At 38.3% G+C, this 72,089-nt stretch overlaps 1 protein-coding gene across 7 annotated transcripts; it reads left to right on the top strand.

Annotated features, from left to right (window-relative positions):
* The first annotated feature begins 58,562 nt into the window (after positions 1–58,562).
* On the top strand, positions 58,563–63,829 carry ZBED5 (zinc finger BED-type containing 5). 7 transcript variants are annotated; one of them, XM_066250963.1, is made up of 4 exons: positions 58,563–58,747; positions 60,232–60,310; positions 60,416–60,479; positions 61,551–63,829. In XM_066250963.1, the coding sequence occupies exon 4, from the start codon at positions 61,684–61,686 to the stop codon at positions 63,760–63,762; it is 2,079 nt and encodes a 692-aa protein (XP_066107060.1). In that variant the 5' UTR covers positions 58,563–58,747; positions 60,232–60,310; positions 60,416–60,479; positions 61,551–61,683; the 3' UTR covers positions 63,763–63,829. The 7 variants fall into 7 exon arrangements, with proteins under 7 accessions (XP_066107060.1, XP_066107058.1, XP_066107057.1 ...); XM_066250961.1 differs by having other exon boundaries at positions 61,546–63,829; XM_066250962.1 differs by lacking the exon at positions 58,563–58,747 and adding an exon at positions 58,758–59,097 and having other exon boundaries at positions 61,546–63,829.
* Positions 63,830–72,089: the final 8,260 nt, after the last annotated feature.

Raw genomic sequence — 72,089 nt, 5'->3', positions numbered from 1 at the left:
AGAAGTTCATGCTGAAACAGCAATAAGAATGCCTTTCATCCACGTACACACAAACCAATGCCTCCAAAAGACCTAGCCGCTCATTTTCTGAGCTGGGTGTTGACAACTCTCTCCTGAAACAAATTGAAATTTCTATCATTGATTCACTTAGAAATATCATAAAGTAGCTTAGGCCTTGGCTGGCGGAGGAATAAACAGTCCCCTCTGGCAGCTTAAATGAGCTGCCCCTGACAGGCAGGACAGAGAACAAGACATTAAATATTGCCAAGAATGGACGATTTGGAAGCCGCCTAGTGGCAGAAGTGACAAGGCCAAAATCATAATGCTTTGAAGATAATGGTATTGGCTGAAGAATAAACATAAAGTGGGAATATAGCAACTTCATCACAGAGCTGTAAATGCTGAAAACGGCTAGCCTGATACCGCATGAAACCCTTATATCTTAGCAGGGAATCTTTTTTATATATGGTTAATCCCTTGATAATGACTGGCTCTGCCACAGATGAGCCATCTGGCAGATAAAACCATGGGCCACTACCCCACTACCCATCTCACCCCTTCCCCATTACCCAGAAAACTAGTACAGATGTTAGTTACCTCGTTCCCCAACCCCATGTTTTGATGGAGTCTCCAATGTGCCTTTTTTTTTTTTTTTTTTTTTGTATCTTTCCGAAGCTAGAAACGGGGAGAGACAGACAGACTCCCGCATGCACCCTACCGGGATCCACCCGGCACGCCCACCAGGGGGGACGCTCTGCCCACCAGGGGGCGATGCTCTGCCCCTCTGCTGCGACCAGAGCCACTCCAGCGCCTGGGGCAGAGGCCAAGGAGCCATCCCCAGCACCCGGGCCATCTTTGCTCCAATGGAGCCTTGGCTGTGGGAGGGGAAGAGAGAGACAGAGAGGAAGGAGAGGGGGAAGGGTGGAGAAGCAGATGGGTGCTTCTCCTGTGTGCCCTGTGTGCTTCTGCACGCCAGGCCAATGCTCTACCACTGAGCCAACCGGCCAGGGCCTCCAATGTGCCTTTTTAATGAACATGTTGGCATTCAACAATATGCTGAGGCTGTCTGGCTTTCCTTGTCAGTTTTCTCAATACAGCCTCAGATGCTTCTTTAATTGAAATTCAGAAATATGTATTTGCCTGGAGGACAGCCTCTTTAGCCACTTGTGTGTCTCTCCTAGTTTCACTAATAACTTTTTTGTGATGCAATTCCACCACAGTTCTCTTGATCCATAAAGACACTTGGATATCAGCTCTTTGAAGGAAAGAGGGATCTAAAGAATCCCTTTCCTTCAGTGTTTCTGGAGTTTAGAAGATGAAGAGTTTGGGGTTAAGAGAGAGCCGATCTCTAGTTAAGGAAAACCACACTTGGACCCAATGGGTATAATGGAAAGACTGTGGACATTCGAGACAAACAAACCAGGCTCAAGTCCTAGTGTGTAACCTTGGACAAGTCATACTTTTATGAGTCTTGAGTTTTCTTCTCATCTAGTACTATTGTTTCCAAGACACTCATGATTTAATAAGCATTAAAAATATCTTTAAAATAAGTTCTCTGAGCCCAGGCAACTTTGATTAGTATTACCAAGGATATTTCTGCTTTGAAAGACCCATCTAAGCAAAAATTATCAATAAATTTAGAAGACAAACTAGGGTAGTGGATGCATGCCTCAAAAGTTTCATCTTGCCATCCATCACTGTTTGATTTAAGATATCTCTCTGGAATATCATACTGAAAAAGATTCTGAAGTCACATCTGGGTTCACATCTAAGCTCAGTGGGAGAGAATGCCCTGGTCAATGGGTACAAGAAGATGATCTGGTACCATGCATGACATCCCAATTGTAGTGATTGAGAGTATTAAGCTTGAAAGTCAATTATTGGAGGAAGTAATGTGTATTAGCTCTTGCTTCAATAACAAACAACAAAACTCAAAATTCCAGTGGCTTATAAACATAAATACTTATTTCTGACCTCACAGAGGGTCAGGTTATGTGTTGGATTGGGTCTGCTCCACATTTCTTTTCATTCCAGGACCCCGACAGAAGGAACAGCTCTCATTTGGGAGATGCTGTGCTTGTGGCAAAGGGTAGAAATTCCAATGACCAAGCCAAATCAGACAATTATGTTTAAAACTTCTGCTCAGATATAGTATAAATCATATCATTCACATTTCTTTGGCCAAATCAGGTCCAAAATCAGGCCATATGGCCAAGCCCAAGCCAATAGGGAGGGGATATATAACCTTCCTGGGAAGAAGAGAGTGAAAAACTGTAATCAAAACAATCTACCAGATTGGGGGGAGAGGGAGAACAATTAGGAAATTTTTTTCACTAAGTGCACGCACAGTAGAAGCCAAAATGGTGACCATACAAGAGGAAGAGCACAAGTACAGGTTCAGAAAAAACAAACAAACAGGAAAGAGATTGGATAGTTTGAAAGAAAGCCTGCTCATTCTTGAGCCCAAGAAAATATAAGAAAGTCTAGCAAAGACCTCAGAGTAGCTGCTACCTTCTAGCTTGCTCCCTTTCTGGCTCTCCGAGTATATACTATAACTTTCACTCTAATAAATCTTGCCACTATCTTTTAAAGCTCTTCCTACATATGTGCCTCTGAAATTCCTTTGCCATGCACCACAGAAGAATCTAGCTTCTCCAGTAACACTCCCAGCCCTTTGACTTTCCCCCGAAGACCCTCAATAAAATGATTTGATCCTCCCTCAAAAAGAGATAGTTTCTGCATTCACAAAGCTACATTCAACAATCAAATCTCAAATGAATACTCAATTTTCTTTCAATCTGATAACACTTCCCTAGCATGTTCACTTTCTACCATCCAAAAGAATTATATCCCCTCTTCTTCTCCCACTTCAAATATATTACTCCAATACCTCTGTCCCTAAACACACCACTGCCCCTCCCCTCATACCTCATTTAAAAAAAAAAAAAAGCAACTAACAGGTCACCCTCGACCAACATATTGTTTCCACCAGCAAAATACCAACCTACCCACTCAGTATGCATTGTTTTTGCTTCCTTTCTGTCACAGTGGTCAATCCCTGCCCCGTTATAGATCCAATTCCCTTTTTCATCTTCTTCACTCCTGCAATTAAGCCTTTTCTCTCCGACATTCTCATACCCTACCACATCATTTGCATTGTTACACAAACATTGGGAAGAGGAGAAAGTCGAATTTTCCTTTCTAAGCAGAAATTGGAAATGAATGCATTTAGTGGTGCCCAGGGATGCTAATTGTGTTTTATCTTATTTAAAAAGAAAATTCCCTTAAACCTCACAACTTCCACAGACTATTACCAACTACTCCTCAAACCCTCCACAGGAAAACTTCTACATTGTCTCCACCACTTCATCTCACAATCTCTCATTCTTTCACTTTATTATGTTTCTGCTCCCATCACTTCTCAGAGACTGTTCTTTTCAGAATTATAATATCAATGATACCAGCATTGCTCATCCACTGGTCACATCTCAGTACTCATTTTAGTTGATGTCACAGACCATTTGACCCATCTGACCACTCCTTCCTTTTTGAAAGGCTGTGTAAAATAAGCATGTCAAACTAACAAGACCAAAAAAAGATACTCTTAATTTATTCTCCACCCCAGGGAACTAACCAACCAGTAAAACAAACAAAAAAAAAAATCTGCTACTTCTCTTCCCTTGTCTCAGGAAAGACTATCCAGGTATTCAAGCAAAAAAATAAATAATCTAAGAATTATACTTGAGTCCTCCATCACATTCTCTATATAAGTCCATCAACAAGTCCTATCCACTCTATATCCAATATATCTCCAAAGTCTGTATTCCTCTTCATTTCCACTATTAGCCCTCTTATTTGAGCCATCAACATCTCTTGCTTGGACTATAGAAAAAGCCTCAATGTTAGGTGGGCTTCCCCCTCGCTCCTCTAAGGGAGGGTTCAGTCTCTTCCAGCCCTGCTCCAGCCAGCTATGACCTAACCTTGCCCAGAAAGCTGGGGTTTACCACTGAAGGCTGAAGGTGCCCAGGGCCGTCGGCCCCATCTACGACACTGTGGACGAGCCTAGGGTATTTCTTCCAAGAAGCAGGTAAACTAATCTCATTCGCACAAGGGCCACTTAACTATGTTTTGCCTGAATAGTCAGGTTTTTTATTCTTCCCTCAAAGACCTGTTGTGGGTGTTGATAGTCCTGTTTTCTGCTGCTTTGCTTAATATATAGTGTTTCCTTTATCCCTCCTACCTCAATGCCCCACTCATATTTCAGGCTGGGACCTACTCTTAATTTAGAGCTCTCTTTCCCCCTTTTGCCAACTTGTATTATGAATTAACCTTTGCCACCCAGCTCAGTGTATCCCAAGGGTCTCTTTACCAGGCCACAGTCACAGAGCTCCAGGGAAAAGCAACCTGGTCTCAACTCTCCAGGCAGAGGAGAACAGAAACTCCATATCCACGCATGCTGCAAATGGCTTTTTCCAGTCTACCTGAATCATTACCAGCTAGAAGCAGCGGTCATTGGGACTTGGACATGAGCTGCAAAGTATAGAATGGTGACAACAATTCCAGTGCCATGCGGACTTTTCCTGTGGGGAACTTTCCTGGACTCCTGCTCCCTGTGACAGCTCCTAACAGACTGAACTGTGGTTGGGTTGCATTTTTCAGGGATTTGGCATGGTGATGGGGCCAACTTGGACTTGGGGAACATGTTAAGGACACTACTCATTTATGGATTCTTGCTGTATTGGCCAAGAGTTTGCTTAAAGGCTCTTAATCACTGTAAAAAAAATAGAGGACTGGATGAAGAAGATGGGGCACATATACACCATGGTATATTATTCAGCTAGGAGAAATGGTGACATCGGATCACTTATAGCGGAATGGTGGAGTCTTGGTAGCATTGTGCGGGGTGAAATAAGCGAATCAGAAAAAAACAGGAACTGCAGGATTCCATACATTGGTGGGACATAAAAGCGAGACTAAGAGGCATGAACAGGAGTGTGGTGGCTATGGGGGGTGGGGGGAGGGAAGGAGGGAGAGGGGGAGGGGGAGGGGTACAGAGAGAACTGGATGGAGGGTGGCAGAGGACGATCTCTCTTCGGGTGATGGGTATGCAACATAACTAAATGACAAGATAACCTGGAAATGTTTTCTTTGAATGTATGTACCCTGATTTATTGATGTCATCCCATTAATATAAAAATTTATTTATTAAAAAAAAAAGAAAAAGAAAAAGCCTCAATGTTTTCCCTGTCCTATACTTGGTCCTGTCTATGTCTCATTCTTCATATAGTTACCAGAGTGAACTTTTTAAAATTGAACTCCCATGCTTGAAACCCTCCATTCAACTTTCATTTCACTGAGAGGAAGATCTACACTCCTTAACTTATTTTACAAAACTCTACATGATCTGACCCTTGTTTACCTTTCTGACTCCACTTGGTACCAATATGCTCAATTATACGGGCCTTATTTCCATCATTGAAATATCAGCCTCATTCATACCTTTTTGTGCAGCAAATGCTGAAAGATTTATTACATAAAAGATGTACATAAAGCAGAGGTTAGTGCACAGTGAGGTAGGTTGAATATCCAGTTTACCAGTCTAGATCAGAAAGAGCCTCTGATCTGAAAGATAAAGAAAGATATTCTGTATCGATAAAGGGGTCAATCCATCAAAAAGATATAACAGTTATAAAAACATACATAACTAACCACAGAATCCCAAAATATATGAAGCAAATCTGACAGAATTGAAGGGGAAAATAGACAGTTCTACAATAGTAGTTAAAGATTCAATACCCTATTTTCAATAATGAATAGAACAATTAGAAGATCAATGGGAAATAGGGGACTTGAACAACACCATAAACCAACTAAACCTAACAGACATACCTAGAACACTCCACCCATCAACAGCAGAATACACATTTTCTCAAAAATACATGAAACCATCTCCAGGATAGACCATATACTAGGCCAAAAAATGAGTTTCAACAAATTTAAAAGGCCTGAAATCATAAAGTATCTTCTCCAACCACAGTGGAATGAAAGTAGAAGGAATTCTGAAAAATTCACAAATATCTGAAAATTAAACACATTTTAACAATCAATGAATCAAAAAAAGAGTTCCAGAAAAAATATTTTGAAAATTCTGCTCACCTAGCAATCCAGTAATCAAAGTGCCTACTACCTTAATATCTTTGAGAGAGCCACTGTATAATATATGAAATATTATGAATTTTTATACAAATCAGCTTTTGCTGAATAACAAACCACCATAAAACCATCATGTAACAATAAACATTTATTCTCAAACTTACAAGTTTTCAGATAGGCTGGGATAGGCTGTTTGCAGGTTCATGGGAAAACTGGGATATTCAGGCTGAAGGAGCAACAGCTACCTGGAGTCATTTTCTTCTTGTGGCAGAAGCCAAAATCTTGACCTAGAGCAATGAAGGGATGCACACAATTCCTCGTATGGCATCGATTTACATGTTTTATATTATCACTTCTGCCCACATACCATTGGCCAAAGCAAATCACACAACCAAGTACAACAACAATGGAAAAGGAAAGAAAACTTACTGCTATCATTACAATTGGAGGGAAGGAAGTGAATATTTGCTGAACAATAATCTACTCTTCCACAGCTCCCTTGGAGAAGAACTTTGAAAAATGGTGCTGTTGTTACTACTGTGGATTCTGAACAATAATATCTTATCAACTACGTTGGTTGGAGTATAAATAAATGTTTAAGATTCATCTTCTCTCTATACTTGTAACTACTAAAAGCCACATAGAAATGTTAAATTCTTTGAAGCCACTTTACCCAGCTTCAGCCAAAAGTATTGACTTACTAAGTCTTAGAAGAGTAACATTATCATCTCGAGAACTTTTGCTTCAACACAACTTTTTTCTAATATCAAATAGGAACTTTTTAAAATGTCTGTATAATATAGCAAAGCCCAAAGAGTACATTTGACACTATCAATAAGAACTAAATTAATATACTCTTTTAGAAAATCTTCCTAAAAAAAACCCCTTCAACATCTAAATTTTTGACTAATTGTAGAAAACTTCAACTCTCAGAAGGAATCTTAGTGAACTTTATCTCTGTTGAAGTAAAAAATATTCAATATTGCCTGACCTGTTGTGGTGCAGTGGATAAAGTATCAGCTTGGAGCACTGAGGTCGCCAGTTTGAAACCCTGGGCTTGCCTGGTCAAGGCACATATAGGAGTTCATGCTTCCTGCTCCTCCCCCCACCCTGTCTTTCTCTCTTCTTTGTCTAAAAATGAATTTAAAAAATTTTTTTATAAACACAGTAAGTCTAATCTTCCCTAGCCTATAAAACCTTGATATGTTGCTAATATTTTTATATGCAAAATTAGCTGATTGTGAATGATGCCATCATCCTGAATCCTGCATTACTCAGTCAATTGATGATACATAGACTCCTCTCATGCTATAACATCTTATGCTAGTATAAAGATTTCTATACTATTTGTTTGATTTAGAACTTCTTGGGGATAAAAAAGGAAACTACAAAAAAAAAGAACTTGGTGAAAAAAAAATTATCTTACCTTAATTTTATGCCAGGAAATATGAAGTCATGAAAAAATACTGAAAAGGGTAGACATTTTTTAAACAGGACCTTAAGAGCCAGGCCCAATGACTGTTGCCAAATTCAATGAAGAATTGTTTGAAGTAAGAACAGAACATTGTTCTGGGGTTGAGCCAACTAAAAAGACTGATACACTATAACATCTCTGGCTTGTGTAACCTCCCTGCCCTTGAAATGAACTCTAGAGAGGGGCAGTACAGCCAAAGTTGACAATGAGATAAGAAGTGCATGTTCAATTCATAAAGATCCCAAAACCTCACTATTTAAGCCAACCTCGTTGGAGAAAAGATCCATTTAAATTGGTGTAAAGTCTAAATTCCAATTATTTCTAAGTATAAGAAATACCTCTGGGTTTAAGAGATTGACAACTTGAACCTTAGATTTTCCACTTCTCCTTCCAAAAATGCCATTGAAATAACAAAGAATTTTTTTTAATAGCAGTACTAGGGAAATTGAGAGGAATGCTACCACCACCAAAGAAATGCTGATGAATTAATGGAACATATGAAGCAGATAAGATAACTATAAATCAATGTTTATTCTAAAAATTATGTCTAAATATTACTGATCAAGCTGATAAAAAAAAGGCAGATGGTACCAGAGTTGAACACCCACCAAAAGCAAAAGAGGATAGGGGAGTAAGTGGATATGTTTTTCCAAAACAATCATAGGAAAAAAAATCAAGTTCAGAAGAGCAGGAATATAAAAAAGAATAAGCTGGGAAAAGTTCAAGATAATTATATAATAAGACTTAAGGTTTAGAATTGTGTCACTGTCTCATATACTAATCCTATAGATCAGCTGTTTTGAGTCCTGTGAGATAAAAATTATTTTTAAATAATACCAAAATGTTATTTATTGACATTTACACTGATGGAAAAACAATAATCGTGGGTATCTTAGGCACTTACCTGGTACAAGTAGTCATTGTATTCCTTATCACCAGACACAGGGGTAGAAAAAACTAGTTTCACATAAGAATGCCCTTAACGAAGCCATAAAAATTATTAATGTCATTAAAATATTAATTTTAATATTGTGTGTGACAAAATTGGAAGTATATATAAAGCATTTTTTTAGAGCAAGAGAGACAGAAAGAGAGAGACAGGAAGGGAAAGAGACAGGAAGGGAGAAACATAAGAAGCATCAATTCATAGTTGCATCAGTTTAGTTGTTTATTGATTGCTTCTAATATGTGCCTTGACCATGGGGTCACAGGCAGAGCCAGTGACCCCTTCCTCAAGCCAGAGATGTTGGGCTCAAGTCAGCAACCTTGGGCTTCAAGCCAATGACCTTTAGGCTCAAGCCAATGACCACAGGATTATGTTGATGACCCCACACTCAAGCCAGATGAGCCCGCACTCAAGCTGGCAACCTCAAGTTTTGAACCTGGGATTTTAGCGTCCCAGGTTGATGCTCTATCTACTGTGCCACCACTAGTCAGGTTATAAAGCATTTTTGTTGAACACTAAATAATGATGGTTAAACTAAGAAAAAGTGCAAATATAATCAATGTGAGTTGGAAACTGTATGAATTGCTTTTATCATGGAAGATCATTTATACTTGAAAGAACAACAGACCAACCATGGTAATTCAGACTTGGGTATCTGGCAGACATTTTCTCAAAAATGAAGTGAGCCTATCTCTGCAAGGAAAATAGCTGATAGTATTTGTAGCCAATGAAAACATTCTAGCTTTCAAGAGAAAATGAGATTTTTGGATAAACCTGACTTTTTCCTAATACTTAAGACTTTTTTTGATGATATCTGTAGTATTACTAATAAATGTGATGTATTAATATTGTATAATTAAACATAGCAATGTTTGAAAGATATGCATAATTGATTAAGCCAATATTTTCCCAATAACAAATGTATAATATTACAAAATCACGCACGGGTAATTGAAAATTTTAAGGTGCAAAATAGATCACTCAATTTAAACATAATAGAATACAAAGTATTCACAGCTAAGGTTTCAGATTCCACATTTGAACCACCTTTTTATAAATTTGCATTTATCAAGTTTTGGTGTAGTATCAAAAAAGATTATTCACATTTATCTGAACAAGTTATTAAAATAGTCCCTTCTTTTCCAACTATATATCTGTATGGTGCTGGATTTTTTTTATATACCTCAACCAATGCAATATATAAAAGATTGTAGGAGCAAATGTGGGAATCCAACTGTCTTCAACCAAGTAGTTATTAAAGAAATTTGTTTTAAAAAAATGTAAAACAAGCCCAGGCCGGTTGGCTCAGCGGTAGAGCGTCGGCCTAGCGTGCGGAGGACCGGGGTTCGATTCCCGGCCAGGGCACATAGGAGAAGCGCCCATTTGCTTCTCCACCCCTCCGCCGCACTTTCCTCTCTGTCTCTCTCTTCCCCTCCCGCAGCCGAGGCTCCATTGGAGCAAAGATGGCCCGGGCGCTGGGGATGGCTCCTTGGCCTCTGCCCCAGGCTCTGGAGTGGCTCTGGTCGCGGCAGAGCGACGCCCCAGAGGGGCAGAGCATCGCCCCCTGGTGGGCAGAGCGTTGCCCCTGGTGGGCGTGCCGGGTGAATCCCGGTCAGGCGCATGCGGGAGTCTGTCTGACTGTCTCTCCCTGTTTCCAGCTTCAGAAAAATGAAAAAAAAAAGAAAAAAAAAATGTAAAACAATGTTTTGTTATGAAAAATAGTAATTTTTATGAAACATGTTATTTATATTAACATGGAAGGAGCTTGTTAAAATAAAGAAATATATTTTAATTTCTAACACAGGAGCTATAGGAGCGCTCACAAACAAAAGTTCTTTGGAATCCTCATTTTTAAAAGTGTGAATTGGTCCTGACACCAAAATTTTGGAGCATCAGTGCTATATTCACTTTCATGTTTGCTATAGTTGGTTTCTACCTTCTGGGATAAAAAGAAGATGGGGGGATGGAAAAGGGAACACTGATAATGTCCCAAATGCAACCAAAGAAGGAGGGAGGATGACACATCACAGAGTGTCATAAGGGTAAACCTCCTCGTACTTTCATGATGCTGAAGTCCTGAGGGAATATGGATACCCCTAAGAGCCATTGGTAAATGCTAGAAGTGACAGTTTTAGAGCAGGTTTGGGGAAGCAAATGAATGAGGTTCCATATAAGCCATTCAAATATGGAACTGCTGGTCTGGCTCCATACATATTTCGGAAAAGTGGAAAGATCAGATAAATGACCTATAATGAGACAGGAAAAAAAATCTGATTTCACTTTGACTCGCCCCCACTTAGTCAAACATACTATGAGCTTGTACACTGCGGCAGGCACTTTCTTCTCCTGGAAATCCTAAGATCAGACCAGGGCCCTGGCCTGGCTGCAAAGATGAGGAATTAGTGATATGCAGGGTTTCAAGGCACAGGCAAAGCTTCAGAACAAACATTCAGATTCTCACAGATTATTGTGGTTAAGCATTTAGGCATTTATTTAATCAGCAAGAGTTAAGTGTATTCACCAAGGATTAGTGCATTTACCACCAAGAAAATGTTGGTACTGGATTAAAAAAAATAAAGTTTAGATATAAATGAACCTGCTACAAAGATACACTCTCTTTCAGACTATCACAAATTTTATTTTCCTTTTAGGAGTGATTTCTTGGCCCTGGCAGGGTAGCTCAGTTGGTTACAGCATTGTCCTGATATGCGAAGGTTGCAGTTCTGATCCCCTTTCAAGGCACATACAAGTCTCTCTCTTGATCTCTCAATCTCTCTCTCTCTCTCTCCATTCTCTCTCTAAAATCAATAAATAAAGCCCTGGCCAGGTAGGTGGGTTGGTTAGAGCAGATTGATGTTTCTGTCTCTCTTTCCCTTCCTCTCTAAAATCAATAAATAAACTTTAAAAAAATAAAATAAATCAATAAATAAAAAATTTAAATGACAGTCTAGTGAACAAATTTTTACTAAATCCCTGATGAGCTATTTTAGTAAATTGATAATATTTCAATAGTTCTAAGAACATAAAAATGATTCTACTAAAATTATCAGTGAAATGCCTTCACTTCCCAAAATATCCAATGTAGTTTCTTGAAGAGTTATATAATTAACTGCTTTTTCTCTCTCTCTATTCTGGTGACTTAATTTGACATTTTAAAAAGCACCTCATTGATGGAGTTATAAATTCTGAAAGAACTAGACTCATCATTCACTCAAACATCTGAAGGTGGGGCTGAAAATTCCAAACCTCTAATCCCACTGTAGGTTCCCCTGGCAACCAGCACCATCCATAGGTGCTTTCAGAAAATCACCTGTTAACATAAGCTCAGGTGTGATTGAAAGGGTTTGTTATATTAAGACATCTTTATCATTCTTACGACTTAGGAAATTCTAAGAGTTCTAGGAGCTTTGTGCCAGAAATAAGGGTGAAAATCTCATACATATTTTATATTATAAGTCACAATATCACAGAAGGTCACACGTGAAAATCTATTCCAACATTCCCACCTACTTCACCTTTGGAATCCTTCCATATATTATGCTATGGAAGTTCTGGCACCAAATTTCAATGAATGTAGGCCATTACTGAGTCCAAAATTTAGTCATCCAAGCTATTAATTTCTAGCTTTAACTAAAGCATCAAATCCAGAATATCTGGAAAGTGTAACTATATCAATATACAGTGTGTCCATAAAGTTATGGTGCACTTTTGACCGGTCACAGGAAAGCAACAAAAGATGATAGAAATGTGAAATCTGCACCAAATAAAAAGAAAACTCTCCCAGTTTCATACCTATTCAGTGCAGTTCGATGTGGGCTCACGCACAGAATTTTTAGGGCTCCTTAGGTAGCTATCCTGTATAGCCTCTACAGACTCATCACTGACTGATGGCCTACCAGAATGGGGTTTCTCCATCAAACTGCCGGTTTCCTTCAACTGCTTATCCCACCAAGTAATGTTATTCCTATGTGGTGGCACTTCATTATAAACGCGCCATTCACGTTGCACTTTGGTCACGGATTCAAATTTAGTGAGCCACAGAACACACTGAACTTTCCTCTGTACCGTCCACATCTGGACTGGCATGGCCGTGGGCTGCTCCGCTGTATACACAGTGTTACATCATCATCTGTGCATGCACACATGCTGCCACATCATCCTACAGACACTGGGAGGGTTTTCCTTTTATTTGGTGCAGATTTCACATTTCTATCGTCTTTTGTTGCTTTCCTGTGACTGGTCAAAAGTGCACCATGACTTTACGGACACACTGTATTAATCATGACACAAAACTACATTCTGTTCTTTTTGTATTATCACTTAAAATTTATTCTTACATGTATTTCCTGGGTTTCTACTTATATGAATAATCAAACTTCTGCAGTCATTCTTCTATTTTTGAGAAATAGAAGGATTAAGTATAACATCTTCATAATTAAGTAGTACAGCATTAGCACTGCAGCTGACCTTCATTATATAAAAGCTCAGTCAGAAAAAGAAACCACACTAGGTGTAGAGGGAATTTATTACAGGGGAATTGGTTACACCAGTGTTAAAGGGCTGAAAAAACAAAAAAGTAAATGCTGAGGTCACCTAGAGACAATAACTTCAGGGAGCTAGAGGAACAAAAACAGGAGAATGAGCTAATCAAAACCCAGAAGCCCAGAATAAGGACCGCATCCAGAGGTCCCCAAACTTTTTACACAGGGGGCCAAGTTCACTGTCCCTCAGACCGTTGGAGGGCAGCCACATACAGTGCTCCTCTCACTGACCACCAATGAAAGAGGTGCTCCTTCCAGGAGTGCGGCGGGGGGCCGGATAAATGGCCTCAGGGGGCCACATGCAGCCTGCGGGCAGGCCGTAGTTTGGGGATAGACCTAGGGCTCAAACCTCTGAGAAGGATGGAACCATGTGACTGCTACTGCTAATCTCTGAGAGATATGTGGCCAGTTCCAGTAGTGCTGGATGAAGGTAGTGACTGGAAGCAACGTCTAGGCTGAGGTGAAGTGCCACTGCAGGTAAACTGCCCAGCAAGCAACAATAACAAGAGCAGCAAGGAGAGGAAGTGGGTTCTCCCCTCCTCCGACCTCCCGGTCTTCTTCGAGTGCCTCCTATTGGCAGAAACAAGCTGACAAAGGAGTCTGGGAAACTGTGTGGAGAAGTAGCCACAGAATCCCAGAGCACACAGAACATGAATTTGGAGCTAAGAGACAATAGGTAAATAATAGGCATAGATGGTGTTTATGTCCAGTGATTTTTATTTTCAGGAAAACATTTTTTTTTAATTTTTAAATTTTATTTAGAAAATTAACTTTAACAGAGTGATATTGATCAATAAGAGTACATAGGTTTCAGGTAAGCATTTCTATAGCATCTGAACTGTTCATTATGTTGTATACCAATCACCCAAAGTCAAATCATTTTCCATCACTTTATATTTGTTTCTCTTTACATCTTTCCAGTGATTCCTTATGACTAATTTGGGTTTATCCCAGGAACACAAGATTAGTTTGACATTTGAAAATCAAGTAGAACAGCAATCTTCAACCTTTTTATTTCATGGCACACAGAAACTAATTACTAAAATTCTGTGGCACACCAAAAAAATTTTTTTTGCCAATCTGACAAAAAGATAGGTATAATTTTGATTCACAGCAGATGGCTATTGTTGTGCTGCCTGTTGTCAGTTTTTTATTTGGCAATCTAAGAGAAAGTGCCCCTGACTAAACAGTCAGGTATTGCATGGTTTTTTGTTTGGGGTTTTTGTTTCATTTTGTTTTGCTTTGTTTTTCTTTGGATTTTGAGAGAGGAGAGGAGAGTGAGAAGAATCAACTCGTAGTTGCTTCACTTTAGTTGTTCGTTGATTGTTTCTCATACATGCTTTGATGGGGGTTGAGGTTCAAGCTGAGCCAGTGATCCCTTGCTTAAGCCAACAACCTCAGGCTTCAAGCCAGTGACCTTTGGGGTCAAGCTAGGAACCTTGAGATGATGTCGATCCCACGCTCAAGCCAGAGACCCCTCACTCAAGTGGGTGACCTTGGAGTTTCAAACCCGGGACCTCAGCATTCCAAGTCAATGCTCTACCCACTGTGCCACCACTGGTCAGGCGAGTATTGCATATTTTAAAACTTCTTGTGGCACAGCCGTTGAAAATCACTGAAGTAGAACATAGTTTTTCATAGATTATTAAGCTAAAAGTTCTTTGAATTTCAAGTGTAATATCTTAATAGTTTGGCTAATTGTGATAATAAAAATATGACATTTTAACCTCTGTACTTTCTCCTTGGGAAGATTATTATATATTTCAGTGACTGGAAATAAAATAATGTAGCCCTAGTCATTTATTACTGCTTTGTCATAGATTACATTGCTTTTTCTAGTAGTCCTGGATACTAGAAGTTTTCTATCCATAAAGCCCAGTGAACTCTCTCATTAGGATCTATATATGTGTTTATGTTATTTGTTTTGCCTTTAAATAAAAAGTCTTTCTTGTTTTAAAAAGAAAATAGATTACTGTATTTCATGGTATATAAATTTCATCTTTTTTATACTAGCAATGAATACATGGACACCAAAATTTAAAATACAGTACAATTTACAATTGTTCAAAGAAAATATAAACGAAAATTTTAATTTGAAATCTCACAAAATATTGAAAATCTGTACATGCTGCAATCTACAAAATGCTAATGAAATAAGTCAAAGAGGATCTAAATAGATGGAGAGCCATGCATGACATATTCATCAGCTGAAAGACTCACCACAGTAAAAATGTCAATTCTCTCCAAATTTATACACAGTTTTAATGCCATTACTATTAAAACTCCAGCAAGATTTCTTGAAAATATAGAAAAGATTATTCTAAAATTTATATGTAAGGGCAAACAACTAAAGCCATTTTGAAAAAGGATAGAGGAGTGACGTCACAGAAATGGTGCCGTGAGCAGCACGTCCGACAGCTCTCCCCTAAATCACAACAAATTTATCAACTAGAAACAGAAAAATTTATCCTCGGAGCATTTCGGAGTTCCACACAAACTGATAGCGAAAGGACTGTTATCACTTGAATCTGAGAGACGAGGGTGTGGAGGAAGCTACCGCAGGGGCATTCATTCAAGCCGCGAGGTTGTGCGCCTGTGGTGAGTCAGCCCATACTTGGGAGCCGCCGCGAACCGCCGCTGCGAGCCACCACGAGCGGCGGCGGGCGCGCGCCCAGTCCAGTTGCAGAGCGAGCACCGCTAACGTTCCCAGCGGCCCGCGCACTGCGAGTGAGAGTCGCCAGCCACCGGTGCCCGGAGCACCCCATTCGCGCGTGTGCCCTGGGCATTCCACGCGCCCAGAGCACCCTACTGGCCCGCACACCCAGGGTGCCCCATTATCCTGCGCCTGGTGCGATCCAGCCGCCAGCGGCAGGGCGAGCGGGAGAGGCATCAGGGTGGTCTTCCCCTACTTGGGAGATTCTCTCCGTGGGCGGGGCACCTCACCCAGCCATTCAAGCTAACAATCAAGCGTTGGGGGAGGGGCGCGCGCAGGCAGCCTAAAATACCTTCGGGAGCTCAGCTGCGACCCAATCACTGAAATTAGCTTAACCCATGAAATCTGTGCACCCTCGGTACTAATTGATAAGATCTCTCTCAGTTCAGCGACCCAAGACAAGAGGCGTGATATTTTTTAGTGCCTCTCGCTAAAGGGGCGGGGGCAACTTCTGATTGATAGAGCCTCCATATTCAGGGATAAACGCTAACAAGAAGGACTTGGCAGATAATAAGATCTATACTACACTAGTCGCAAGCAGAGACTAGTACCTCTTCTTCCCAGCAAAAACAGGCTACAAAGTGTGGAAAGCCTGGGTTGAGAGGTCCAACTAAATGATAGGCGCTGAACAGTCACCTTGACAACAATTGACTCCCACCCCCGCCTGATTACACTGGAGGCCCTGACTACCAGAGCCTTTCCCAAAGCCTTGCACTGAGTGGGGATAGAGTGGGGATTTCCCAGCTCTTTGAGCCTCTTACTCCCCAGGCAGAAGCAGTTGCAGCCTTATAGCTGGATCACCAGGCTGCTAATTCAAAAAGGGGGGACTAGGAGAGAGAATCCAGGAAAGCAAACTCTCTCATCGTTGGACCCTGCAAACGCCAACAAGCCTTGACTACCAGCAAGATTAAAGCCAATTATAGGACATTGCCATAGAATCCCATCAACTGCAAATTCCTACCTAAGTGTGACACAGGGGCAGAGCCTGGGGTACAGAGTCACCGACCAGGAAGAGGGAGAGAAAAGAAAAAGGAAGAAGTTAACCTCTCAAAATCAAGAAAAATCCACAGACTTTACAACTTGTTCCACTAATTTTTTTGTTGTTGTTGTTGTTTGTTTCTTCTATCTTATTGCCTTTATTTCCTCCACCTCAGTCCTTCTATTCTCTACCCATCTTATGCTTCCCTTTTCTTGAACTACACTACCCATGAGTGTTACATTTTATTTCTCTTCTTCATCCTCACCCTCCTTTAAGGTTATACTCCAAAACACTTAACTCTCACTTTCTCCTCTTTTGTTTTTTTTTGTTTGTTTTGCTTTATTTTGTTTTTTTTCTTTTCCTTTTTATTTCTTCCTTTGTTTTTCTCTTTTTCTTATTTTTTCCTTTCTATTCATTTTTTCTTCTCTCATTGTACTTTCCTCCCATTTAATCCTCAATCACGAACAAATTAGTTAATTTGGGACTCAAGGCTTTTTTTGGCTTTATTTTTCTTATTTGCTTTTGTTTTTATTTTTTTTTCTTGTTTGTTTATTTTTGTGGCATTTTGGGTCCTCCCAACCCAAGGTCTCCATTGTATTTAGTCTTCGCTCCACTTAATACAACAGATTTTTACTTATTATTTTTATTTTTCTCTTCTTTATTATTCTTTTTTGGTCCTTTTTTCTGGTTCCCTCTTATCCCTCTCATTATATCTCTTAGTTGACCATCACTTACAAGCAAATCATCTTATGATTGTCTAAGATTTTCTTCCTTTTTTTTTTTTTTTGCATTTAATAGGTCCCTACTCCTTTTTTTTGCCCCTTGAACTCTTCACCCCAAATCAGGCCCTCCATTATAGGCACGATATTTCCCTGAGGAGGGGAGAGGAGGGAAAGAGAAGAAAGAAAAAAGGGGGAAATAATAAATTATTACTGTTTTTTTTGTGGGGTGTTTTACCTTTTTTTTTTTTTTTACTTTTTACTCTTTATTAATTCTAATTAGTGCTATCAACAAGACCACCCTCAGATGCCAATAAGAAAGAGGAAATCGAATATTATGGATACAAAAGAAAGAGAGGTAACACAAATAGATGTGGAAAAATCTATGGAGAAAAGACTTAACATATTGGAAGCCTTGGAGCTAAATGACAGAGAATTTAAAATAGAAATCTTAAAAATACTCAGAGAGATACAAGAAAACACAGAAAGGCAATATAGGGAGATCAGAAAACAACTCAATGAACACAAAGAATATATTACCAAGGAAATTGAAACTATAAAAACAAATCAAACAGAAATGAAAAACTCAATTCACGAGCTGAAAAACGAGGTAACAAGCTTAGCTAACAGAACAGCCCAGATTGAAGATAGGATTAGTGAAATAGAAGACAAACAACTTGAGGCACAACAGAGAGAAGAAGAAAGAGACTCAAAAATAATAAAAAACGAGAAAGCCCTACAGGAATTGTCTGACTCCATCAGAAAGAATAACATAAGAATAATAGGTATATCAGAGGGAGAAGAGAAAGAAAATGGAATGGAGAACATACTCAAACAAATAATAGACGAGAACTTCCCAAGCCTGTGGAAGGAACTAAAGCCTCAAATTCAAGAAGCAAACAGAACACCGAGTTTTCTTAACCCCAACAAACCCACTCCAAGGCACATCATAATGAAGATGACACAAACCAATGACAAAGAAAAAATTCTCAAGGCAGCCAGGGAAAAGAAGAGTACAACATATAAAGGAAGGCCTATTAGATTATCATCAGATTTCTCAGCAGAAACTCTACAAGCTAGAAGAGAGTGGACCCCAATATTTAAAGCCCTGAAAGAGAGGAACTTTCAGCCAAGAATACTATACCCATCAAAGCTATCCTTCAAGTACGAAGGAGATATAAAAACATTCACAAATACAGAAAAGATGAGAGAATTTATCAACAGAAAGCCCCCACTCCAGGAAATACTAAAGGGGGTTTTCCAACCAGATTCAAAGAACAAAAGAAAACAACACCACAAGTAACAGCTCCACCAAGAACACAATAAAACCAAACTTAAACTGTGACAACAAAGGAAAAAAAGGGGGGAGAGGTTGGAGATTAACAGTAGCAAAGGACGATGAAGTGCAGAAATACTTATAAGATAGGGTACTACAATGAATATGGTAGGTACCCTTTTCATTACTTAATGGTAACCACCCTTAAAAAAACCACCACAAAAACACTTGACTTAAAAAAGGTAGCAACAGAGGAAAGAAGTATGGAACACAAACAAACAAAAACAAATGATAGAAAAACAAAAGAGAAGAATCAAACTAGATACAAAACTAACAGAAAGCAATTTATAAAATGGCAGTAGGGAACCCACAAGTGTCAATAATTACACTAAATGTAAATGGATTAAACTTACCAATAAAAAGACACAGAGTAGCAGAATGGATTAAAAAAGAAAATCCAACTATATGCTGCCTACAAGAAACACATCTAAGCAACAAGGATAAAAACAAATTCAAAGTGAAAGGCTGGAAAACAATACTCCAAGCAAATAACACCCAAAAAAAAGCAGGTGTAGCAATACTCATATCTAATAATGCTGACTACAAGACAGAAAAAGTACTCAGAGACAAAAATGGTCATTTCATAATGATTAAGGGGAAGTTGAATCAAGAAGACATAACAATCCTTAATATATATGCACCAAACCAAGGAGCACCAAAATATATAAGACAGCTACTTATTGACCTTAAAACAAAAACTAACAAAAATACAATCATACTTGGTGACCTCAATACACCGCTGACGGCTCTAGATCGGTCATCCAAACAGAGAATCAATAAAGATATAGTGGCCTTAAATGAAATACTAGAACACCTGGATATGATAGACATCTACAGGACACTTCATCCCAAAGCGACAGAGTATACATTTTTCTCTAGTGTACATGGAACATTCTCAAGAATTGACCATATGTTGGGCCACAAAGACAATATCAGCAAATTTAGAAAAATTGAAATTGTACCAAGCATATTTTCTGATCATAAAGCCTTGAAACTAGAATTCAACTGCAAAAAAGAGGGGGAAAAACCCACAAAAATGTGGAAACTAAACAACATACTTCTAAAAAATGAATGGGTCAAAGAAGAAATAAGCGCAGAAATCAAAAGATATATACAGACAAATGAAAATGAAAATACGACATATCAGAATCTCTGGGATGCAGCAAAAGCAGTAATAAGAGGAAAGTTCATATCACTTCAGGCCTATATGAACAAACAAGAGAGAGCCGAAGTAAACCACTTAACCTCACACCTTAAGGAACTAGAAAAAGAAGAACAAAGACAACCCAAAACCAGCCGAAGAAAGGAGATAATAAAAATCAGAGCAGAAATAAATGAAATAGAGAACAGAAAAACTATAGAAAAAATCAATAAAACTAGGAGCTGGTTCTTTGAAAAGATCAACAAAATTGACAAACCCTTAGCAAGACTCACCAAGGAAAAAAGACACAGGACTCAAATAAATAAAATCCAAAATGAAAGAGGAGAGATCACCACAGACATCATAGATATACAAAGAATTATTGTAGAATACTATGAAAAATTATATGCCACCAAATACAACAATCTAGAAGAAATGGATAAATTCCTAGAACAATACAACCTTCCTAGACTGAGTCATGAAGAAGCAGAAAGCCTAAACAGACCAATCAGCAGGGAGGAAATAGAAAAAACTATTAAAAACATCCCCAAAAATAAAAGTCCAGGCCCAGATGGTTATACTAGTGAATTCTATCAAACATTCAAAGAAGACTTGGTTCCTATTCTACTCAAAGTCTTCCAAAAAATTGAAGAAGAAGCAATACTTCCAAACACATTTTATGAGGCCAACATAACCCTCATACCAAAACCTGGCAAGGATGGCACAAAGAAAGAAAACTACAGACCAATATCTCTAATGAATACAGATGCTAAAATACTAAACAAAATACTGGCAAACCGAATACAACAATATATTAAAAAAATAATACATCATGATCAAGTGGGATTCATCCCAGAATCTCAAGGATGGTTCAACATACGCAAAACGGTTAATGTAATACACCATATCAACAAAACAAAGAACAAAAACCACATGATCTTATCAATAGATGCAGAAAAGGCTTTTGATAAAATACAACACAATTTTATGTTTAAGACTCTCAACAAAATGGGTATAGAAGGAAAATATCTCAACATGATAAAGGCCATATATGATAAACCATCAGCCAACATCCTATTAAACGGCATAAAACTGAGGACTTTCTACCTTAAATCAGGAACAAGACAGGGTTGTCCACTCTCTCCACTCTTATTTAACGTGGTGCTAGAAGTTCTGGCCAGAGCAATCAGACAAGACAAAGAAATAAAAGGCATCCATATCGGAAAAGAAGAAGTAAAGGTATCACTTTTTGCTGATGATATGATCCTATACATCGAAAACCCGAAGGACTCCACAAAAAGATTATTAGAAACAATAAACCAATACAGTAAGGTCGCAGGATACAAAATTAACATACAGAAGTCCATAGCCTTTCTATATGCCAACAATGAAATATTAGAAAACGAACTCAAAAAAATAATCCCCTTCACGATTGCAACAAAAAAAATAAAATACCTAGGAATAAACATAACAAAGAATGTAAAGGACCTTTATAATAAAAATTACAAAGCATTGTTAAGGGAAATCGAAAAAGATACAATGAGATGGAAAAATATTCCTTGTTCTTGGATAGGAAGAATAAATATAATCAAAATGGCCATATTACCCAAAGCAATATACAAATTTAATGCAATTCCCATCAAAATCCCTATGAGATTTTTTAAAGAAATGGAACAAAAAATCATCAGATTTATATGGAACTATAAAAAACCCCAAATAGCCAAAACAATCCTAAGGAAAAAGAATGAAGCTGGGGGCATTACAATACCTGACTTTAAACTATATTATAGGGCCACGATAATCAAAACAGCATGGTATTGGCAGAAAAATAGACACTCAGACCAATGGAACAGAATAGAAAGCCCAGAAATAAAACCACATATATATGGTCAAATAATCTTTGATAAAGGGGTCAACAACACACAATGGAGAAAAGAAAGCCTCTTTAACAAATGGTGTTGGGAAAACTGGAAAGCCACATGCAAAAGAATGAAACTCGACTACAGCCTGTCCCCGTGTACTAAAATTAATTCAAAATGGATCAAAGACCTAAATATAAGACCTGAAACAATAAAGTACATAGAAGAAGACATAGGTACTAAAATCATGGACCTGGGTTTTAAAGAACATTTTATGAACTTGACTCCAATAGCAAGAGAAGTGAAGGCAAAGATAAATGAATGGGACTACATCAGAATAAAAAGTTTTTGCTCAGCAAGAGAAACTGATATAAAAATAAACAGACAGCCAACTAAATGGGAAATGATATTTTCAAACAACAGCTCAGATAAGGGCCTAATATCCAAAATATACAAAGAACTCATAAAACTCAACAACAAACAAACAAACAATCCAATAAAAAAATGGGAAGAAGACATGAACAGACACTTCTCCCAGGAAGAGATACAAATGGCCAACAGATATATGAAAAGATGCTCAGCTTCATTAGTTATTAGAGAAATGCAAATCAAAACTACAATGAGATACCACCTCACCCCTGTTAGATTAGCTATTATCAACAAGGCGGGTAATAGCAAATGTTGGAGAGGCTGTGGAGAAAAAGGAACCCTCATTCACTGTTGGTGGGACTGTAAAGTAGTACAACCATTATGGAAGAAAGTATGGTGGTTCCTCAAAAAACTGCAAATAGAACTACCTTATGACCCAGCAATCCCTCTACTGGGTATATACCCCAAAACTCAGAAACATTGATACGTGAAGACACATGTAGCCCCATGTTCATTGCAGCACTGTTCACAGTGGCCAAGACATGGAAACATCCAAAAAGCCCTTCAATTGAAGACTGGATAAAGAAGATGTGGCACATATACACTATGGAATACTACTCAGCCATAAGAAATGATGACATCAGATCATTTACAGCAAAATGGTGGGATCTTGATAACATTATAAGGAGTGAAATAAGTAAATCAGAAAAAAACAAGAACTACATGATTCCATACATTGGTGGAACATAAAAATGAGACTAAGAGACATGGACAAGAGTGTGGTGGTGACCAGGGGTGGGGGGAGGGAGGACATGGGAGGGAGGGAGGGAGAGAGTTAGGGGGAGGGGGAGGGGCACAGAGAACTAGATAGAGGGTGGTGGAGGACAATCTGACTTTGGGCGAGGGGTATGCAGCATAATTTAATGACAAAATAACCTAGACATGTTTTCTTTGAATATATGTACCCTGATTTATTAATGTCATCCCATTACCATTAATAAAAATTTATTAAAAAAAAAATAGAAAAAGGATAGAGTGGGAAAAATCAGTCTTCCCAATTTCAGCTATCAAGACTATATGGTATTGGTAGAGGGATCGATACAGAGCCAAAGAAATTAAATATAGAACCCAGAAATGGACCCACACAAATATACCCAATTGATTTTTGACAAAGGATCAAAAGCAATTCAATAGAGTAATACTTCTTTTAACAAATGGTGGTAGAACAATTGGACATAATTAGGTGGGGAAGGGAGTAAACCTTAACCTAAGTCTCACACCTTATGAGAAAATTAACTCAAAGTGATAATAGGCTTCAATAAAAATGTAAAAGTATAAAAATTTTAGAAAAAAAATACAGGAGAAAATCTTCTGGATCTAGGGCTAGACAGAGAGATCCTAGAAAATAAAAAAAACTTATAAAAGGACAATTTGTTAAAATAAACTATCAAAAACTGAAGTTTTGCCCTGTGAAAGCTCATGTGAAGAGGATAAAAAGACAAGGTGCAATGTGAGAGAAAATATTTGCAACCACTTATTGAACAAAGGACTAGTATCTACAATATATACACAGGAATATATAAAGAAGTCTCAAAACTCCACAGTAAAAAATAAGAATAAAAAATGAACAAAGACATTTTATCAATGAGAAGATACAGATGGCAAATAAACTTGTGCAAACATGTTCAATATCTCTAGCCACCAAATTAAAACCCCAATGAGCTATCATTACCAGGTAACTATCAGTATAGTTAAAACATAAAAGTGAGGCAACATTAGATGCTAGCAAGGACACAGTGAAATTGGATCGATCACTCATGCATTGGTTGTGGAAATGAAAAATGGTACAGCTGAACTGAAAAACTGTCCTAAAGTTTCTTTAAAAACCAACATATGGAACTACCATGCATTGTATACATGCAATTGCAGTCTTACACATTTATCGCAGAGAAATGAAAACTCATGTTCACACAAAAACCTATACATGTAGATTTATAGCAGCTTTTTTCATGACAGCCAAAAACTAAAACTAACCCAGATGACCTTCAATGAGTGAATAATTAAACAAACTGTGGTACATCTATACCATGGAATACTGCTCAACAATAAAAAGGAACAAATAATTGATACACAATTGGGGTGAATCTCCAAAGAAATATGCTAAATAAAAACAAATCTAATCTCATAAAATTTACATACAGTATGATTCCATTTGCATGGTTTTATTTGTTTAACATTCTTGAAATAGTAAAATGATAGAAATGGAGAATAGATTAGTGGTTGCCAGGGATTAACTAGAGATGGAATCTGGAGAGAAGAGAATGTGACTATAAAAGGACAACATGAGGGATCTTTGTGGTGATGGAAATGCTCTTTATCTTTATTACATCATTGTCAGTGTCCTGCTTATGATATTCTACTATAGTTTTTTGTTGTTGATGTTTGTTTTTTGGCTTTTGTTGTTTGTGAGAGACAAGAAGGAAGAGAGAAGGTAAGAAACATCAACTCATAGTTGCTTTCACTTTAGTTGTGTATTGATTGCTTCTATATGTGCCTTGACTAGGTCCACGCCAGTGTCCTCTTGTTCAAGACAACAACCTTGGGCTTTTCATGCCAGCAATCTTTGGCCTCAAACTGGCAAACTTTGGGATCATGTGTATGATTCCCCCTGCACAAGCCAGTGACCAGGCGCTGACAAGCAACTGTACTCAGAGCCAGTGACCTCGAAGCTTTGAACCAGTGCCCAAGCATTCTGGGTCAACTAATTTATCCACTGCACCACCACCAGTCAGGCATATTATCCTATAGTTTTGCTAGATGTTACCAATGGGAAAAATAAGGTAAAGGGTAGATAGGATCTCTGTATTATTTCTTACAAGTTCATGTGAATCTATAATTACTACCCCCAAAAAACTTCATTTTTTTAATTTATAAAAATAAAAAGTAATGGCAGTCAAGTTTAGAAGTAAGAAGTGTAAAGTAGATACATATATAAAAGAAACAAGAATGGCAGACTTTTGATAACTGCTGAAGCTTGAAGATGGGTAAATGAAAGTTTGAAATTATTCTGCTTATTTGTATGTTTGAAATCTTCCATAACAAAAAGAAAATAAAAGAGACACAGGGAGAAAGAAAGAGGGAGAGACCTAATAAATGTGTTAACCAAATAAATAAATAAAACAATAACTTTGCTTATCAGCAATAAATAATTAGAAAAGAGTATGAAAAATCCTATTCATCATAGCAACCATAACCATGAAATATTAGGGGATTAACTTCATAAGAAATATTAAGAAATATTAAGCTTAACAACAAAGCAAAAAGGCAGCCAACTAAATGGGAGATGATATTTGCAAACAACTCTAATAAGGGGTTAATATCCAAAACATATAAAGAACTCACAAAGCTCAGCAACAAACAAGCAAACAATCCAATTAAAAAATGGGGAGAGAGGGTTGTCCACTCTCTCCACTCTTATTTAATGTGGTACTAGAGGTTCTAGCCAGAGCAATCAGACAAGACAAAGAAATAAAAGGCATCCATATCGGAAAAGAAGAAGTAAAGGTATCACTTTTTGCAGATGATATGATCCTATACATCGAAAACCCCAAAGAATCCACAAAAAGACTACTAGAAACAATAAGCCAATACAGTAAGGTCGCAGGATACAAAATTAACATACAGAAGTCAATAGCCTTTCTATATGCCAACAATGAAACAACTGAGAAGGAACTCAAAAGAATAATCCCCTTCACGATTGCAACAAAAAAAAATAAAATACTTAGGAATAAACATAACAAAGAATGTAAAGGACTTATATAATGAAAACTATAAACCATTGTTAAGGGAAATTGAAAAAGATATAATGAGATGGAAGAATATACCTTGTTCTTGGCTAGGAAGAATAAATATAATCAAGATGGCTATATTACCCAAAGCAATATACAAATTTAATGCAATTCCCATCAAACTTCCAATGACATTTTTTAAAGAAATAGAGCAAAAAATCATCAGATTTATATGGAACTATAAAAAACCCCGAATAGCCAAAGCAATCCTAAAGAAAAAGAATGAAGCTGGGGGCATAACAATACCTGACTTCAAACTCTATTATAGGGCCACAACAATCAAAACAGCATGGTATTGGTAGAAAAATAGACACTCAGACCAATGGAACAGAATAGAAAGTCCAGAAATAAAACCACATATATATAGTCAAATAATTTTTGATAAAGGGGCCAACAACACACAATGGAGAAAAGAAAGCCTCTTCAATAAATGGTGCTGGGAAAACTGGAAAGCCACATGCAAAAGAATGAAACTGGACTACAGTCTCTCCCCCTGTACAAAAATTAACTCAAAATGGATCAAAGATCTAAACATAAGACCTGAAACAATTAAGTACATAGAAGAAGACATAGGTACTCAACTCATGGACCTGGGTTTTAAAGAACATTTTATGAATTTGACTCCAATGGCAAGAGAAGTGAAGGCAAAAATTAATGAATGGGACTACATCAGAATAAAAAGTTTTTGCTCAGCAAGAGAAACTGATAACAAAATAAACAGAAAGCCAACTAAATGGGAAATGATATTTTCAAACAACAGCTCAGATAAGGGCCTAATATCCAAAATATACAAAGAACTCATAAAACTCAACAACAAACAAACAAACAATCCAATAAAAAAATGGGAAGAGGATATGAATAGACACTTCTCCCAGGAAGAAATACAAATGGCCAACAGATATATGAAAAGATGCTCATCTTCTTTAGCTATTAGAGAAATGCAAATCAAAACGGCAATGAGATACCAGCTCACACCTGTTCGATTAGCTGTTATTAGCAAGTCAGGTAATAGCAAATGTTGGAGAGGCTGTGGAGAAAAAGGAACCCTCATACACTGTTGGTGGGAATGTAAAGTAGTACAACCATTATGGAAGAAAGTATGGTGGTTCCTCAAAAAACTGCAAATAGAACTACCTTATGACCCAGCAATCCCTCTACTGGGTATATATCCCCAAAACTCAGAAACATTGATACGTAAAGACACATGCAGCCCCATGTTTATTGCAGCATTGTTCACAGTGGCCAGGACATGGAAACAACCAAAAAGCCCATCAATAGATGACTGGATAAAGAAGATGTGGCACATATACACTATGGAATACTACTCAGCCATAAGAAATGATGACATCGGAACATTTACAGCAAAATGGTGGGATCTTGATAACATGATACGAAGCGAAATAAGTAAATCAGAAAAAAACAGGAACTGTATTATTCCATACGTAGGTGGGACATAATAGTGAAACTAAGAGACATTGGTAAGAGTGTGGTGGTTACGGGGGGGAGGGGGGAATGGGAGAGGGATAGGGGGTGGGGAGGGGCACAAAGAAAACAAGATAGAAGGTGACAGAGGACAATCTGACTTTGGGTGGTGGGTATGCAACATAATTGAACGACAAGATAATCTGGATTTGTTATCTTTGAATATATGTATCCTGATTTATTGATGTCACCCCATTAAAAAAATAAAATTATAATAAAAAAAAAATGGGGAGAGGACCTGAACAGACACTTCTCCCAAGAGGAGATACAAATGGCCAACAGATATATGAAAAGATGCTCACCTTCACTAGCTATTCGAGAAATGCAAATCAAAACTACAATGAGGTACCACTTCACACCTGTTAGATTGGCTATTATCAACAAGACAGGTAATAATAAGTATTGGAGAGGCTGTGGAGAAAAAGGAACCCTCATTCACTGCTTCTGGGAATGCAAATTAGTACAACCATTATGGAAGAATATATGGTGGTTCCTCAAAAAATTAAGACTAGAACTACCATATGACCCAGCAATCCTTCTACTGGGTATTCTCCCCCAAAACTCAAAAACATTGGTAAATAAAGACACATGCACCCCCATGTTCATTGCATGTGGCCAAGACATGGAAACAACCAAAGTGTCTTTTGATAGAGGATTGGATAAAGAACCTGTGGTCCATATATACAATGGAATACTACTCAGCCATAAGAAATGATGACATAGTATCATTTACAACAACATGGATGGACCTTGATAACATTATACTGAGTGAAATAAGTAAATCAGAAAAAGCTAAGAACTGTATGATTTCACACATAGGTGGCATATAAACCTGAGACTTAAGGACATAGACAAAAGTGAAATGGTTACCGGGGGAAGGGGATGTGTGTGAGGAGAAGGGGTGGAGGAAGGGTGTAAAGAGGGACAAATATAAGGTGATGGAAAATGATTTGACTTTGGGTGATGGGTATACAACATAATCAATAGTTCAAATGCTATAGAAATGTTTACCTGAAACCTATGTACTCTTATTGTACATAGAGTAACAATGTCACCCTATTAAAGTTAATTTTCTAAATAAGATTTAAAATTTTTTTTAAAAGTTAAGCTTTAAGTAAATAGAACTTCATAAATACACTGAAAATTCTAAAAGACCTAAATAATGGGCCTAAATAAATGAAAAAACACACAATGCTCAATAATGAAAAGACTCAATATTATAAAAATGCCAACTCTCCTACATTTAAACTAAAATTTAAGTCCAATTCCAACATTATTATTTATAGAATCTGAAAAACTTGTTCTAATATTATTGTTGAAGAAAAAGCGCACAAGCTATCACCTTGCAATTAGGAGGGAAAAAATAATGAGGGAGAATTTTCTGCACCAGATAGCAAAATTGATTATAATACTGTGTAAATACAAAAAGTAAAATAATGCAATATTAATACAGAAACAGGCAAATAGCTTTGTTTAGAGAAAATCAAAAACTATGATGAATATTTTATATTTATGGTATTTTGTATCATTGGGATTAAAACAAATGAGCTAACATATGATTTGAAACAATTGGCTAAGCATTTGGAAAAAAGATTAAAATAGGTCCCTTTTTCACAGCTATTCAGAATAATATACTCCACAAGGATTAAAGGATCCTTGGTACTTTCTAAATAATAAAAAAAATAAGAGAATGCTTTTTTATAATCTTAGGTAGATGTGGTGGAAGAATGTCTGTCTTAAACATGACATGAGTCCCAGAAGCCATAATGAACAGATTGATTTCACAAATATTAAAATTTTTTTCTCAGAAAATAATTAACAGTGTCTTCAAAGATAAGCAGTAAGCAGAATGCTGCCCTAACACAGCATTCATAATATTAATAATCATAATATTTTAACAGATTTTAAAATCAGTAAGAAACAGAAAATCACCCAATAGGGAAAATGGAATTGCCTCTAAACAGGCAATTCACAGAAAAATATGAATGCTAGACAAACGTGTAAAAAGACCTTGACCTCATTAATAATCAGGAAAATGCTAATTAAAATGAGAGTTTTTAATCTATCAAATTGCAAAATTTAGACAAACTGATATCATTCAAACTGATGTTGGCACAGATATGAGAGATAGGCACTCTCTCATACAGAATTATTAATTGGTATAGGCTTTTCCGGGCACAATTTAATACATATTCTTTAAGCCTTAAAGCTTACACCAATGATTTTCCATAAGGAATTTAAACCACAGAAGTACACATACAGATGCACAAAGGTGTGTACACAAGGACTTTTATTGTAGCATTGTTTCTAATGCTGAAGGATTTTCTATTATTTAAAAAGTACCAAAGACCCTTTAATCCTTGTGGGTTGTATTATTCTTAATATATATAGCTGTGTGAAAGGGAACTATTTCTATATTTTTCCAAATGGTTAGCCAGTTGTTTCAAATCATTTTAGCTCATTCATTTTAATCCCTAATGCTGAAGGATTAGAAACGACCTACAAATCTTTCCATAAGAGAATGATATTTTTTGGCCTTATCCTTTACTTTATTTATTTATTTATTTATTTATTTATTTATTTATTTTGTGACAGAGAGAGAGTCAGAGAGAGAAACAAGAACAGACAGACAAGAAGGGAGAGAAACGAGAAGCATCAGTTCTTCGTGGTGGCACCTTAGCTGTTAATAGATTGCTTTCTCATATGTGCCTTGATCGGGGGGCTACAGCAGACTGAGTAACCCCTTGCTCGAGCCAGTGACTTTGGGGTCAAGCTGGTGAACCTTGCTCAAACCACATGAGCCCGTGCTCAAGCTGGCGACCTCGGGGTTTCGAACCTGGGTCCTCCGCGTCCCAGTTCGATGCTCTATCCACTGTGCCACCACCTGGTCAGGTGGCCCTATCCTTTCCTTAAAATTTAATTTTGTATTGCATTTACTGAGGTTACACTGCTTAATAAAAGTATGTGGGTTTCGGGTGCACAATTCTATATCAGTTGTATATTGCATTGTGTGCTCACTACCCCATGTCAAGGATCCTTCCATCACCATCTATCACCCCACTACCCACCTCCAGCTCCCCTCACCCCCTTTCTCTCCTGCAATCACCACACTGTTGCCTGTGTCTATAAGGGGTTTTTTGCTTAATTTCTTCACCTTTTTTGCCTGACCAGGCAGTGACACAATAGATAGAGTGTCAGCCTGGGATGCTGAGCACCCAGGTTCTAAACCCCTGAGGTGAACAGTTTGAGTGCAGGCTCATCTGGCTTGAGTGTAGGCTCACCAGCTTGAGTGCAGGGTCGCCGGCGTGGGATCATAGATATAAATACATGGTCACTGGCTTGAGCCCAAAGGTCTTTGGCTTAAAGCCCAAGGTCGCTGGTTTGAGTCCAAGGTAGCTGGCTTGAGCAAGGGTTCACTTGTTCTGCTGGAGCCCCCTGGTCAAGGCACATGTGAGAAGCAATCAAGAACAAGTAAGGTGCCACAACAAAGAATTGACACTTCTCATCTCTCTCCCTTCTTATCTGTCCCTGTCTGTCTGTCTCTCTCATGCACGCTTAAAAAAAAAAAAAATCTCTTCACCTTTTTCACCCAGCTCCCCAGCCCCCAACCCCTCTGACAGCTGTCAGTCTGTTCTTTATATATGAGTCTATTTTGCTTTGTTTTGGTTAATTTATTTTGTTCATTAGGATCTACATATAAGTGAAATCATATGGTACTTGTCTTTCTCTGACTGGCTTATTTAACTAAGTATAATAATCTCCAGGTTCCTCAATGTTGTTGCAAAAGATAAGACCTTCTTTTTTTTTTTGTATTTTTCTGAAGCTGGAAACGGGGAGGCAGTCAGACAGACTCCCGCATGCACCCAACCGGGATCCACCCGGAACGCCCACCAGGGGGCGATGCTCTGCCCATCCGGGGAGTCGCACTGTCGCGACCAGAGCCACTCTAGCGCCTGGGGCAGAGGCCAACGAGCCATCCCCAGCGCCCGGGCCATCTTTTGCTCCAATGGAGCCTTGGCTGCGGGAGGGGAAGAGAGAGACAGAGAAGAAGGAGAGGGGGAGGGGTGGAGAAGCAGATGGGTGCTTCTCCTGTGTGCCCTGGCCGGGAATCGAACCTGGGACTTCTGCACGCCAGGCCGACGCTCTACCACTGAGCCAACCAGCCAGGGCAAGATCTTTTTTATGGCCACACAGTATTCTATTGTGTAAATGTACCACAGCTTTTTTATCCACTCATTTAGTGATGTGCACTTGGGCTGCTTCCAAATCTTGGCTGTTGTATATAATGCTGCAATGAACATAGGAGTGTATATATTCTTTTAAATTGGTGTTTCAGGTTTATTTGGGTATATTCCCAGAAATGGAAATGTTGGGTCATAAGGCAGTTTCATTTTTAACTTTTTTAAATTGATTTTAATTTTTTGTGTTTACATAGTTACAAGTGTACCCCCGAATATATCTCCCACCCTCCCCTCCTTGTTCTCTTTGATACCCACTTTGCCCCCTCCCCCCACCGCCTTCCCCTTTTTCCTCCATAATTTACTATCCTGTCCTCTATCTCTCTGAGTTATGCTTTCACTAATGTCTTTCCTTTCTTTGATCCCCTCCTCTCTTAACCTTTCCCTCTGGACTCAAACTCCTTCTCTGCCTCTCTTCCGTTCCTCAGTTCTCATTGCTCATAGGATTCCTCATATGAGTGAAATCATATGATATTTTTCTTTCTCTACCTGGCTTATTTCGCTTAGCATAATAGACTTCAGGTCCATCCATGTTGCCACAAAAGGTAAAATTTCCTTCTTTTTCACAGCCGCATAATATTCCATCGTGTATATGTACCACAGCTTTTTAATCCACTCATCTACTGATGCACACGTGGGCTGTTTCCAGATCTTGGCTATTATAAACAATGCTGGAATAAACATGGGGGTGCATTTCTTCTTTTGAATCGGTGATTTGTTATTCTTAGGATATATTCCTAGAAGTGGGATGGATAGCTAGGTCAAAAAGCAGTTCTATTTTTAATTTTTTGAGGAATCTTCATATTGTTTTCACAGTGGCTGCACTAGTCTGCATTCCCACCAGCAGTGCAGAGGATTCCCTTTTCTCTGTACCCTCGCCAGCATTTGTTATGTGTTGTTTTGCTAATGAGCGCCATTCTGACAGGTGTGAGGTGATATCTCATTGTGATTTTAATTTGTACTTTGCTAATGATTAGTGATGTTGAACATTTTTTCATATGCCCATTGGCCATCTGTATGTCCTTTTTAGAGAACTATATTCAGTTCTTTTGCCCAATTTTTGATTGGATTGTTTACTTTCCTGGTGTTGAGTTTTACAAGTTCTTTGTAGATTTTGGTTACTAACCCTTTATCGAAACCATCGTGTGGTTTGTCTTTTTATTTGGTTCATGTTGTCTTTGCTGTGAAAAAGCTTTTTAGTTTGATATAGTTCCATTTGTTCATCCTGTCCTTTATTTCACTTGCCCGTGGAGTTAAATCAGCAAATATATTGCTGCGAGAGATGTCAGAGAGCTTACTGCCTATGTTTTCTTCCAAGATTATCATAGTTTCACAACTTACATTCAAGTCTTTTATCCATTTTGAGTTTATTTTTGTGAATGGTGTAACTTGGTGGTCTAGTTTCATTTTTTTGCAGGTAGCTGTCCAATTTTCCCAACACCATTTGTTGAAGAGGCTGTCTTTACTCCATTGTATGCTCTTACCTCCTTTGTCAAATATCAGTTGACCATAAAGTTGTGAGTTTATTTCTGGGCTCTCTCTTCTGTTCCATTGATCTGTATGCCTGTTCTTATGCCAGTACCAACCTGTTTTGAGTACAATGACCTTGATATCAGGAAGTGTGATACCTCCCACTTTATTCTTCCTTTTCAAGATTGCTGAGGTTATTCGTGTTCTTTTTTGGTTCCATATAAATTTTTGGAATATTTGTTCTATATCTTTGAAGTATGACATTAGTAATTAAATAGGATATGCATTGAATTTATACAGTGTGTCTGTAAAGTCATGGTGCACTTTTGACAGGTCACAGGAAAGCAACAAAAGACGATAGAAAAGTGAAATCTGCACCAAATAAAAGGAAATCTCTCCCAGTTTCTGTAGGATGATGTGGCAGCATGTGCACATGTGCAGATGATGACATAACACCGGGTATACAGCGGAGCAGCCCACAGCCATGCCAGTCGAGATGTGGATGGTACAGAGGAAAGTTCAGTGTGCTCTGTGGCTCGCTAAATTCGAATCAGTGACCAAAGTGCAACATGAATATCGGCGCGTTTATAACGAAGTGCCACCACATAGGAATAACATTACTCAGTGGGATAAGCAGTTGAAGGAAACCGGCAGTTTGGTGGAGAAACCCCATTCTGGTAGGCCATCAGTCAGTGATAAGTCTGTAGAGGCTATACGGGATAGCTACCTAAGGAGCCCTAAAAAAATCTGTGCATGAGCCCACATCGAACTGCACTGAATAGGTATGAAACTGAGAGAGTTTTCCTTTTATTTGGTGCAGATTTCATATTTCTATCATCTTTTGTTGCTTTCCTGTGACTGGTCAAAAGTGCACCATGACTTTATGGACACACTGTATATTGCTTTGGGTAGTATATACATTTTTTTTTTTTTGCATTTTTCTGAAGTTGGAAATGGGGAGGCAGTCAGACAGACTCCCGCATGCACCCAACCGGGATCCACCGGCATGCCCACCAGGGGGTGATGCTGCAACCATCTGTGGCGTTGCTCTGCTGCAACCAGAGCCATTCTAACACCTGAGGCAGAGGCCACAGAGCCATCCTCAGCGCCCGGGCCAACTTTGCTCCAGTGGAGCCTTGGCTGCAGGAGGGGAAGAGAGAGACAGAGAGGAAGGAGAGGGGGAGGGGTGGAGAAGCAGATGGGCACTTCTCCTGTGTGCCCTGGCTGGGAATCGAACCCGGGACTCCCGCACATCAGGCCAACTCTCCACCACTGAGCCAACCGGCCAGGGCCTATACATTTTAATGATATTTATTTTTCCTAGCCATGAACACGGTATGTGCCTCCACTTATTTGTATCTTCCTTGATTTCTTTTATCAATGTTTTATACTTTTCCAAAAATAGGTCTTTAACCTCCTTGGTTAAATTTACTCCTAGGTACTTCATTTTTTTTTATTGTAATAGTAAAGGGGATTGTTTCCTTAATATCTCTTTCTGACAGTTCATTGTTGGAATATATAAATGCCACTGATTTCTAAATATTGATTTTATAACCTGCCACGTTGCTGAATTCATTTATCAATTCCAGTAGTTTTTTGAGACTTTAGGGTTTTCTATGTATAGTATCAAGTCATCAGCAAATAATGAAAGTTTTACTTCTTTGTTTCTAATTTGGATGCCTTTTATTTCTTCTTGTTGTCTGATTGCTGTGGCTAGGACTTCCAGAACTATGTTGAATAAGAGTGGTGAAAGGGGGCACCCCTGCCTTGTTCCTGTTCTTAAGGGGATTGCTCTTAATTTTTGCCCATTGATTATGATGTTGGCTGTGGGTTTGTCATAGATGGCTTTTATCATGTTGAGGTATGTTCCCTGCATTCCCACTTTGCTGAGAGTTTTGATCATAAATGAATGCTGGATTTTATCAAATGCTTTTTTTCTGCATCTATTGATATTATCATGTGGTTTTTCTCCTTTTTATGTGATGAATCATGTTGATTGATTTGTGAATATTGTACCAGCCTTGCCTCCCTAGAGTAAATCCCACTTGATCATGATGTATGATTTTTTTCATGTATTGCTGGATCCAATTTGTTAATATTTTGTTGAATATTTTAGCATCTAAGTTCATCAGGAATATTGGCCTATAGTTTTCTTTCTTTTTGGCCTATAGTGTCTTTACCTGGTTTTGGAATGAGTATTATGTTTGCTTCATAAAAGGAGTTTGGAAATTTTTCTTTCTCTTGAATATTTTGAAATAGCTTGAAAAGGATAGGAGTTAGTTCTTCTTTGAATATTTAGTAAAATTCACCTGTGAAGCCGTCAGGCCCAGGACTTTTGTTGGTTGGGAGTTTTTTGATAACTGTTTCGATCTTTTTTTTGTATAATCAGTCTGTTTAGGTTTTCTCATTCTTCCATATTGATTTTTGAATGATTATATTTTTCAAGAAATTTATCCATTTCATTGAGGTCCCATTTTGGAGCATACAGTTCTTCATAGTATTTTCTTACAATCCTTTGAATTTCTGCTGTCAGTTGTTACTTCTCCTCTCTCATTTCTAATTTTATTTATTTGAGCTCTCTCTCTTTTTTTCTTGGTGAACTTAGTTAAAGGTTCATCAATTTTGATTACCTTTTCAAAGAACCAGCTCTTGGTTTCATTGATTTTCTATATTATTTTGGGTTTTGTTTTGGGGTCTTTTTTTGGGGGGGGGTTGCCTTTATATCATTTATTTATGCTCTAATCTTTATTATTTCCTTTCTTCTATTTCTTCTAGGCTGTACTTGCTGTTCTTTTTCTAGTTCTTTTAGATGCAGGGCTAAGTTGTTTATTTGAGCTTTTTCTTGCTTCTTAAAGTATGCCTGTAATGCTATGAACTTCCCTCTCAGGACTCCTTTTGCTGTGTCCCATAAATTTTGAGTTGTTGTATATTCATTTTTATTTGTTTCAAGGAATTTTTTTATTTCTTCCTTGATCTCATTGTTAATCCATTTATTATTTAATAGCATGCTATTTAGTTTCCAAGTGTTTGAATGTTTTTTAGTTTTTCTATTGTAGTTGATTTCTAGTTTCATGGCGTTGTGGTCAGAGAAGGTGCTTGATATGATTTTAATCTTCTTAAATTTATTAAGACTTGTTTTGTGTCCTAACATGTGATCTATCCTAGAGAATATACCATGAGAACTTGGAAAGAATGTATATTCTGCTGCTTTGAGTGAAAGGTTCTGAAAATATCCATTAAATCCAGTTGATCTAGTGTGTCATTTAAGGCCACTGTTTCTTTATTAATTTTCTGTCTGGAGGTTCTATCCACTGATGTTAGTGGGGTATTAAAATCCCCTACTATTATAGTATTGCTGTTGATCTCACCCTTTTTGTCCATCAAAATCTGTTTTATATATTTAGGTGCTCCTATATTAGGTGCATATATATATTTATAATAGTTTTATATTCCTGTTGTAATGCTCCTTTTATCATTATGTAGTGACCTTCTTTATCTCTTACTATAGCCTTTGTTTTAAAGTTTATTTTGTCAGATATTAGTATTGCTACCATAGCTTTTTTTTCCTTTCTGTTTGTGTGAAATATTTTTTTCCATCCCTTTAGTCTCAGTCTATGTGTATCTTTTGTTCTGAGGTGGGTCTTTTGTAGACAGCATATGTATGGGTTCTGTTTTTTTATCCATGTAGCTACCCCATGTCTTTTGATTGGAGCATTTAATTCATTTACATTTAAGGTTATTATTGATATGTAGTTGTTTATTGCCATTTTATTCTTTAGATCTATACAGTGGTACCTTGAGATACAAATTTAATTTGTTCTGTAACCAAGCTCATAAGTCAGTCAACTCATATATCAAACTGCCAATACTGGATCCATGCACCAACATGCTAACTAGTGGCAGCTTCCCGAATCACGACTCTTATTTCGGAATTTCACTCAGATCTCGAACAAAAATACGGACTGAGTCGCAGCTCATATCTTAAAAAATTTGTATGTTGGTCTGTTCATATCTCAAGGTACCACTGTAATCCTCTTTTTCTCTATTTCTTTTTCCTTTGCTCTTTCTACAGCAAGCCTCTTATCATTTCCTGCAGTACTAGTTTGGTTGTAATGAGTTCCTTGAGATTTTTTTTTTTGGTCTGGGAAGCTTTTTATTTCTCCTTCAGTTTTAAATGATAATCTTGCAGAATAAAGAAGTCTTGGTTGTAGGCTCATGTTTTGCATTACTTTAAATATTTCTTGCCATTCCCTTCTGGCCTCAAGTGTTTCTGTTGAAAAGTCGGATGTCATCCTTATGGGGGCTCCTCTATGGGTAATTGACTTCCTTTCTCTTGCTGCTTTTAGTATATTTTCTTTATCTCTTAACTTTGGTATTTTAAAATGTAGGCCTCATTGGGTTTCTTTTTATTGGGACTCTCCATGCTTCTTGAACTTGTGTGACTTTTTCCTTCATCAATTTAAGAAAGTTTTCAGCTATGATTTCTTCAAACAGGTTCTCTATTCCTTGTTCTTTCTCTTCTCCTTCAGGAACTCCTATGATGCAGGTGTTATTTCTCTTCATATTGTCACAGAGCTCTCTTATAGTTTCCTCAGACTTTTTGAGCCTCTTTTCTTTTTGCTGCTCTGTTTCTGTGTTTTTACTTATCTTGTCCTCTAATTCGCTGATTTGATCCTCTGCTTCATCCAGCCTGCTGTTGATTCTTTCTAGTGTAATCTTCATTTCTGATATTGTAATTGCCATTTCTGATTGATTTTTTTTTATGATTTCAGTGTCCTTTCTGATGATTGCAATTTATTTAGGTGCTCATTAAGTCCATCCATTGTAGCTTTGAGATCCTTAAGCATCCTAACAATCATTATTTTAAACTCTGCATCTGGTAATTTGATTACTTGCATCTCATTCAGTTCTTTTTCTGGGGATTTTTCTTGTCGATTCATATAGTTTATGTTCCTCTGTCTTCCCATTCTTTCCTTGTGTAGTTTGCAAGCTTGTTAGAGTTGTGGCTCTGAGGTTGGTTTATCGAATGCATCTTCTCCTCCAGGCCTTTATTCCTCAGCCTCTGCTGGTTGCTTGGATTTTAATTCTCCTTAACTAGTAGAGCCACTTAAAAGTCTTAATTTCCCTGCTGTTTGTTTGCTGAGTTCAGCAGGAAGCATCTGTATTTGCTGATCCCAGCAGGAAGTGTCTATATTTGCTGATCTCAGCAGGGGGCTTCTGTGTTTAGGAGGGGGGAATTGGGCATATCTTGTTTTTATTTATTTATTGTTTGTTTGTTTTTTAGCCCTCATTGAAACTGTACCCAGGAATGCAGTGTGTGTTACCTCTGGGAATCTGAAGGTGTGTTCTGCCCAGTGCCTCTCCAGGGTCAGGGTGCATTCTCAGTATGAAGGGAGAGGTGTAGCTCAGGTCTCCCTGAAAACCTGAGTCTCTGTCCTTCCCCTTTACTTCCTCCTTTCTGAACAACCTTTTGTGATGATTGGAGCTGGAGAGCTTTGTGGAGGTGGGTCAGCTGGTTCCACGTTAGGCTTGTGTAGGGCAGAGGGAATGACACCTCCCCCAGCTATGGCCACCTCAGCATTGGAGAATGACTCAGCTCGGGTCAACTCAGGTTTTCTTCTCCCCAACACCGTTTGTGCCCCTGTGTCTTGATCTCCCCACTCTCTTCATGCAAGACCAGTCCTTTCAGCCCTCCTTCCCCTCGATCCCCAGGCAAGTGGCTGTGAGCAACATTTTCTGTGCTGGCCCTTTAAGGCTGTACATTCTTTCGCCAGCCACTTCCCACAGACAGAACTATCACTCTTCTCCCCACTCAGTGCTATCAGGCTGTCTCCTCCAGTCCCTGGATTTCTAGGCTGGGGCTCCAGTCCTGGGACTGAGAACCTCTGCCTCTTATGGTTTCTCTTCTTGCAATGAGAACCCTTCTGGATCCTCAGCCTCAGCTTCCCCTCACTCCTGGGAGTCGGGGAGCCCCAACTGCACCCCTGCACTCCCTACCAGGATCAGTATGGATTATTCTGTGCTCCTTGTTTTTTGAGTCCTGTTCTTTTAATCCAAAGTTGGTTTTTCACGATAATTGTTCTTAAATTAATTTGTAATCAGTTTGGCCATGGGAGGTGGCAGTCTGTGCATCTGCCCACTCCACTGCCATCCTAGAATCCCCATTTTAAACTTTTTTCAGATAACTCTGTACTGCCTTCCATGTTGGCTGCACCAATCTGCATTCTCACCAACAGTGCACGAGGTTGCCCTTTTCTCCACATCCTCACCGATACTTGTTGTTTGTTGATTTATTGATGATAGCCATTTTGAGAGGTGTGAGGTGATCTCTCATTGGGGTTTTAATCTGCATTTCTCTGATGATTAGTGATACTGAGCACCTTTCCATATGTCTATTGGCCATTTGTATGTCTTCTTTGGAGAAATGTCTATTTAGGTCTTTTGCCCATTTCTAGTTGAGCTATTAGGGTTTTTTTGCTATTGATTTTTTACAAGTTCCTTGTGAATGTTAGATATTAACCAAAATTATCAAATGTATTGGCAAATATGTTCTCACATTCAGTGGGTTGTCTTTTCATTGTGTGATGCTTTCCTTTGCTATGCAAAACTTTTTAGTTTAATGTAGCCCTATTTGTTTGTTTTTATTTTGATTCCCTTGCCCGGCCTGACCTGTGGTGGCACAGTGGATAAAGTGTCGACCTGGAAATGCTGAGGTTGCCGGTTTGAAACCCTGGGCTTGCCTGGTCAAGGCACGTATGGGAGTTGATGCTTCCGGCTCCCCCCTTCTCTCTCTCTGTCTCTCTCTCCTCTCTCTTCCTCTCTGTCTCTCTCTCCTCTTTAAAAATAAATAAATAAAAAATAAAAAAAAAATTTTTGATTCCCTTGCCCAAGGTGATATAGCAGGAAAAATATTGCTATGAGAAATGTCTGAGATTTTACTGCCTATGTTTTCTTCTAGAATTTTTATGGTTTCAACTCTAACATTTAAGTCTTTTTTTATAATTTTTTAAGACTTTATTTATTATAGAGGAGAGAGAGAGAGAGAAGGTGGTAGAAGCAGGAAGCATCAATTCCCACATGTGCCTTGACAGGGTAAGCCCAGGGTTTTAAACCAGTGACCTCAGGGTTCCAGGTCAATGCCTTATCCACTGTGTTACCACAGGCTAACATTTAAGTCTTTAATTCATTTTGAGTTTATTTTTGTGTATGGTGTAAAAAGGTAGTCTAATTTTATTTTTTTATATTTTTGCATGTATTTGTCCAATTTTCCCAACATCATTTATCAAATATATTCAAAAAATTGAATCTACCCCATTGTATGTTTTTGCCTCCTTTGCCAAATATTAGTTGACTATAATTGCATGGATTTATTTCTGTGCTCCTTATTCTGTTCCATTGATCTATATGTCTGTTTTATGTGAATACCATGCTGTTTTGATTACTGTAGCCTGTAGTATAGTTTGATACAGGTAGTGTGATTCCTCCAACTTTGTTTTTCTTTCTTAAGATTACTGTTTCTATTCGAGGTCTTGTGCTTCCATGTAAAGTTTTGATATCATGATAGGTATAGCATTGGATCTATAGATTGCTTTGGGTAGTATGGACATTTTAATGATGTTAGTTCTTCAATCCATGAACACTATATATGTTTCAACTTATTTGTATCCTCAATTTCTTTCTTCAGTGTCTTATAATTTTCTGAGTACAGGTCTTTTACATCCTTGGTTAAATTTATCCCTAAGTATTTTATTCATGTTTTTTTAAATTGATTTTAAGAGAGAAAGTCAGGAAGGGAGAGACAGAGAGAGGGAGGAGTAGAAGCATCAAATCATAGCTGCTACACTTTAGTTATTCTATTTTATTTTTTTTGAAGCAATTGTGAATAGGATTGTTTTCTTAGTTTCCCTTTCTGATAGTTCATTATTGGTGTATAAAAATGCATCTGATTTCTGGATATTTATTTTGTATCCTGTTACTTTACTGAATTTATTTATCAGTTCTAGTAGTTTTTTGGTGGAATCTATAGGGTTCTCTATATACAGCATCATTTCATCTTCAAATAATAACAGTTTTATTTCCTCCTTTCCAATTTAGATGATTTAATAAATCATGCAGAATACTCTGCAACTGTTAAAAAGAAAGAATTTTTGCTTGACCAGGTGGTGGCAGAGTGGATAGAGTGTCGGACTAGGATGCAGAGGACCCAGGTTCAAAACCCTGAGGTCACCAGCTTGAGTGTGGGCTCATCTGGTTTAAGCAAGCCTCATCAACTTAAGCCCAAGGTCACTGGCTAGAGCAAGGGGTCACTCAGCCTGCTGTAGTAGCCCCCCGGTTAAGGCACATATGAGAAAGAAATCAATGAACAACTAAGGTGCCACAGCAAAGGACTGATGCTTCTCATCTCTCTCTTCCTGTATGTCTGTCCCTATCTTTCTCTCTCTGTGTCTCTCTCTGTCTCTGTCACAAAAAAGAGAAAGAATACACTAAAATTAAGATTTCTTCAAGGCACATTTATAAGGCCAAAACATGTTACAGAATAATTTATAAAATACATATATCAAATAACTATATACATTTGTATGTGTACATATATATCTGTATATATAAAAACTATTAACTGTGATTACTTTTGGTGAGTGAAAGGAATAAGAGGGATGGGAGAGATAAAATATAATTATATTTTTGTTCAATCCAGTACTTAAAAATTATAAGAAGAACAATTTCTGGTACAACTTTTGTAACTAGTTTTTGTGGGGTTTTTTTAATTTTTTTAAATTTATTTATTTTTTACAGAGACAGAGAGTGAGTCAGAGAGAGGGATAGACAGGGATAGACAGACAGGAACGGAGAGAGATGAGAAGCATCAATCATTAGTTTTTCATTGCGCGTTGCAACACCTTAGTTGTTCATTGATTGCTTTCTCAAACGTGCCTTGACAGCGGGCCTTCAGCAGACCGAGCAACCCCTTGCTGGAGCCAGCGACCTTGGGTTCAAGCTGGTGGGTTTTTGTTCAAACCAGATGAGCCTGTGCTCAAGCTGGCAACCTCGGGGTCTCAAACCTGGGTCCTCTGCATCCCAGTCCAATGCTCTATCCACTGCGCCACCGCCTGGTCAGGCAACTACAGTTTTTTTTAAAGAATACATGCTACTTGGGAAGCACTCAAAACTTCTCAGAGCAATGGTACTGCATAAATTCAAGACACTGATATTATCATTGTTATTATTATCAACATCCTTACCTCTTACAACTATCAACATTGATATGCCTTTCACAGAGAAATTGAAACAAGGTTTATAAATAGAGGTTCATTTATTCATAGAAAACACCTTTAAAGCAAGGGTATACTTTAAAAACACAAACTTAATAAATGACTTGCCCAGATTTTCAAACAAGTCAGGAAATAATCCAAGGCAAGAATTCCACTCTTATACAAATAAGTAAATACACACACACATGCACACACACAGACACACTGGCTTTCGGCATAGCACCATAAATAACCCCATACCTGGCATTTCAGTCTCTCCCCAAGTAATTAAATGTTTAAATGACTTGCAAACTTTCACATTGGCTTTAAAATTATCTATGTCTGGCATTCTTTTTAAAAGAATGGCTTTTAAAATTTTGACATCAACCTTCCAAAGAAAGTAAAAGACTAATATTAGTCTTTACCTTCTATAAAAGGACAACCCTAGAAAAACATTGTGCTTTTCTAAATACTGTAAATGTAATAGCTCTGATCACATTATTTAACAAAAAATCACTAAATAAGCAGAATTATCCTAAACTGCATTATTCTAATTCTGAAAACTTTCCAAAAACAAAGAAGCATAAAAAACACAGATCAACTACGCTTAACCTCAGATTCCTCATTTGTTAAAAAGCAGAGAATTGTTCTTATTCTTCCCGGCTTAACCAATTGGATTGTTTTGAGGTTCAAATAAAAAAGATTGTGAAGGTGTTCTGTAAAGTATGAAGTTCCAGGTAAATTATCATTTATGTATGAAACTTGAATTCTTGATACAAGTTTAATTCCTGACACCCACCCATCCCAATTTGAGAAGACATCTGATTTGCCATATTCAGGCCTCTCAATTTGGAGCCTTTTTTTTTTTTTCTAGAACAAGTCTCAACTGCAATGTATAGAAAAGAGAGTGTGGCATTTATTTGTGAGGTGTCATGATGTAAAGTAACAGTCTTAGGCCTTTTATAAAGAAGATTGTACTAAGCACCATCTCGGAGTACGGAGGTTGCCAGTTCAATTCCCTGGTTGGGACACAGGAGCAGCTTAATGTTCCTGTCTCTCTCTCCTTGCCTCTTTCAAAAGAAAGAAGAAAGAAAAAAGAAGAAGGAGGAAGAGGAGGAAAGAAGAGGAGAATAAGAAGAAAATTATACTAGAATGCTACTCAGTGCAATAGTTGCCATAGTCCTTTTCTGAGTGACCTGCCCCATCCTTCCACTTCTGCTTCTCACATCTTTCCTTAACCACAGCAAGAGCTAGATTAGAAGTTGTGCAGTGACAATTAAAGTGAAAGCAACTATGAAAAAAAAAAAAAAAAGTTGGGCAGTTGTCCAAATCATTCGTCTATAAGGGGTACCGAAACATCACTGGAATAATTAGTAACTATAAAAACAATTAAGGTTTCCACTGGCAAAGTCTTACACAGGTGCAAGAATATAAATTTGCCCTTGTTTGAAATACTGTACAGCAAAGTAGAAATTAAAAACAATAGTGTAGCCTTGGCCAGATAGCTTGGCTGGTTGGAGCATTGTCCCAGAGTATGGAGGTTGCCAGTTGGATTCCCAGGTCAGAGCACACACAGGAGCAACTCGATGTTCCTGTCTCTCTCCCTGCCTCTGTCTCTCTCTCTCAAAAAAAAGTGTTAAACTAACATTTATTAAATGCTTGTTACATACTAGTTCCTATACCAAGTGCTTTACATATTTGGTTTTATTTAAACCAAAAAATCATTGTATATTGTTGTTTTTTATAAGATTTTCTTTATTGATTTTACAGAGAGAAGAGAGTGGGGAGGAATGAGAAGTATCAGTTCATAGTTGCTTCACATTAAGTGTTCACTGGTTGCTTGTTGTATGCACCTTGACCGGGCAAGCCCAGGGTCTCCAACTTCAGTGCTCCAGGTTGGCACTCTATCCACTGTACCACCACAGGCCAGGCTGTATATTATTGTTTTTAAGTCTATTTTTCTGATGAGAAAATTGAAAGGTTCTCAAGACTGCACAAGAAGCAAATGGTGGAGGTGAGATTTAAAACCAATCTTCCTCCAGGACCTGTACTCACTATGCATCACAGCCCTCCCTAAGACTAATTAAGTATGTTATATGTTTTTGTGCCTTGCACTTATATAGGAGCAATTAGACAAAACTCATCAGGCAGACTATATCTGAAAACAAATAATTCATGGATAGTGCTGTTAGCCAGAAACCAGTGATCCATTTTAGAATACAAATTTCAAACCTTTTAATATGTTTTCAAAAAATGTGTCTGTTTCAGAAAATTTACAAAAGAAAAGTGAAAAAAGAAGAACTATAAAAAAGTGAAATATATTGCCAAAACGTTTCCAAATATTTACATTGTTTAGGGACCTGTCTATAATATTAATCAAATAATTGTTGAACAAATATTTGAAGAACACTTTTGAAAGTGCATTCATTAGAATTCAATTGTAAGTAACAGATTTCACTCTAGCTAATTTAAACAGGAAGGGATTTACTAGGAGGAATTAGGCAATTTATAAAATCACTAGAAGGGCTAGTGGAACAGAGTTGAGGCTGCATTTCCGGGAATGACCTCTAAACATTATAGAACTAGTCCAGTGGTCAGCAAACTCATTAGTCAACAGAGCCAAATATCAACAGTACAACGATTGAAATTTCTTTTGAGAGCCAAATTTTTTAAACTTAAACCATATTGGTAGGTACATTCCTTATCGAGGTAGCGCCCGCACGTGGTATTTTGTGGAAGAGCCACACTCAAGGGGCCAAAGAGCCACATGTGGCTCGCAAGCCACAGTTTGCTGACCAGGGAACTAGTCCAACATGGGCACCATGCTTCTGTCACACTTATGGACCTGGGGAATTAGGAAACCGCCTTTACATCTACTGACTCTACCATAATCTGAATTAGTCAAATGAAGGCCCTGTTCCCTCTCATCGGGCATGTAATTTAGGGACTGAACAATGCTGGGACCTCTGCTAAAGCTGTCTCAGAAAAACCAACATCTGCCAGTGGAAATAACAGCAATACATCCTCTACCTCAGGATGTTTACTTTTAATTTCCATATCTTACTAAGGTACATCTGTTTTATAGAAACTAAGTTTCATGAATTTAAGCTAAAGGGACTTCTGGGAAATATAGTCTCTAGGTTTCTAGACTTAAGCTATAAGACTTGAGTTGACTGCATCAATCTGTGATCTCAGCTACATCAGACATCAAGTTATTAGAGCCAGTCTAGAGCACCCACCCATCCTGTTCCAGCCCTGGCAACAGTTAAGAGCAGAGACTCAAAGGACATAAGGGCAGCCCCCCCAAATATTGGCCAGTGGTAGCTGACCTGATGAAAAAAATATTACTTTCTGACCAGATTCCTCTCTTAAATTTTTGGGATTGGGACACTGAAGGATTGAGCCAATAAACAGAGGGCTTTATAGATTTTAGGTTAAGTAGATTAGGAATTGGAATGATGACAGACTGTGTGAACAAATAGCATTATATGCATACTCATTGAGAAATATGAAGGTAAATACCAAAAGAAATTGCATAAAATGTTTAAAACCTGAAGAAAGAGCTGAGGAATTTCTTTTGTTGTTTATAATCCTTTGTTGCTCTTTGAATTTTTTAACTCTATGCTTGTATTGCTAGAATAAAAATTAAAATTAGTAACAAAACAACAAAATGAACGCCCTAAACTTGGGCCTTTAAGCCAGAACAACTAACTTACATATCACATAACTACTAGCTGAAAAGTGGAAGCTCCAGATAATCTAGTCCTATTGCCTACTTCCCACCTAGCACCTCTACTGCTATAAAGTTGGAAAAAATTTTAAATTCAAACCAGTTTAGTGAAAACTTTGAATGCTAAGTCTATTGGTCTGTTCTTTGTATCTATGAGTCTGCTTCTATTTTGTTAGTTTAGTTTGTTCGTTAGATTCCACATACAAGTGAAATCATATAATACTTGTCTTTCTCTGACTTATTTCACTTAGCAAAATGTTCTGCAGGTCCATCCATGATGGATTAGATTGTCTCTCTCTCTTTTTTTTTTTTTTTTAATTTTTCTGAAGCTGGAAACAGGGAAAGACAGTCAGACAGACTCCCGCATGCGCCCGACCGGGATCCACCCGGCACGACCACCAGGGGGCGATGCTCTGCCCATCCTGGGCGTCGCCATATTGCGACCAGAGCCACTCCAGCGCCTGAGGCAGAGGCCACAGAGCCATCCCCAGCGCCTGGGCCATCCTTGCTCCAATGGAGCCTCGGCTGCAGGAGGGGAAGAGAGAGACAGAGAGGAAAGCGCGGCAGAGGGGTGGAGAAGCAAATGGGCGCTTCTCCTGTGTGCCCTGGCCGGGAATCGAACCCGGGTCCTCCGCACGCTAGGCCGACGCTCTACCGCTGAGCCAACCGGCCAGGGCCTAGATTGTCTCTCTTTTTATGGACAAGTAGTATTCCATTGTGTAAATATATTGCAGCCTTTTATCCATTCACCCACTGATTGACTTTGTTTTTGTTTGTTTTTAATTATTTTTATTAAATTTTTAAATTTATGTTAACATGGATTCAAGTGTCCCACTCAATATAACACCCTCTCACTACTAGCAACATACCCCTCATTATACCTCCTTTGTCCCCCTCTCCCTAAGTCCCTCCTTCCCTTCCCTCTGGGACTTGCTGACCTATTATCTGTATCTACGTGTTATGTATATGATATATATAATTTCACTAATCCTTTCACTTTCTCTGATCCCATCACTTTCTCTGATCCCTCTGACCGCTGTCCTGCTCCCTGTGACCCCGCCTCTGCCTCTATTCCGTTCTCAGTTCACTTTGTTCATTAGATTCTACATATAAGTGAGATCATAGGATATTTGTCTTTCTCTGCCTGGCTTATTTCACTTAGCATAATAATCTCCAGGTCCATCCATGCCACCACAAAAGATAAGATTTCCTTCTTTTTTCACAGTCATGTAGTATTTCATTGTGTATATGTACCACTGTTTTTTATACACTCGTCCACTGATGGACACTTGGGCTCTTTTCAGATCTTGGCTATTGTAAACAATGCTGCCATAAATATGGAGGTGCATATCTTCTTTCGAATTAGTGTTTTGGGATTCTTAAGATATGTTCCTAAAAGTAGGATAGCTGGGTCAAAAGGAAGTTCCATTTTTAATTTTTTGAGGAAACACCACACTGCAGGCTGCACCAGTCTGCATTCCCACCAGCAGTGCAGGAGGGTTCCCTTTTCTCCACACCCTCACTAGCATTTGTGTGTGTTGATTTGTTAATGAGAGCTATTCTGACAGGTGTGAGGTGGTATCTCATTGTGTTTTAATTTGCATTTCTCTGATGATTAGTGAGGTTGAACATTTTTTCGAATGCCTATTGGCATTCTCCTCTTTGGAGAAGTGTCTACTCAGTTTCTTTGCCCATTTTTAATTGGATTATTTACCTTCCTGATGTTGAGGTTTAGAAGTTCTTTATAAATTTTGGTTATTAACGCCTTTTTCAGATGTACTGACAAATATGTTCTCCCATTGTGTTAATGGTATCTTTTGCTGTGAAAAAGCTTTTTTGTTTGAAAAAAAACAACAAAAATAAAATATCCTTTTAGTTTGATATAGTCCCATTTGTTTATTTTGTCCTTTATTTTACTTGCTTGTGGAGATATATCAGCAAAAACATTGCTATGAGAGATAGCAGAGAGTTTACTGCCTATGTTTTCTTCCAAGATGTTTATGGTTTTGCAACTTACATTTAAGTCTTTTATCCATTTTGAGTTTATTTTTGTGAATGGTGTAAGTTGGTGGTCTAGTTTCATATTTTGCAAGTACCTGTCCAATTTTCCCAACATCATTTATTAAAAAGACTGTCTTTACTCCATTGTATACTCTTGCCTGCTTTGTCAAATATCAATTGACCATAAAAGTGTGGGTTTATTTCTGGGTTCTCTGTCCTGTTCCATTGATCTGTATGCCTGTTCTTATGCCAGTACTAAGCTATTTTGATTACAATGGCCTTGTAGTATAACTTGATATCAGAAGGTGTGATACTTTCCACTTTGTTCTTCATTTTTAAGACTGCTGAGGCTATTTGGGTTCTTTTTTTGGTTCCATAGAAGTTTTTGGAATATTTGTTCTAGATCTGTGAAGTATGCCATTGGTATTCTAATAGGAATTGCACTGAATCTATAGATTGCTTTGGATAATATAGACATTTTAATGATGTTAATTCTTCCTAGCCATGAACACGGTATATGCTTTCACTTGTTTGCATCATCTTTGATTTATTTTTTTTCAATATCTTATAATTTTTCGATTACAAGTCTTTTACCTCCTTGGTTAAATTTACTCCTAAGTACTTTTTTTGTTGCAATAGTGAAGGGGATTGTTTCCTTAATTTCTCTTCCTGACAGTTTATTGTTGGTGCATAAAAATGCAACTGATTTCTGAATATTAATTTTATATCCTGTCACCTTGCTGAATTCATTTATCAGCTCTTTTAGTCTTTTTGACTGAGACTTTAGGGGTTTCTATGTACAATATCATGTCATCAGCAAATAATGACAGTTTTACCACTTCTTTTCCAATTCAGATACCTTGTATTTCTTCTTATCTGATTGCTGTGGCTAGGACTTCCAGAACTATGTTGAATAATAGACATGACTTATTTTGGGCTGCTTCTAAATCATAGCTATTGTAAATAACACGCAATGAACATAGGAGTGAACATATTCTTTCAAATTAGTGTTTCGGGTTTCTTCAGATATATTCCCAGAAGTGGAATTGCTGGGTCATAAGCCAATTTTTAACACTTTTGAGGTAACTCCACACTGCTTTCCACAGTGGCTGCACCAATCTGCATTCTCACCAACAGTGCCCAAGGGCTCCCTTTTCTCTACATCCTCACTGACACTTGTTTGTTGATTTATTGATGATAGCCATTTTGAGAGGTGTGAAGTGATATCTTATTGTGGTTTTAATTTGCATTTCTCTAATGATTAGTGATGTTAAGCATCTTTCCATATGTCTATTGGCCATCTGTATGTCTCTTTGGAGTTTATGCCCATTTTTTAATTTGATTGGTTTTTTGCTGTTGAGTTTCAAAAATTCTTTATAAATTTTGGTTAATTAACTTCTTATCAGATGTATCGATGGTGACTATGTTCTTGCATAGTCGGTGGATTAGCTTTCCATTTTGTTGATGGTTTCCTTTGCTGTGCAAAACATTTTACTTTGATGTAATTCCATTTATTTATTTTTTATTTTGTTTCCCTTGCTCCAAAAAAACCAAGGGGCTCTCTATTCTGTTCCATTGATCTATGACTGTTTTTATGCTCCTATTTTATGTTTCTATGTGGTACTAGAAACATTCCTTGATTGTGGTCTGGAAACATGTAAGGATAATAGAGGGAAGTAGAACCTAAGAAGCTTTAAATTTAAAAAAAAAATTTTTTTACAGGAATGTTAGAAAAACATAGCAATGCCTGTATATATGGAATATGAAGGTGTCAAGAAGAACTATTTACTCCACATTTGCTAATTTGGAATGTTAAAATAATAAAATATTTCATAAAAATGAGGGCGTTGAGAAAGTACAAGTATTAGGAGAAAATTAAAGTTTTCAATATGTTGAACCTGAGTTGGTATATATTCAAATAGAAGGTCTACACACAGGCTTGAAAATATAGAACTGAAGTTCAAGTGGAAAGTCAGGGCTTACGTTATAATTTTGAGAATCAGTGAACACATAAAGTGAATTGTGAAAGTCGTGGGAGTGAATAAAAGCTACAATAAAAATTGATAATTGACATGACTAGTTTATTAATAGGCAAAACATGTTAAAATTATAAACATGTATTTCTTAAGCCTTTAAGCTCAATTTTAAAATCTTGTTAGTCTAGCATGACCAGGCAGTGGCGCAGTGGGTAAGTATCTGGCTGGAATGCTGAGGACCCAAGTTCAAAACCCCAAGGTTGCTGGCTTGAGTGTGGGATCATAGACATGACCTCATGGTCGCTAGTTTGATCCCACAGGTCACTGGCTTAAGCTAGGGGTCACTGGCTCAGCTAGAGCCCCCCAGTCAAGGCACATATGAGAAAACAATCAGTGAACAACTAAAGTATCTCAACTATGAGTTGATGCTTCTCATCTCCTTTCCTGTCTGTCCCTGACTGTCCTTCTCTCTTTCTCTTTCTCTCTCTTGCAAAAAAAAAAAAAATCTTGTTAGTATATTTATAAATCTCACCATCTTTGAATAAAAATATGGACACTTTTACTTATTTTTCACTATGATTTAACAAATTCATAAACTTAACTAAATACTTCTTAAATATTTAACATAATCTGTGTATTCAACCAAATTTTCTTATATATTTTAAATTATATAATAATTACAAATGCAATATAGCTAACATTTAGCCAGTAAATCTTGAGATTTGTTTGGAGTTCTAGCAGGGGAGCGCAGCTACTCATATACTCTTGACCGAAGAACGGTCCTCTCCTCTAGCGGGGAAGGTCGTCCTCTTCGACCGAGCGTGCAGCTTCGGGAGGGATGCACATGGAGCCGTGAGGGAGGAAGGGGACACCTGCCTAGCCAGCCAGATCAGCCGAATCAACCCTGGAATCAACCCTGGCGATCAATGGGGTGACAGATGTCGCAGCCAGATCGCCCTCACATCCGCCAATAAATCTTTATAAGCACTTTTGTAACTTTTGTGTGTGTGTGTGTGTGAGGGGGTGGGGGGAGAAAGAGAAAGACATAGGAAGGGAAACAGATGAGAAGCATCAACTCATAGTTACATCACTTTAGTTGTTTATTGATTGCTTCTTAAATGTGTCTTGACCAGGAGGCTCAAGCCTACCCAGTGACACCTTGCTCAAACCAGCAACCTTGAGCTCAAGCCAGCGACCTTTGGGCTCAAGCCAGCAACCATAGGGTTATGTCTATGAGCCCTTGTTCAAGCCGGCGACTCCACACTCAACTGGTGAGCCTGCACTCAAGCTGGATGAGCCAGCACCCAAGCCAGTGACCTTGGGGTTTCAAACTGTTAGGTTCAGGTCCAGGGCCCCTTACCAAAAGCCTCAGCCAGCCAAGTTGAACTTATGGTGACCTGTTGCCATGGCAGTTCCTGTAACTCTCCACCTGAGCAATCCTGATTGATATCTTGCCCCCTTCCAACCCTTGGATATCCTGCCAGTTAGTCATCTCTCCATCACTTATCTGAACATTCTGCTGCTTGTCATTAATCACCACCCCCTCCATTGTTTAACCACCACAGGTAACAGAAATTTTTGCCCTGCAGCAGGAATACTGCCAAACTCTGTCCTGTCTAGGCTAAGGCTGTTTCCACTAGGGGCTGACATCATTTTAGGACAGCCCTTCTGTTCACATATGCATAAATAAATTTCTTAAAAACTCATCAGGCCTGTGCATCCTTCCTTTGGCAACCTCACACAAACTTAGGACCTCAGCATTCCAGGTCAACACTCCATCCACTGTGCCACCACCAGTCAGGCTCATTTTTGTAACTCTTTTAAATCTAATGCCAATAAATCAACTTCATACATGTGTTCATAAAATTCTTATAAATGTTTCATACATCTTAAAACATGACAAGGCACACACCACCACAATAATAACTTTCACAGAAATAATGAAAACTATACTAATTTACCACCTTTACATTAAAGGATATACATTACGGCAGACATGATGTTGTGTCATGCAGCTCCTCCTTCATGAAAGGACTTGCTGCTCCACTCAGTGGCCCTAGATGACCTCCAGCTGTCAGCTCATTCAGCTGTAATCCTACCCCTCCCAGGGCCCATATATGCTAACCAGCAAAGGGAGGAGAATAAAGGCCAGGGACCGGACACTTTGACCTACAGTACTGGCTCCAGGGCTCCTTGTCTCATCATCTGCTTCTGGAAAACCTAACTGCAACACAAATGAATTCATGCAACCAACATGAGAATTACTGCTCAGAACTTTCACAGCAACTGAGGCTGCAAATGTAGAATATCATTCAAAATTCTTGTCACTATTTCCAGCGGTTATTTTACCTGAACCCCAGGTAACAAACCAGGTTCCTTTTTGAGAGAGATGGGGGGAAAAAAAAATGAGAAGCATCAACTCACAGTTGCTTCACTTTAGTTGTTCATTGATTGCTTCGCATATGGGCCTTGACCAGGGGGCTTGAGCCAATCCAGTGACCCCTTGCTTAAGCCAGCAACCTTGGCCTTCAAGCCAGTAACTTTTGGGCTCAAACCAGCATGAGCCAACATGATCCCACTCTCAAGCCAGGGACACCATGCTCAAGCTAGTGAGCCTGCGCTCAAGGCGTATGAGCCCACACTCGAGACAGCAACCTCGGGATTTCGAACCTAGGCTGTCAGCATCCTAGGCTGACATTCTATCCACTGCACCACCACAAGTCAGGTCAAACCAAGTTCTTTTTTAATGGCTTACCTGCTTAGCTAATACATTATTGTAGTCTTATCCACAATAGTTGTCTACCTAATATAAGTTTGTATGCACACATCGCACCCGGACACTATACCTAATCTAGGTAGACTCTGTCACCAATTAGCTTTGGGAACCTGGAAAAGTTATCTACCAATCATGCTCAATTTCCTTATATGTAAAACAGGGATAATTATCTGATAGGGTTGTTGTGAAGAGTAAATGAGTTATGACATTAAAAGTGTATAAAGACCCTGGCCCAGGCTTTGCGTCTATAAATGCTAGCTATAAAATTAACATTATTGGTCTGAGTTTTACATTGTCCATATTTTTTCTCACCTATTTCAGCAATTGTTTTATATAATTTATTTATTTTCTTTTATTTTATTTTATTGTTTACATAGATTCTAGTGTTGCTCCGAATGCATCCTCCCTCCCCCGTATTCTCCTCAACATCTCCCTTGCTCCCTTCCCAATATCACCCTCCCCCTTCCCTTCAGGTTTATCCCATCCTATCATCCCCTTTCCCTATGTCCTCTTTTCCTCTGGTCCCTTTGATCCCTCCTCTGTCTCAATTCCATTGTTCACATTGTTTCTTGGATTCCTCAAATGAGTGAGGTCATATGATATTTTTCTTTCTCTGCCTGGCTTATTTCACTTAACATAATAGTTTCCAGGTCCATCCATGTTGTTGCAAAAGGTAATATTTCCTTCTTTTCATGGCCCCATAGTATTCCATTGAATATATATACCACAGCTTTTTAATCCACTCATCCACTGATGGACACTTGGGCTATTTTCAGATCTTTGCTATTGTGAACAATGCTGTCATAAACATGGGGGATCCTTTTTTTTTTTTTTTTTTTTTTTTGAGTCAGTGATATGGTGTTCTTGGGATATATTCCAAAAAGTGGGATGGCTGGGTCAAAAGGCAGTTCCATTTTTAATTTTTTGAGGAATCTCCATACTGTTTTCCACAGTGGCTGCACCAGTCTGCATTCCCACCAACAGTGCAGGAGGGTTCCCCTTTCTCCACATCCTCGCCAGCAATGGAGTAAAGACAGTCTCTTCAACAAATAGTGTTGGGAAAATTGGACAAGTACTTGCAAAAAAATAAAACTAGACCACCAAGTTACACCATTCACAAAAATACACTCAAAATGGCTAAAAGACTTAAATGTAAGTCATGAAACCATAAGCATCTAAGAAGAAAGCATAGGCAGTAAGCTCTCCGACATCTCTTGCAGCAATATATTTGCTGACTTATCTCCATGGGCAAGTGAAATAAAAGACAGGATAAACAAATGAGACTATATCAAACTAAAAAGCTTTTGTATAGCTAACGACAATATGAGCAGAATAAAAAGACAAACCACACAATGGGAGAACATATTCAACAATATGTCTGATTAAGGGGTTAATAACTAAAATTTATAAGGAACTTGTAAAACTCAACACCATGAAGACAAACAATCTAATCAAAAAATGGGCAAAAGAAATGAATAGACACTTCTCCAAAGAGGACATACAGATGGCCAATAAACAGATAAAAAAATGTTCAACATCACTAATCATTAGAGAAATGCAAATTAAAACCACAGTGAGATACCACCTCACACCAGTCAGAATGGCACTCATTAACAACTGTCATAATTTATTGACAGCATTGTTTCTCAGCCTCTTGGCTAAGATTAAATGTAATAATTTATTGACAGCAATTGCAGAAAAAGTTCTCACATTTCAAGCCCCTTAATTATCAGACTTCAGATTTTAGGACCTAGATTAAATTCTAGACTTGACTTTATTTAGTTCAGTGGTTCTCAAAGTATGTGCCAGGGCAAACAGGTGCACCCTAGAAAATTTCCAGGTGTGCCCTATGGTATTCCAGAGAAATATGTGCCTGTTGGGGACCAAAAAAACCAACAGGTTTTTTGGAGTTAAGATTTTTAGGGGACAGAGGTGTGGGGAATTGGCTGTAAACTGACAGTCTGCCCAACTCCCCACCTCACTTGCCCGATTAGGTTGCAAAAGGCTGTTAAGCTGTGGTGCTGGATTGTTTACACTACCCTCCATGTTCCCTAGAAAGACTAGAGGCAAGTTTCTTCTATTCTTTGGTGTAAAGTTAAGATAATATGTATGGTGGGGGTTTTTCTGCACTCAACACAATTAAGAGTAAAAAGAGAGGAATTCTTCAATGTATTGACAAGGAAATGAGAGTTTGCCTTTCAAATATCTGCTCAAACATTGAAGAAATCACTAGGACACTTCAGGCTTATGTTTCTCATAAACACAAGAATGAAAAAACTTAACACATTCATGCCGGGACCTGCAGAATTTACTAAATCTTACTAAGAATATATCTATATATATAAAAAGATAACTTTTTGTCATTTTTTTATTTTTAACCCTTTTTATGAATTCTAAAAAGCATAACAAAAAATGTAATATAAAAGTTTTTTAATGTCAGAATAAATCTAATTTTGCCGTATTTATTTCATTTAATTACCATAAAAGCACGCTTGGACTTTATATTTTTTCTTTAATATTTGACTTAATTATTATAACATATTTCTCAGAAATTTGTATATAGTGCACCTACAATTATTTGTAGGATTTTAAATGTGCCCCGACTTCAAAAAGTTTGAGAACCACTGCTTTAGTTGAATTTGTTATCAATTGAATGTTTTAGATTTTCCAAATTCATGAAGATGTAAACAAGATGTATGAAGACTAAAGTGGGAACATATATGTAAAAGGTTTTTCTGAAATATAAAACATGGTAATATGGGATATTATTCCAACATTATTATGAAGCTAGACAACTCCTGCAATTAAAAAATGTATTTCTTAGCCCTAGCCAGGTAGCTTAGTTGGTTAGACAGTCAACCCAATATGCCAAGGCTGAAAGTCTGATCCCAGTCTGGGCACATGCAAGAATCAACCACTGAGCCTGACCGGTACTGGCGCAGTTAATAGAGAGTTGACCTGGAATGCTGAGGTTCCCAGTTCAAAATCCCGAGGTCTCTGGCTTGAGTCCAAAGGTCGCTGGCTTGGCTTGAGCTTCCTTGTCAAGGAACATACAAGAAGCCACCAATGAACAACTGAAGTGCTGCAACTACAAGTTGATGTTTCTCATCTCTCTCTCTCTCCCCCTTCCTGTGTGTGTGTCTCTCTCTCAAAAGTAATAAAAAAAATCAACCAGTGAATGCATAAATAAGTGTAACAACAAATCAATGTTTCTCTTTCTTCCTCTAAAATAAATTTTAAAAAGAAAAGACAAGTTGAAATTCTTTGCTCTTCAAGTAAAACTGTATCCCTTCCCAAAATTGATTTCTACTTTTGTGGTTAAAGTTTAAATAAAACAGACTTAACAGGAATAACTTTAAAATAATAAGGAAGATAAATGGAAAGTCTAACACAGGCAAAGATCGGAAGTTGCTGAGATGGATGGCCTTAGAAAATTTAGGAGCAAATGTTGGCTTCTATTATCATAAGGTGAGCAACTTTCTTACAATAAAAAGGAAGACAAAAATAAATTGAAGAAAGCAATATCGTAAATAAAAGAAACATTTTATTCATTGCAACAATAATACACTATAATATGACAAATGCAAAATAAAAACATTTGTAATATTTTATATTGTAATTATGCTTACATGCCTATTAATTTTTAGTAATAATTGTAAGAAAGAAGCACTCATTTAGTAAAACTGAATATCAAACAAAACCACTAATTTGGAGTGATATTTGGGTGTATTTATCATTTTCTAATTTAAAAACATCTGTTTTATGCAACTATTTAATCAAAATGTGTTATTAATAGATATGGTTTGAGGTTAGATCTCCACTTTAAAACTCAAATTTTGGGAAAATACCTGTAAATAAAATTATATATATTTGGAAATTATTAAATAGATAATGAATAAAATGTGAATTGTGCTTACCTATCTATGGTTGAATATTCACTGAGAAAGAAATAATCGTGAGTCTACAATGTCATATGTGCTGGTGTTTCAGTAAGAAGTACACAAGGCCATTTGCAGGCTTGGTATATTGTGCACTCTCTCAAGGTCTTCTTCCATGTGGAGCACATGCATCTCATAATCGCGTCTGACTGCCCTGTACTGATCCTTGACACACCATCATGTCAAATACAAATACATCACATCACACGCAATGGATCGACTCTGCATCGATCAAATATGGACATTTATAGATTAGTCTTCCAATATCAAAAAGGAGGGCATGTAGGACACTTTTCCAGGCAGGACAAAACTTACAAAAGGACACTGTCCTCCCTAAAGGAGGGCGATTGGTCACCTTAATTACCAATCCTAGGGAATCATCTGCAGCAGTCCTGAAAATTGTGTTAAAGTAAGGTTTAAGCTTTTTTCGATGCCTACCAAATTTATTTACATATCAAAGAAGCATGTTTAAGAAAATAAAAGTTGTCCCGGCTTTTGGCCACAAGTTGGGTACTTTCTGTCATTGGTGCAGGATACGAAAACATGATCCACTTTTCACTTACCTATTTCTACGGGGCCTCGAAAAGCTAAAATATTGCAAACAATGGAACCTACCGTTTAATACAATGTACTTTAACAAGTCCCTCCAAGAAGTGTAAATATTTTAAAGTGCCAGTTTGGAAAAACCGACTCCAGGTCTCCGCGAAGGATTCCACAAAATGAAAAATACACAACCCAAAGGCTTTTGCTACGCTGTGTTTAAAAAGAGGGGAGAAAGTAGAGCTATGGTGTAAAATACCTGAATACTGCAGCTAGCAAACTCAGTATTGGGAGAGGACTGGCGGGTGGGTGCAGACGGCCGGGCGTCCCTTCGGGATGGGGCCGCTTGCGAGAGGTGCCCAGACAGAGCAAGGGCACTCTTTGATCTTTCCCGTGGACACTGCGGGGACGCCGCTCTCCCTTCCTCTCCGACCCCATTTGGGGTCACCAGCCAAGAGCTCTAGCGGGAGGGGCGCCCTAAAGAGCGTCGGGCTCAGCTCTCAGCCAGGCCTGCAAGAGCCCGACGCTCCCGCGCCGGGGAGGAAAAGGGAAAGGAGGTTGAGCTTTCTGCGCGGATTCCAGTGGGAAAGCAAGGAAAAGAGGAGGCGGTTGCTTAACTTGGGCTTGGGGTGCGGCTCGAAGAACAAAGAGGTCGCGATAGCCGCAGCGGCTCTCCCATCTGCGCGTACCCCCGTGGAACTACGAATCTCAAGTCCCCGCCGCCTGGGCGGAGCACCAGACCCTGAGAGCACGCCGATTTCTCGGGTCCAGTCCGGCCCTCCAGGATCACACCCTCTCTGTAGTAGCACCATGTATTTGTATTCTAAACGAGGCCTGACAACGACCAAGGGAAGTTTGAAAACAATCGCTTAGCGCCTGACCGGACCTCAACCTCACAGCTCAGACGAACCCAGCGCCCTGGCTGCTCCTAGGGAATGCCTCAACCGCGCTTGGTCCTTTCCTTTGGTCCCGCCCCACTGCTCAACGAGGATTGGTGGCAGGGAGCAACTCTGGCACTGATTGGGCATCGGAGGAGTCGCTCGTGGAGACCGTAATTTCGGGTGCTCCAGAGTGCTAAATTTATTTTCAGAAGAGCGACCCTGCCAGCCGCGAGTCGGAGCTCTGTGGAGGTGGCATAGGCGATATCCGTGAACTGAGAACATCACCCTGTCCCCGAATCTTTCCTGTTTTACTTTTCATTCTCCCCCACCTCCCTCCTGACCCCAGTCCGCGACGACTGGCTCTTGACCCTGTTCAGGCCTCGGTGAAGGTGAGGACCAGAGCCGCCCCGGCGGCTGAGCGGTGCGCTCTGAAATGGCCGCTGCCGTGAGCTGTCTAAAATGGCGGCCGCAGGCTCGGCCGGGGACCGCGGCGCTGCTCTGCAGCCCAGCCGCAGCGGAGACTGTTCTCTCCGTCACGGATGGGAATGAAGTAGAAAGATAGTGTTGGGTGCTGCGATGTGTTCATGTGGTTGTTAGCTGAGGCGGCCGTCCCGGGGCGCGACTGAAGAGTTGTGCAGGCGTGGGTGGGCGCCAACAGGAAGTGTACCCAGCTGTGGCGGTCTGCGGGCATCGCGCTCCAGTGACGAGGAGCTGAGGGGCGCTGTCCCGGGACACACATGTAGGTGACCGTTGCTAAAAGCATTTAGGTGCTGGAAGCGGTGTGTACATTACCCCCCCCCCCCCCCCAGCGCGCGCGCCCACCTCCTGTCTGAATGGACTGCACTCCTGCCCCTGGGGGTATTGTTCAAAGCTGGATGGAACCGCCTGATGGTGAGAGTGAAAGGACTGTGCTACCTTTCAGTTTAACCCGAAAGACAAAAAATGAGGGAGCCACCACCCACCCCCCCTTTTCAGGGAGTGGAATAGAAACTTTGCTCTCTAGGGACTCCAGACTCTGTCCTCCAGAGGTTGGGGAAGCACCTCCAAACAGGTGGGGCTGAGGCCCACCTTCCTGAAAACAGGCTTCCTGCTCCGTTGTGTCCTCTGGCATTAGAAGAGAAGGATGCTAATCTTAGGTCCACCAGCAGCTCCACGAAATTCTCTGTTACTAAATCCAAATAGGGACTATGGGAAGAGAATCTACTGCTCTTTTGCTTCCCATAATGGAGAAGTAGGGCTTTCTGCTGCTGCTAGTTTGAGATCCTCCACTTTTTGGCAATTGTAATCCATTTCTCCTTGCACCATCCAGCTCCTTGTACCAGATATTTTAGTGCTTGGGAAATTCAGAGTATTCAGGGAAACACAAATAATGGCTAGGCACAGTCGAACTTTATGGGTTCTGTTCTTAGTTCTTCACTTAAAAGATGTGTTAAGATAGCACGTGACTTCTGTCTAGTTGTTCATCGCTAAAGTGGGTTTATTGATAGTCCCTGACTCTCAGGTTTGTTTTGAGGATTAAATAAGCTAATCTATATGAGGGATTTAGCAGTTATTGACATATTGTAAACAGTGATCGCTCGGTAAGCAGTAACCTGGGAATTGGTTATGGAGGGGACAAAAGTAGTTACAGCAGAAAGGCATGTTTCATGTAGCACTTCCATGTATAGAGTGCTTTCGTTCTACATTGCTTTCAGTGCTTAGTGTTAGAGACAATTAAGGTGTGGCTGTACGTTTAAATTTTAGGCTTAGTTTCTAATATATTTCTATGAACTCAGGTGGATTGGGGAGCACCTCAAAACAATGAAATCACCAAGGTATTAAACAGGACAAAAAATATTAGCATATTTACTATGTTAAGCATCTTCTGTTTCAGTCCATGATCTGCACTGCAATGAAGAATCATTTGCACTGCCTGGATCTAAAATAAATTGTAATGGATGATCAACTTAGAGGTATGTAGTTAGTGCTGCTTTTGCAGTGTCTAATTTTAATTTTTCTCATTCTAGGCTATTGGTTACTCCCCTTCCACCCCATCCATTAATTTTATTCTTTTGAAGAGTCTGCATTTCAAACTGCCAAGGTGGAGAGTGTGATTCCAGAAGGGAGTACGCCTCGTTTCAGGTATCTTACCCTCTGGCTGGTAATGGGAGGACCAATTTCATTCAGGATCTAATATGGGACTACAAAGCTTACTCTGTAGCCAAATTATAAAAGTTTAAATCACAAGTAGCTGTATCTGGAGAGGTACTAAAGTCTTATTTCTTAACTTACAAAGCTAGTAGTATTCTTTAGGGGTCCCAAAATTTGTGTTACCCTTCCTTTTAATTATATTTTTTAAAAATTATATGAGGAATAAACCTATTAAAATTAGAATTTATGTCTTCTTTAGGTCTTGGTTAAGTTTTCATCTATAGTATAATGGGATACAGAATAATCAGTAAAATGTACTTACTTGACTTTGAATGTCTTAATTTGGGTAATATAAATTATGTAATTTTAAGTTCAGAGAACTAGTAGCTGATTTTTGGTCTACAATTTATTTTCAGTGTCAACACACAGTATTTAAGATACAGCAGAATTCTGTGTCTTGCAAAACTTGAACTGTTTGTGTGTTTTTAATACAGCATATTATATTAGTTGCTAGCCCTGAAAGCAACCTTCAGATGTATAAAAGTATCAACAATGAATGTATCTAATGGCAATAGGTTTCAGAAAGCTAAATGAGATTCCAATATACCATGAGAAGGGGTTGGTAAATTGTGCCCTATGATGGTTTGGGTTTTGTAAGTAGAGATTTATTGAAACACAGTTGTGCCTTCTTTTATGTATTGTCTATGGCTGCTGCCATGCTACAACTACAGAACTGAGGCATTGCAACAGAGACCATATGACTCAAAGTAAAAAATATTTACTATATATCCCTTTATAGAAAAAGTTTGCCAATCCCTGCCATGGGACATAGTCTTCAAGGTCCCTTAAAAACACTCATCAAATCTTCATTATTTCTTTACCTAATGGTTCCCATATTGTGTTTTACACAGTTTAATATTCTTTAAGTTAATAAGTAATCCAAGAAAAAAAGGTCAATGCTAACAATAGATTTTAATAGTTTATATTAAAATATAAGTTTAAGATTGCTAAACTCATTTCTATAGCTTTTATTTTCATGTGATAATCTGCCTTTAAGAAAAGGTGTGCCATACCTGAGAGCACCAGGAAATCGCATGAGAGATCACCTGATAGACGAACGTGTGATGTTCCATCAACGCATTGATGCATAGGCATTTACAAATTAACTGATGTGTTGCTATATATCATCTCTTTGATGATTGCTCATCTTCTATGTATCCTGTCTTATAATTTCAACAAATTTGTGATACTCAATGTTTATTCTAAACTAACCATGTTTTGTACCACAAATACATTGCCTATGGATCTATTGCCGAAACAAGGAAGTCTTAAACAAGAAGTAGAATCTTTTTATCAAATTGTGTCTGAAACAAATGATCAAAATGTTGGAATATTACCAAGTGAAGATGAACAATTACAGCCTTCAGTTTCTAAAAAATCAGAAGATGAGCTTTCCAGGGTCCAATTTATATCCAGTTCCAACAAAATAACATTTAGTAAGAAACCAAAAAGAAGAAAATATGATGAAAGCTATTTGTCTTTTGGATTTACTTACTTTGGAAATAGAGATGCACCTCATGCTCAGTGTGTGTTATGTAAGAAAATTTTATCAAATAGCTCTTTGGCCCCTAGTAAGCTTCGAAGACATTTGGAAACTAAGCATGCTGCATATAAAGACAAAGACATAAGCTTTTTCAAACAACATCTTGATTCGCCTGAAAATAATAAGCCCCCAGCACCTAAAATTGTCAATACAGATAATGAAAGTGCTACAGAGGCATCGTACAATGTAAGTTACCATATCGCCCTGAGTGGAGAGGCTCATACTGTTGGAGAATTGCTTATCAAACCTTGTGCAAAAGATGTCGTGATGAGGATGTTTGACGAACAATACAGTAAAAAAATAGATGCAGTACAACTATCAAACAGTACCATTGCACGTCGAATTAAGGATCTAGCTGCTGACATTGAAGAAGAGCTTGTTTGTAGACTGAAAATCTGTGATGGGTTTTCACTGCAACTAGATGAATCGGCTGATGTTTCAGGACTTGCTGTGCTGCTTGTATTTGTTCGTTATCAGTTTAATAAGTCTATCGAGGAAGACCTACTCTTATGTGAATCTTTGCAAAGTAATGCTACTGGTAAAGAAATTTTCAACTGCATAAATAGTTTTATGCAGAAACATGAAATTGAATGGGAAAAATGTGTTGATGTTTGTAGTGATGCTTCTAGAGCAATGGACGGGAAAATTGCTGAGGCTGTCACCTTGATAAAGTGTGTGGCTCCTGAAAGTACCAGTAGTCACTGCCTATTATATAGACATGCACTAGCAGTTAAAATAATGCCTACATCTCTGAAAAATGTGCTAGATCAGGCCGTACAAATCATCAATTATATTAAAGCTCGACCACATCAATCCAGACTACTAAAAATTTTATGTGAAGAAATGGGTGCCCAGCATACAGCACTTCTTCTAAATACAGAGGTGAGGTGGCTTTCCCGAGGTAAAGTTCTTGTAAGACTTTTTGAGCTTCGTCGTGAACTGTTGGTTTTCATGGATTCTGCTTTTCAACTATCTGATTGTTTAACAAATTTATCTTGGCTGCTAAGACTTGCATATCTTGCAGATATTTTTACTAAATTAAATGAAGTTAATCTGTCAATGCAAGGAAAAAATGTGACAGTTTTTACAGTATTTGATAAAATGTCATCATTGTTAAGAAAATTGGCATTTTGGGCATCATCTGTAGAAGAAGAAAACTTTGATTGTTTTCCTACACTCAGTGACTTTTTGACTGAAATTAATTCTACAGTTGATAAAGATATTTGCAGTGCCATTGTACAGCACCTAAGGGGTTTGCGTTCTACTCTGTTAAAATACTTTCCTGTAACAAATGACAATAATGCTTGGGTTAGAAATCCATTTACAGTAACTGTTAAACCAGCCTCGTTAGTAGCACGGGACTATGAGAGCCTGATTGATTTAACATCTGATTCTCAAGTGAAACAAAATTTCAGTGAACTTTCCCTAAATGATTTTTGGAGTAGCCTAATTCAAGAGTACCCAAGCGTTGCAAGGCGTGCAGTTCGTGTACTTCTTCCTTTTGCTACAATGCACCTGTGTGAAACAGGATTTTCATATTATGCTGCAACAAAAACGAAATATAGGAAAAGACTTGATGCTGCTCCTCATATGCGGATCCGACTTAGCAACATTACACCTAATATTAAGCGTATATGTGATAAAAAGACACAAAAACACTGTTCTCATTAAAATGGAAGGGTTTTGCATGTCTCATGATAACCAAATATAAGATGAAAATAAAAGATGATTTACTTTATCTCTGGCATTTGGGGATTTTAAATAAAATTGTTCACATTTTTTATATTTCTTAGATTCTAAGAAAACTAGCAAATCAGAATTTTAAATGTGTATTATTATTGGTATTTCATTTTCACATTATAATTTCAGAGAGTTCCATGGTCATAACTGTATTTTGATTCACAAAATAAAGTCCCAGTTCCTTAATATAATGTACCTCTTTAGGATCTAATCCCTACCAATCTTGCAAGCTGTGCCTACCCTGCAGCCCACCAATCACATGGGATCTCCTGCCATTCCCTGAACATTACACTGATGCTTTCGGGTCTCAAAAAAACTATTTCTTCCCCTTCTTGCTTCCTGAAGAATTGCTGTTTGCTTTTCAACACTTTGACTTAATTTATCTTAGGTACCTTCACTCTCTATATCTTTGTATTTTGGCCTTATATTTTGTGTCTGCCTCAACTGTGACATCTGGTGGTCTCATGATTCCCAGTTGGATTGAGTTTATAGGGTTTTATCCAGCTCTGTGTATCTGTTATTGACAAAAGACCTTACTGAAGTGATGCTCAATGAAGAAAAAATGTGGAAGGCAAACAAAAAACTGAAATAGGGCACGATATGTTACATGTACATATTCTGCATGTTTATAGAATGCTACCCTTTATGATTTTGGCTCAGTTATACTATTACCTAGAATTCAGTGTAGCTGTTGGTTGGGTAGACGTTACTAAGAATGTCATAACTCTGATCCAAGCTGAACTATTGGGGAGGAGGGGAAGAAGTATGAAAAACATTTTCAGGTATCTTCTTTATTTCTCAGTTCCTACATTATTGCAAATTCCATACACTGTAGTCTAAATTAATGAGACTTCACTATACTTGAAGATGATTAGACTCAAAACCTTGATCAGTTTATTCTTAGAATACTATAAAAATTTCTGACTGACATTCCTATCTCTAGTCTTCACAACACAGATCACCGACAGTGTTAATCAAGAGCTACTGTAGATCACCGTTATTTATTTAATCTCACTTCTTCAAACCTGTCTCCCTTTTTGGGGAATAGCGGTACTTCCCCTCACTAAGGCAGAAGCAGAATGTGGAAGAATCAGTAGATTTAGGTACCTGCTCTACTACTGCTCAGCTAGCTATTTAACATTGGGCACTTGAGCTTTCCTGAACCTGTTATCTCATCTAAAATAATTTTTACATGCCTTCTGTGAAGGATTCAGATTAAATGAGAATGTATAAAAAGCTTCCAACAGTGGGGGATCAGGAATAAATAGATAGGCAAGATACATTAGTTCCCTGCCATATCCAACTATGTGCAGTTAAACTTCACACAGTTTTAGTTTTTATTCTCTCTGGAAACTCAACCGCCCTCCAGGTGACAGGATCTGAGTTAATCTGAGGCAGCAAGATTAAGCACCTCTAGTCCATGCATTTTTCCCTTTGTCACATTAAGCACCTATTTATCTGTCACGTACTTTACCAGGTACTTGTATGTTATCAATATATATAATCTTTAAAACAATACTAAGGATTAAGTAATTTTTTAATTTGGCCAAGGTCACATAATAAATAGCAGAACTCAGTTTAAAATGGATCTCTTCCAGAGCAGTACTTTTTGTAGTTACTGCCTTTCAAATTTTTTTAATAACATCAAATAGTGACTTGGAAGGATAGCTAAAACATCCTACTAAAATCTGAGCATTTCTTTGAAATCCTGTGGGGGTTTTCCTCTAAATTCACCCAAAATCAGCTATTTCAAAGTATGATTGCTTATTTTAAAATAAAAATGTTAAAAAAGGGTGATTAAATTACTCTCAAGTAAAATTAATTTTTCAAAAATATCATACATGCAGCCTGACCTGTGATGGGGCAGTGGATAAAGCGTCAATCTGGAAACGCTGAAGTTGCCAGTTCAAAACCCTGGGCTTGCCTGGTCAAGGCACATATGGGAGTTGATGCTTCTTGCTCCTCCCCCTTCTCTCTCTCTCTCTCTCTCTCTCTCCCCTCTCTATAATGAATAAATAAATAAAAATATCATACATGCAGTACTTTTTGTCACTTAATTCCAGAATTAAATCTACCCTAGTTTGAGAAGCATGTATAATGCCATAATGTCTACATCTGGAAGACTGATAACTAGACCCCTTATATGATTGCAGACCCTGAGCTCTTGATTAGTTTATCTATCCAGGATGTCAGCCTCTTAATATAATGACCTCTTGCGCTTTACAATTTTTTTTCCTAACCTCTGAGAGTCTAGATTCCTGCATTTGAACTCAGGTCTGTTGTCTGGAACCCTACTATCTGCTACTAAATCTCTTATCCAAACCCTCCCCAACTTGGGTTTTTTGTGTTTTCTTGTGTGGGTTTTGTTTTGTTTGTTGTTGTTTTTTGACAGAGAGAGGGATAGATAGGGACAGGAAAGGAGAGAGATGAGAAGCATCAAATCTTCATTGCAGCACCTTAGTTGTTCATTGATTGCTTTCACATATGTACCTTGACTGGGGTCTACAGCAGACCGAGTGACCCCTTGCTCAAGCCAGTGACCTTGGGTCCAAGCTGATGAGCTTTGCTCAAACCAGATGAACCCACGCTCAGCTGACGACCTCAGGGTTTCGAACCTGGGTTCTCCAGGTTCCCGTCCAACGCTCTATTCACTGTGCCACTGCCCGGTCAGGCCCCAGCTTGGGTTCTTGATAATTGCTCACCTGTTTTATAATAATCTAAATAATGTTATCATGACACCCTCAAATGATAGCTACCCTACATGCCTGTGCATGAAATAGTAAAATTCCCCTAATGTGTCCAACCCATAAAAAGACTTTTCCACCTTTTCTCTTTTATTGATTTTAGAGAGAGAAGAAGAGAGAAAAAGAAGCATCAACTTGTTCCACTTCTTTATCCATTCATTGGTTGATTCTTGTATGTGCCCTGACCGGAAATCAAAATTGCAACATTGGCGTATTTGGGAGGACACTAACCAACTGAGTTACCCAGCCAGGCAGGACTTTTCCACTTCTGATTCTCGATTAATTGGAATGGTCTGATTTTTTTTTTTAAGTGAGAGACAAGGACAGGAAGAAGGGAGAGATGAGAAGCACCAATCCAACCCATAGTTACATCACTTTAGTTGTTTATTGATTGCTTTCTCATACATGCCTTGATCGTGAGCCAGTGACCCCTTGCTCAAACCAGTAACCTTTGGGCTCAAGCTGGCAACCTTGGGGTTTTGAACCTGGGTCCTCAGTTTCCCGGGTCAGTGCTCTACCCACTGCACCACCACCTGATCAGGTCTGTCTTGATTTCTTAATGAGGATTATTTCCTGTGTCAATCTTGTGCTACTATACAAATTGTATCTTGTATATATTTTGGATCATTTACAGAATTTATTAAATTTTTGAGAGAGACAGGAAAGTAAAGAGATGAGCATCAACTTGTAGTTGCAGCACTTTTAGTTGTTCATTGATTGCTTCTCCTATGTGTCTTGACCAGGGCCGTGGCAGGGGAGTGTCCAGCCAAGCCAGTGACCTTGGGCTCAAGCCAGTGACCATGGGGTTATGTCTATAATTCCAGATCTCAAGCTGGTGACCTTGGTTTCAAACCTGGGTCCTCAACATCCCAGGTTGAAGCTCTACCCAGTGCACCACCACCTGGTCAGATAGAACTTAGCAAATTTCTGATACAGAAAGTGCTAGTGGAATTTCCTAGCCTTAAGGGTGAAGTATTGATGTGAAATACAATTCATACAACATTATTAGCTTTAAAATCCTTAGCTTTACTTAAACAGATAAGGCAGTAACTATTCTTTGCCTATCAAAAGTTTCAAAAGCATTTATTTAATAAGCCCCCTTGTTGCCTTAAAAATGCAGTTTTACTCCCTAAAATATAGTTCACCTACAACTCTTGAAAAATTCCATCAGCTATGTATACCTAGGTGCCTCTGAAACTTAGCATGTTTATTTACTTTCATCTTTTAAAGTTACTATAACTGCACTGTTAATTAGTGCAATGGAAAGAATTCTGAAGCAGGTATCAAGAGAGATGTTCTGCAACTAATTGTCTTAGATTAGTTCATCCAGACCTTAGGTTCTTCATTTATTAAATGAAAGGGGTTGAACAAGAAGGAGCCCTAAAGTTTTTCTCAAATAAGATCAAAATTTAAACCTAAATAAAGGCTAGCACAATGGTAAGATGTGCTCTATTATTTAAAATACTTTATTCCTAGAAGCCAAGCTTTTTCAATCTTTTACCACAATGCTTTCCAGCAATCAAATTATAAGATGTATGATAATTTTTAAAACTTTATTTACTGATTTTAGAGAGAAACATCTCTCTCATCATGAGATTCCTCCACTTATTGGGTGGAGGAATGAAGTGCTTTTCCAGGAGGGAGACGTACTTTGAAATTTAGAAAAGATTGGAAAAACTACAATATGTTTGGTTATGAAACTGAAATATCAGGCAGGCTGCTGTGGAAATTGCTGACTATATTCCCAGCATCTATTTTTCTCTCTCAAATCATGCCTTCATTTTCTTTCCAAGTATACATTTTCCCCCTACATAATCCATATAGTTAAGCAATTCTAACTCTACTCCAGCTTTGGAAATTTTATCTTAAGCTAGTAGTCTCCCGCACGCCAAGCCGACGCTCCACCACTGAGCCAACCGGCCAGGGCCTCAGGATCCATTCTTAATGTTACGATCCACCGCCATTTGAAAAGCCCTGGTGAGTGTACAGTAATGCTATTGCTCTTACAAAAATTGTTCAGGATCTTGGATCTGAGCCTATTAAGGCATAGTATTACTGTAGCCACAGGAATTGCTCCAGGAATAGCATGTGACCCAGTACAAGCTAGTGAAAAGCAAGAGCAGTATTATAGGGACTTTGAGAAAAGACCTTTCCTCTCTCTTTAGAAAGAGATCTATGTCCTGTGTACTTAAGAAGCCTGGGATTGCTGCATCTCTCTGGCTACCAGCATGGGAAGAAAGCCAACACAGAAGAGGACAGAACCAGAAAAATTAGATATGAAACTACAGAGCCCTGATTGAACCACACTTGATCACTATTCCACCTTTAAGTCTTTTGATAACTAGGCCAATAACTGCCCTTTATGTTTAAGACATGTCATATTGGGTTTTTTATTACCATAGACAAAATCATCTAATATAGTGGTCCAAGGGGAAAGCAATATAAAACTAGAATTGATTGATAAACTTAGCTGCAGTGATGAGATGAGTGCCATCCCAAACTAAAATAGTCTGATTTCTGGTGGTTCAGCCATCTACCATAGTGTTACTACTTAAAACTGCCACTGGTAATATTTCATAACCAGAAGCTAAGTGGCACATATTTTGACATTATTACATTTTAATATAATTTATTTCTCCTAGTGGAACAACTTGATAATACATGAATTTTACTTAATAGCTTAGGCTGGACTAGTTATGAATCAGGTATATAATTCAAATTACAAATTAACCTTGAAAATAAATCTCTTCACTTTTAATTTGTAAAAAAACTGGTAAATATGAGAATTTTTACATCTATAATAAATTATATGCTTTGTGGGAGAAATAACCAGCCAGAAATAGTGTGAGTAGTCCTCTATCTTAAAAATTGCTTTCCGTCAAAGTTGTAAGCAAGTTCCTTAAAGGATTGTTTTAACTTCTCAAAAGAGTTGTGTTGACAAGGCAAAATCTCAAAACATTTTAGCATTAATGACATTAACATTTAGTTTAATGACTGTAGCATGACTTTCTTGACAACCACCCTTCAGTAAAATAAACCTTTCCCCAAACAGGCTTGGACTTAAGGTTTAAGGTAATTTAAATGCCTACATTTGACTCTCTTCCTAAAATTCTGTAGATATGCTGAAAGAAACACCAAATTTAGATGGAATCTATATCAATACTAAGAAAAAGGAGTAAAAGGACCATAATTCTTAAAAAGTTTACATCTTAGTGGGCAAAACAAACTATGATTGCTATGTAGATAATAAAACAAGTTAATGTCAGAGTTTTGAGGGTTAACTGAGTTAATTTGAGAAGTTTACTTCAAAAAATGGACATTTGAGCTGAAGCCAGTCAAATGAAGATTGGGGAAAAAAGATTCCAGATAGACAGAAAACAAAGGCAAACACTCTGATACAGAAAGAGCTTGGTGTGTTTGAGGAATAGGAAGATGAATATGTCTGGGAAAAGAGTACCATGGGCATGGTAGTCATCAAAGAGGAAGGATCTAGATTCCTTAGGATATTGGAGGCTACTATAAGGAGTTTGGATTTTATTTCAAGTACAATAGGAGGCCATTGTGGTTCTCAAGCAGGAGAAGGTGTTGCAGGTTAGGTTACTGCCTCCAAGGAATATTTGTAAATATGTGAGAGCATTGAGGGAAGAGCTATTATACAGGTGTTTTAGATCCATTAGTCCAGATAGAGTATTATCCACCTACATAAGACTCTTTTGAAGAGCTCAAAGTTTGGATAATACTGGGGCCTTCATTACTTCTGAGGAGACCCAGAACTTTAGAGACTCTACTTTGAAAAGTGTACATATTTGTTGAAAGATTCTCCATCTACATTCTTATGAAATTAGGCCTCTTCATTCATTTGGCACCATGTCAGGCTCCTTGTGGCACAAATTTGACAGCCATCTAAATTTAGGAACATGCAAAATTTAATGGCATTTATTTTGTCATAAGGAAATGTAGTGCATTAATCAGTCAAAAGCCTATGATCTATAAAAGTGCCCAGACTTGGCGTTTTTATTGAATGGAGGTATGAATGTTGAGTCTCCAATCCTCATCTAGTAACTCTTCAAGTTGGCTGCTAACACCATGTTCTTTTTGCTGCCGTAAATGTTCCCCATCCTTTCCATATTTCTGAAGAAAGAAAATCCCTTAATTCTTAGTTGGTAGAGGAATAAAAGAGACTCAGCCCTTGACAAGTTTACTGTTGGAATTATTGTTTTAACCTAATTTTTCAACTTCCTCCAGATGATTTTAAGACTTCATATAAAAAAGTAGTCCTAGCTCCCTGTACAAAATATGTAAGGGAAACTCTGGTCTGAATGCTACAACACTAGGTTGGCTTGGAATGACAATGATATTTTATTCCAGGGTTTTTCTCCACGTTACTAAAGCAATATTTTTAAAATAATTATGGATGTCCATTTCCAGAGTACTTCATAGGTGTTAGGCAATTAATTCTGCATTAGGTTATCTAATCATGTTACAGCTATGGAAGAATTAACTGCCTAACACTTAGAACAGGGGTCCCCAAACTACGGCCTGCGGGCCACATGCGGCCCCCTGAGGCCGTTTATCGGCCCCCGCTGCACTTTCGGAAGGGGCACCTCTTTCATTGGTGGTCAGTGAGAGGAGCATAGTTCCCATTGAAATACTGGTCAGTTTGTTGATTTAAATTTACTTGTTCTTTATTTTAAATATTGTATTTGTTCCTGTTTTGTTTTTTTTTTTACTTTAAAATAAGATATGTGCAGTGTGCATAGGGATTTGTTCATAGTTTTTTTTTATAGTCCGGCCCTCCAATGGTCTGAGGGACAGTGAACTGGCCCCCTGTGTAAAAAGTTTGGGGACCCCTGACTTAAGAGGTACTTAGGGTTTAGAAAAAGACCTTTAAAATGCAACATGTTATTGTTGCTATTCTACATGTATAAATGAAAAGGTTAGATATTATCTCTTATATGAAGTAAAATGTCATGGTATGTTGTCAAAGCCTCTTACGCTTTTCAGAGTTCTTAAAAGGTTCCCAGCAACATTGATTCACAATTTTTTTCTCAACCAAGCACCCATTTCAGGAAGCACTCTAGAATACACTTATTTTAACAGCAGTTCACTTTTAAGTATCTGTCACAGCTTTTATTAAATATACATACAGTTGTCCCCCCTTATCCAAAAGGGATACATTTTAAGTCTTCCAGCAGATGCCTGAAACTGAGGATAGCACTGAACCCTATTTTTCTTGTACATACATACCTATGGTAAAGTTTATAAATTTAGCACAGTAATAAGTTAGTATAATTTATAGTAAAGTAGAACAAATAAAATTATACTGTAGAAAAAATTATGTGAATATACTCAATATATCTTACTGCACTGTACTAACCTTTCTTGTGATAATGTGTGATAATAAAATTCCTACATGATGAGATGAGGGAGGTGAATGGCATAGGCATTGTGGCATAGCATTATACTATTATGGACCTTCTGATGATACATTAGGAGGAGGATCATCTGCTTCAG

This window comes from Saccopteryx bilineata, chromosome 1 (genome assembly GCF_036850765.1).
Source record: "Saccopteryx bilineata isolate mSacBil1 chromosome 1, mSacBil1_pri_phased_curated, whole genome shotgun sequence".
NCBI classification, from domain to species: Eukaryota; Metazoa; Chordata; class Mammalia; order Chiroptera; family Emballonuridae; genus Saccopteryx; species Saccopteryx bilineata.
Note: the sequence above shows the minus strand (reverse complement) of the source record. Positions and strands in the feature narration are given on the sequence as shown.

Bases quoted from the DNA above. Each gene is read 5' to 3' on its own strand.
- ZBED5 (XM_066250960.1), top strand. From the start codon at position 61,684: ATGATTGCTCATCTTCTATGTATCCTGTCTTATAATTTCAACAAATTT.